This window comes from Coloeus monedula (genome assembly GCF_965178545.1).
Source record: "Coloeus monedula genome assembly, chromosome: 3".
Taxonomy (NCBI): domain Eukaryota; kingdom Metazoa; phylum Chordata; class Aves; order Passeriformes; family Corvidae; genus Coloeus; species Coloeus monedula.
In genome coordinates, this window is record NC_138783.1 from 37,237,848 (window position 1) to 37,309,936 (window position 72,089).

A 72,089-nucleotide genomic window follows, 5' to 3' on the forward strand; every position below is an offset into this window, starting at 1 on the left:
CCAACAAGTCAGTCAGAGATGGCAGCACTCTCTATTGACATAGCTCAGCTTTTAGATTCATCCTCCACATGCAATATTGAAAATGCTTGTAGCATCTTCAGCAGGTGTCATATCACTGTGCAGTCCCAGGTTATAATTAGAAGCTCCTTATTTATCTGGGAAATGTGAAAACAATAAGTAAAATAAAACCCAATACAAAGGTCATCTTCTGAACTTCTAGTAAATTGAAAAACTTTTTGGCAAACCATATTAACAAAAAAATGCCTTTCCCATCAGTAAAGTTGCTTCTGGTAGTTCTAGGGATAACCTAAGTACTAACACGGTTAAAAAGGAGATAATTAACTTAATGGAAGAGCTTTGCTTTTCAGAGTTAGCTGATGAAAACTGTTATAGTCTTTCATGAAAACACTATATATGTATTGGTCTGGGACTGAAATCCTAGGGTACATTGAAGAAGATAAATTGAAAAAACAGATGTGAGTTTCATAGAAAAAAAGTACCTAATGAAAAATATTTTAAAACTTTCATAAAAGAAAAACCCCCATTCACTTGGATTTACAATTGTTTATTTCTGCTTAAGGTAACCATTGGCATATTTATTTCACAGCTTTTTCTCCATTCTCTCTTATTTGATTTTTTTTTTCTTCGAAAGGCACTTATTTTAACACTGGACTCCCACTTATTTTAGCAACTGGACTTTGGTTTTATTTTGGTTCTCAGTATGAAATTAAGGAAAATTAAAAATTCTTTGTTATGGTTCAAAGTGAAAATGAAAATGTAATTAATTTTTATAAAGATTTTTTCATTTAGTTTGTGATTTTGGCATGGAAGAAGTATTTTGATGAGGATTTTTATGTCAGTTCTCCACAACAATTTCTGGGAAACAGAGGCCTGGGTATCTGAAAATTAAGGATAATTTCCATCCTTAGTTGCTTTGAGCAAGACACAATAAGCATACTCCCTAAATCACAATGTAGGAGCAGTCATCTTGGAATCAAAAGGAGATGTGCATTAAAAGAGGATGAGAACAATTTACCAATGTATTGATCTCACTGGTTATTCTGAAGTGAAACATCAATAATGGATGAGGTTTCATTCATCCTTAGAGTGAACCTATTACCAGTATTGACAGGCATAGCTCGGGGTCTTGTAGTCCAGGCCCACCATCTTGCAGCTGGGGCAAACAACTGCTATGGCTGCTTTGATAACGATTTTTGAGAGAACAAGGTAATCAGCCAGAAGTAAAATCAGTTCACCCAGGGGAAACTACAGTCTCTTGTCCACTTCTACCAACCTAGGGAAGGAAACTGATTTCACACATGAATGACTTTTCTCTGTTTTCTCATAGATTGAAAGAACACTGCTTCTAATCCTCAGTGGAAGGGGAGATCTCCTTAAATGCATTAACTGTGGATAGTAGCCTTTGGCTGATTCCCAGTACACTCATTTTGCTTTCCTGCAGAATGGTCACAACTGCACCTCATCTAAACCTTTATATTCTCTGGCAGAAATTCCCAGGCAGGCATGGGAAAGGCTGCCAGGAGAATCTCAAATTCATTGCCAGTTTACACATTGACTTTATGAGTTCCCTGATGCTTTCTCATCGCTCACAAACAAGTCAAAACTGAAATAAATTGAAGAACTGAAAGCAAGGTGTAACGTCCAGATCTATAACAGGATATATCATTGCCAACTTTCAAAATGCTTATAAAGAGAGTCAGAATTATCAGCACCATTTTAGATGTTGAGAAATTGAAATATGAGGATGTGATTTGCACAAATTCAGCTCATACAGAAAGCAGTCTCACATTTCCTGAGTCCTAGTCTACTTATGCTGAAATTAATTTAGAAAATCCCAGAAATATTCAGATTTAGAGTCCCAAATTGTGAACTAATAACAAGAGAGGAGGAAAAAATAGGATAAAAACTAGTAGCACTGAAGGAAACTTACTAATACATAAGGAAGCCAGTTTGTTAGAAAGGAAAGGTCAAGATGCTTCCTCACCCACTAAATTAAGATATTAGTTTCACCTCAGTATACTGGAGCCATTGGCTACCAGCTGCATTTGACTGTAAATCAGGCAAGCTCCACTGATTTATAGCATAAACAAGGCTATACACTCAGTAGTGATCTCCATTCTTCTCCAGGACCCCCCAAAAATGGGCATGCTGACAAGGAAAGCCAGCTGTGAAGAGACCGTGGAGGGAGAGTGAAGGAGAGTGTCTGAAAGTTCAGCTTTGATCCACCCTGACAGAGGATGACCTATAGTGACAAGCGAGAGTCCAAATTGCCCAGAAAACACCAGAAAGAATTAGTGGGAATGAGCTCTAGCTTAGTCCAGTCATTGTCTTCTTTAGTCTGGACAATGAAGCAAACTTTTCTCCACCATGAAGCAAATTTTGGGTGTTTTTTCTGCCTCCCATTACTGTATGTATATCCAGCTGGTGATTATTGACTGCTCTTTGAAAACGGAAATGGAGAGACACCCTAGCAATGCATAAACAGGCTGAGGCTCAGAACAGCTGATTCTTTCTAGCAGTAAGTCAAAGTTAATAAACAATTCTGGATGATAGGACTTTCTCACCCTACACCTTAAAAAGACCTACTATTTCCTTTTCACTGCAAATTCAGTTTTACCACTCCTAAACACATAGGTAAATGTGTTCTGTGCTGAAAATGGCACTGGCATCCTGATGGATACCATGCTAAGCATGAATCAGGGGCATTTCTTGATAGATGTGAAAGGTGCCAACATACTGGACTTTATTACTATGAGAGTGGCCACTGGACTGAAGGCAATGATGATTTTTCTTCTATTCAGCACTTTCTATGCTACATCCAGGAAACTCCATCCAGTTTTCAGCTCTTCAGTCCAAAAAAGATGCTTGCAAACTGGAGGTAGTTCAGGGGAGGGCACTGAGATGGTGAGGGCTGAAGTGCACATCCTGTGCAGAGAGGCTCGGGGAGCTGGGCTTGGTTAGCCTGGAGCTGAGAAGGCTTTGGGGGAACCTACTGTTTGGAAGAGTTTGGCCTGAAAAATTCTGTCCTTGGGGATTTTCAGGGCCTGACTGGACAAGGCTCTGAGCAACCTGCTCTGCACTGACCAGGTGTTTGACTAAGACGTATCCTAAAGTCTCTCCTAACTTGGATAAATTGTATTATTCTATAAAACAAAATGATGCTCTAATAGGTGAGACTCTGTGTGTATGACAGCTGGAATCAGTGGTCCATTCTGCCACAGCTTTCTTGTGCAGACAAGTTATTTAACCAAAGATCCTAAATGACATTTGAACATCTAACTCTTCTTGCTCTCCTCCCTTCAGGAGGATTCAGGTGTTAGAAACTTATGCATATTTTTAGAATGATTTGTTCCATTCCATAGAGTTCTAAAGTTGAAATGACAAACTACTCCAGAAGATCACTGTGATGGTAAATTGATTGATGTTTTTATTACAGGGATGAAAAAAATCAAAGGATCTTGATAATAACAGTAAAGTTCAATAAGTGTTGCTACGATGCAGGGTTGCTGATAAATGAATAAATCATGTAGCCTATAATTAAAATATAAAGGAGAGCTCCTGACCTTCAGTGTGTCTACATCACAGGTCATAGACCATAAAGCAAATAAAACACCCACTAGATTTTCCATATTTTGAGTCAATACCCACCCAAATGTGTTTCAAGGTGAAGAAGAATTAGCAGCTATTGCTCATTATCAAGAAGGCCTGAAAGAACAGATTTCAGGGGAAAAGAAAGCAATCCCTGAATTACAGTTAAGCCAGACCAGCCTTGAAAGTTGAGAAGCTGAGACATCAAACCTGTTTGTCAGACAGAGAGAAAGACAGGTGATAAAGCACAGAAGTTAAGACCAGAAATGTGAAATATGCTCAGCATTTTGAACTTCAGTTTGAAGCCAAATTCCCAGTAAACACTGCAGTAATTTCTGTATTTAGTTCTGAGTGTTGCTTTGCTCTTTTTAGTTATCTATCCCAGCTTTGCAGTGTGCACGTCTCATTTTACCACCCAGAGCTAAGCCCTGGCATCTCAGGGCGGGGCAGAGCAGACAGAAGAGAGTACATAAAATATCATCTTCTCTGCAGCCCCTGAAAATGTCCCAGTGCTCTTCCCTGTCACCCCTTCTGGCTTAAAAATGACTGGGAAAACTTGGTGCGCTTTCTCATTTCCAAGGGAACTTGATGCCTAAGTTGTTTGTACCTGACACACTGGACTTCCCTGAATATTTATAGATCTTAAAGATCCAAATTTTATGCAAGAAATATGCTTCAGAAAAAAGAATTCTGAGCATGGGTCATATAGCTCATGCCTTACATTTATGTTTATTTAGGTTTTGGGGTTTTTTTTAAACAAATCGTAAAACTGCAGTTCCTATAGGGAAGTGACTGATTAACAGGCTCAGCAAATTGACAAGCCTTTGTAACAACTATAGACAGGACAGGAGTTGCTAAAAGACCGTTTTCCAGTATAGCCTCTTCTTTTTAAGTTAGGGCAAGGTTGCCCTCATTTATTCCTGAAAGTTCCTTGACATGGAATAAGTTGTCCACCATGTTTATATAATTTTCCTAACTGGGTATTTCTGACCATTGTGCCAAAAGGCAGGTATCTTTGGTTTTATTTCTAGCCTTATTTCTCAGTAATGCCTTTCCTACAGTGTTAAGTCCTTCCCTGGCTATTCACCAATGCTGGAGTGATCACTTCCATACATGGAAAAGTTTTAACTACAGAAGAGTCAGTAGCACATTCTCATTTTCTACCTTTTCTGCTTGCCTTCAGATAAACCAGAACTTGTTTTTCCTATGCCTGGAGTTAAAAGTTTAAACATCGTCATCTCTTCTCAACAGCAAACTTGAAGTGGTAGGTACTTCTGAAAGAGATACCAGATGTGTTTGAACACATCTGTGAAGAATCAGCATTTGTCTGTGAATTCTGCATGCACAACAATTTATTCCACAAAGCCATCTCAGCTGAATTTCCTAGAAGAGTAGCCTGTAAAATAGATGAACTCATATATCTTCTTAGGTGTGATGTCTTTTTTTTGGCAGGAGAAGCAGACTCTTCTTTAACAGCAAGGTAAGATACTGCTTGAACTCAAGTCTGTCTATTTTTCATTATGATCCTAGTTACAGTAGTAAAAGCCTTCATGGTATTTTTAAGAGCCATGACAAAAATAAAGGAGACCATATTTTTACTTAGTTCAGCCTGTGCAGTCTTAATTATGTTTAATTTTAACTTATAATTTATTGTGTTTTCTCACATATAAACAAGAATATATAAATCTACAGGAGTTAAGAAAGAAAAAAAGAATCAAAACATGGGAGCATGTGGCTGTCATTTGGTCCGGAAGATATCTGAGGTTTTTTTTCACTGTGAGTTACTTCAAATGTTAAAAATGGGTTATTTTCCATGCCATGTGGAAAAGTGAAAAACATAATTGAAGGACCTTCTACAGTTTTAGATTTCAAGACTCACTCTGCAGACCGTATCACTCCAAATGAAAAGCTGCCATCTCTCTGTGCTTTGTGATTTGAGAGCCAAACTGAATATCAAGAGGCACAGGCAACCATGTCTAGAATTAAACTTCTTTCACGCTTTGTATCATGAGGCTTTGTATTCTAACTGCCAAGTTTTAACACTACAGGCTTAAATCTTCATGCTGAGATTCTGCCACAGGATAAATAATTTTGAATTTTTAACTAAAATAGGCAAGCTGTATCCAAGTTCGAAGTATGTCTTCCCCTTAATTAAAAGAATAAAAAAGTGCATTTATCCTGTGACCACTTCATGCACTTCCAGAACTTGGACTTAATGCATCAAGAACCTGAAATTTTGAAAGGAAGGGAAGGAAAGCCCCAATATAAGAGACATACATATGGTTTATCCTCCTGTCTTGGGGTGACTCTATGATGTTGTATCCCATATCGCTGTTCTATGCCCAGAAATTAATTTTGTGCCTTTCTGTGCCTTTAAACTGAGCCTGAAAGGGGGAGAGAAAACCGAAGGAACTTTTAAAGCAGTTTGCAGTGTTTCAAGGACACATAGAGACGGCTCTGTGTGCTGCTGCAGGGAGAGACAGGAGCGGAGGAAGCAGCTTGTTTGCTTTCTCGGCCAGCTTTTGGCCCTTTTTCTCTGGAGAGAGACAGAGTTGAACTTTGCTTTCCTGGAACTTTGGTTTCTTTTTCCCTTCTTCTTTTTTGGACTGTTTCAACATCAGAACACATTGGGAGGACTTTCCACCGAGGCTTTGGCCCTGCAGGTGGGCCCACCACCCCGTCACAACTCCAAGGAAGGGGAAAGAGATCTGCGGAAGGACTCTGAAATTTTCCCAGTTTTCTCTCAGCAGAGCAAAAGGTTTTATTATTTGGCATTATTATCCTTTTTCTGTGTGTCTGTTAAATAAATAGTTTTTATCTCTTTCACTCCTTTGAGAAAAATTCATTTTTTCCCAAACCTGGTGGGGGGAGGGGTGGTTGAAACCTGCCTTCTCTCAGAGGATATATTTCCAAATTTGTCCAAAACAGCACATCTACTTAAAATGAAAAGCAAGAAACTAGCTAGCAAACTGCCTCCAAAAGAATTCCAGACTGGGTTTTGGTTCCAGACTGGGTTTGGCAGATGCCTTCTCCACAGACTGTAACTCCCCTGACCAGGTTCCCACTGCTTCCAGCTTCTTCCTGCCATTAGATTTTCCACACACTGGGTATGACTGTCCTATGGGAGCTGAGTAAGAACTATTCAAGCAGTCCTCCTCAGGCAGCATGCCATTTTAATGGGGTGTTTTCTAAGGGAAATTAAGAAACTGTATATATATGCGATATATGCACTAAAAATGTTAGGACACTTAAAAGTAGAGAGGTTCTAGATTTAGTGCTGGTTTTGCAAATCTTCATTCAACCCCAATGTGTAAACATATCATTGTAAAAGAGATTATTCAGTCATGGTTTCCTGGGATATTATTCATCTCACTTCATGTTAACTACCTCAAATATAAATTACAAGTGGAAATACACTTCTTTAATGATCAGAAAGAGACTGACACCACCAGAGGCAACTCAGCCCATACCATAATAAATATCAAAAGTATTTATTTGAGTGAATAGGGAAATTAGACACTTCTGAAGAGCATTGCATCTAAGAAGCAAGAGGTCCAGTACTTTCAGCACCATTCAACCTGATGGGACTGAGCTTATGCTGCTGAATAGGTCATAATGTGTTCTAATGCCAAGGGATATCCCAGACTAAAATGTTGCTATTCATTCTGTAGAATTTGGCATACCTACATGACCCTGGTGAACTCAGAAAAAACAGAAAGGAAGATGACTTTTGGAGGCTTATAGAAGGGATTATAAACTTCCACCTTTCTCCCCAGAGCAGGAATTTTTCCCAGGATCACAGAATGGGTAAGGTTGGAAGGGACCATTGGAGGTAATCTAGTCCTACCTCCCTGCTCAAACATTGTCCTCTAGAGCAGGTTACTCAGATTGTGTCCAGATGGCTTTTGAGTGTCTCCAGGAAAAGAGATTCCACAGCCTGTCTGGGCAGCCTGTTCCAGTGCTCAGTTACCCACACAGTAAAGTTCTTCCATATGTTCAGGTAGAACTTCCTGTGTTCCAGTTTCTGCCCATGGCTTCTTGTCCTGTTGTTTGGCACCACTGAGAAGGGCCTGGCCAATGTATGTACTTCTATGTCATGTATATAAGATCCCCTCTCAAATTCTACTCCAGGTTAAAAAGCCCCCCTCCTTCAGCCTTTCCACAAGTGAGATTCTCCAGTGTTCTAATCATCTTTGTAGCCCACTTTTCATCTCAGTGGGCAGCTGAAGTTAGAAATTTCAGAATAAGTAGGGAGAATCTTTATAAATATAGTTGTTTATAGGATTAACTAAAGTGAGGTAAATTACTCCTTGAGACCTCGGGTCAGCTCAGGGGCTAGCCCTATATATGGAGAGGATTTGGGTGTACTGTAAGCTACCTCCAACCACTACTAGCTCAGCATACTGACTCCCTGACAGAGGGATGTTAAGCACACTGACTTCCTCATATGTCAAGGAATTTCTTCTTTTCCTACATCTCTGTTCTTAAACTCTTCTTGCAATATTTTTCATAGAGATGTGATAAGTGGGAATTCTTTCTGAAAGATTTTTTAGAATTTCATTGCAATCCTTTGTACTGTTGAAGGAGTAATGCCTCAAGCCTTGCTGGAATATGCAGGAAATGCTAATCCAGATACAAATTTTTTGTGTATCTCAATAGAAAGTCATCTCAAAGCACCAGTACCAAACACCTGCAAACAAATGTGATTTATTTTGAAACCTTAATCCTAGAATACAGAACGGAAATATCTAGTGAAGGAGTGCAGAGTCTGGAGAGTCTGAGATATCTGTACCAGCCAGCTGGTGGAGGATGGAAAATAAAGTATATTGAGCCTGAACTTGACAGGTAAATTAAAATATTCTTCTTTTTCTTATGACCTATGAAAATCCCAAATCCCTTTTCTGGAATCTTTATCTTGTAGAGCTTTTCACAAATACAGTAATTTTTTTTTTTCTGTGGGATAAATAAAATTGAGCAGACAAAAGGACCATTTCAAGGTCTGTTTTTTGTGTGGGTGCTGGGTGAAGTAAAGAGATGAGATCAAATATTTCATATGTCTAAGAAGTTTAAGATATCTATATGCCACCTTACTTAGTGCAACCCTCTCTACTTCTCACACTAAGTAAATTGCAGGAAGACTTTCCATCTTCTGTGTCTATTGCATGAAAGAAAAGCATATGTTCATTTGTTTAAATATATGGATTTCACGAGTTATAGTTATGCATTTCTGGCAGTTCTGAAAAGAGGCTCCCCATTTCTCTACATTTTGCTTCTCTGTCCTTCTTTTTTACTCTGAAGAAAAAGAAATAAAACTTTTCTATAAGAAGAAAAATTTTTAAAATTATCTGTTACTGCATAAACAAATGCCAATGTTCTGTAGTCATTCAATGGAATCTAAAGTGTCATTTATTTCATCACTGTGTTAAGTGCAAATAAACCCATATTTAAACAGTGTTGCTTTTCTTTCACACAAAGAAAGACACAAAATTTCATAAAAAAACCCTCAGTGGGATAAAATGTTGTCATAGTCTACATCCATACTAATAAATTAAATAGGACCTGTCCATAAACTCAAGCTCTTGCACATGAGTATTCCCAAGTAATCCAGGTCCAAACATTAATTCTTAGCACAGTGTATTGTGCAGTTTTGTCCAGGATGACTTTCCCAAATAATTATAGAATCATAGAATGGCTTGGGTTGGAAGGGATCTTAAAGATAATTTAATTGCATTCTCCTTGCCATGGGCAGGGATGCTGCCCACTAGCTCAGGTTGCTCAAACCCTGCCTTGAATATTTCCAGGGATGGGGCATCCACAACTTCTCTGGACAACTTATGCCAGTGTCTCACCACCCACACAGTAAGGATTTTCTTCCTAAAAACTAATTAAATCTTTCCTCTTTTAGTTGAAAACCATTCCCCCTTGTCCTATGTCCTGTCTATGTAAAACCTCAGTCTCTCTTCCTTTTGTACCCTCACTTTAAGTACCGAAAGGATGCAATCAGATGTTCCCAAAGCCTTCTCTTCTCCAGGCTAAACAACCCCAACTCTACCTTTCCTCCTAGGAAAGGTACCTCTGATCATCTTTGTGTCCCTTCTCTGGACTCACTCCAACAGTGTGAGTGTCATGTAATTTTTGTGCTGAGGATCCCAGAGATGGATGCAGTACTGCAGGTGGGATCTCATGAAGGCAGAGTAGAGGGGAAGAATCACCTCCCTCAACCTGAAGGATGCATCTCTTTAGAGCTAACTCTTTTCTGGCCTCTTTCCAGTACACCTCGCTATCAGCCAGTCTAGCAATACAAAAGGTATAATATCTATTTTGAATCTCAGCAAGCTCTTTTTTCTAACGAGCCTGGCAATTAGGAGGTAGCATAGAAATACCGGGTTTAGTTCCAAATATACTGCATACTCAGTATATTTGGGATGTCAAAAAGCCATTGGAGGGATGCTGTGAAAAGTGTCTAGTTACTTGTCGGTTTCAGGGTGAAAATGTCATTTTCGACAATAGGGCCTGGACAATAAGTCAGTGTCTTGTTCTGGGATTCCCTGTGCCTTTGAAAATTTATGTGCCATACCCTGGGTTTAATGTCATTCCATCAGCAAACCTGCCTGCATGAATTAAATGTGGTCGGAGTACACCCTCCAGGGCTTTGGGATCCTCTGTACCCAAACATACCCGTGCACTGGTATTCCAGCAGGCACACTGGAGCAGGCAGGCCTGTCCTTTGGAGGGCTGGAGCCAGCATTGTGACTAGGAGCCAGGGCTTGCCAAGCTTGGATGTAGGCTGGAAACTGCTTTTTCAGTGCAGTAGGGCTTTTGGACCAGGTTTTTGTCAGCAACAATGAGCCCCTCATCTTAGCTCTTCCAGTTTTTTTTATTTTGAAAGAGCAACATGCACCTTGCTGCTGTGAGTTTAATCTAATTGCAACTCTGTTTGCTTTGAGGGGAAAATTCAACAAAGGACAACTATATTCCATATATATGGAACACTGAGAGACTAATGTATTAGCAGGGAGCTTTAGTAATCTATAGCTTTGGCAACATGAGCTGAGGCTCAAAAGGAGCTGAGAAATAGTCTTAAGGGAAAATGTTTTTTCACAGACCCCTGTCTCTCTTGGCACAAAACCTGTATGTTCTAATTACGGAAAGTATGTAAGTAGTCACATTTCAATGTCAGAACTGAAAGGGGCTAAAGAAACTCCAGCTGAAAGTGCACAGGATTTCTTCCAGGTGCTGCAGAGCACAAGTGTTCCATTTTGTTTCCAGATTTAATTCATGACATTGCTTTTGGTTTCACTCTGTATTTGTGAAAAAACAAATGTCTGCTCATCTCTGACAGTCAAAAATATCCCATAGAGCAAACACCCCAAGACAATATATTTGTTTCTCTGATGGATGTATTAATCAGTTTTTCATGCATCTTGGTGTATTTTTCTCCCTTCTATTTTTCCTTTTTTTTTTTTTTAATTCTCCCTCAAATGAGCCCTAGAAATTCAATCATAAAAATCATATAACATTTTAATGATGCCTAAAAAAGTGCTGAGAATTGCCACAAGGCACAGGCAAAGGGGCAGTGTCCTTTCAGAATGAACACAGGGAGCAGAAGTGTTTCAGCAGTAACATTTTCAGAACTAGCTGTGACTTTTTTAAAGTATTCTACATGTTAAATGCTCTTTATAGAAATGAAATAAGTACCTCTAAAAAATAGACCCATAAAAGGAGTTCATGATAAGGAGAGGAGATACCGAGGTTGTGTGTATTCACCACATGTAGCCATTTTATTCTCATGCCAGACTTTTCACTTGAACTCCCCATTGGAAAGGTGACATTAAGAACCACTGAATGAACTCAGAATTTCTCCTGTGCAGCCCAATGACAGAACACCTGTGCTAGATCACTCTGTGCTGATTCACTGTGATCATTCATAAAGTGCAAGAGCCCTCACTATGTCTCTTTCCTCATCTGTAGTGAGGTGGTGATGGTGAGCAAGTGGCTTCACTATGAAACATGAAAGATTGCTTGTTCAGATCCTCCTAAAAGGGCTTTTATTTTATTTCATTTTCATGGCAGCGTTTGCCAAGAACACCTGGGATACTCCACTTTTCTCTCATATATAATTTATTTTTGCGTCAATTTTTAACACCCTTCAAAGAGGACAAGAGCTGCTACTGGCATAATCATATGTCATAGTTCCAAGTCAGTCTGAATGTCGATGGTGTTCCCACACCAGAATAAATCCATCTTTTTCCCAGTGCTGCTTCCTAAAGTAACTTCCTCGGGATTTGCACTCCTACTCTGGAGCTCTGAGCTGCCATGCACAAGGACTAGTGTCTTAGTTCAGCCAGCTGATTTGTAAAGGTCTGTTTTCAAACCGAGAATGTGAACGCTAAACTGAAGTGTGGAGTTCACTTATGCCTCACAACACATGTACCATGTCCTAAAGCAAATATATATATATATAAAATATATATATAACTCATGATGGAAACAACATGGCCTCTACTATAGAATAGTGGTTTTCAAACTTTTTTTCCTCAACTTTGAGAAACCTTAATAATTTTGCAAATAACGAATTTCTGTTGTCTGCCAATTGTCTTTAGATATTTTTTTAATATCTGCATTGCAATTACTCCACACCTGCCGCAAATAAGAAATCGAAAACCACCATTTCATTGTACTCAAAATTTTTTTTCGTCAGTCCAGAAAGAAGCTTAGTTTTGTGATATGAAATATCCCCTGTAAAACAGGATTCAGCTTTGAAGTGTGTATGTCCCAGGGTTGTGGACAATGAGATTTTGAATACCACCACAGGCAGAGATTCTACAACTTTTCTGTGAAGCTTCTTCCAGAGTTTAACTAACTTCATAGTAAAAACATCTTTTCCTGTTGTTCAGGTAGAGTGTCCTGTGTTTAAATTTTTGCCCATGGACTCTTGGCTCATTAGCAGTCAGTGTGGAGAGGAGTCTGGATTCCTATCCATTTTCCTTCCATCAGGTATTTTTACACATTTGTAAGATTCCCCTGAGCTTTCTATTCTCCAGATCTAGAAGGCTGTTGTCTTCTTCACCAGGAGGGTACCTTAGAGATTCGTGGTCAGCTTGCTGTCTACCAGCAACCCAAGGTTCTACTTTGTAGAGTAACCTCCCAGCCAGTCAGCCCATTACTCCAGTCCAACCAGGCCCTTCTGAATGGCAACATTCTCATCTGGTGTATTAGTCAGAAACTAATGTTGGAGATACATTTTTTGACAAATAACACATGTCCCCTATTTTCCAGGAACAAAGGCATCTACAAGTCTGGTCAGTCTACAAGTGCAAATGGAATGAATTCTATAATCAGACTGCAAGCCAAAGTAGTACTTCCTATTAGGTCTTTTCATTGTCCTCCTCTTTGTTTATTTGTTGATCTATCTATCTATCTATCTATCTATCTTTTGTTTATCTCCTGCCTTTATGTATTTATTTTTTCTGAGATCTGACACTTTGTCTGTCATAAGGACATCTATAAATGGAACTCCTAGTCCCACTGACAGCTGTGACAAAATTTAAAATAAATTCTGCAGTTCAGTGTTAGGCCTTCCCACCACATTAAAGGAATTATTTTTTCCTGCTCTATTCACATTGCTATACTGCACCCGACATGGTGGAATCTCAAATCCCTGACCTGTTTATAGATAAATTAATTCTAAAGCTGTTTCTGTAAAGGACCAATGAATTGACAACAGAAGCCCAAGAGTTTTTGGAGGCAAACAGTGGAAACAATGAGTCTTATGCCCTCAGGTAAACAAGAATCAGATTTTCACGGCATGCTTTGAGAAGACAACATTTAGAGCAAGATATTAATTTTTTTTACTTTTGCCATGAACAATTCTTTGCTGATAAACCAAGTTAGGAGGTGATATCAGACTACTCTTAATGGAAAGTGACAACCCAGGAATCATACCACGTGCCTGAGAGCATTGTACAAGCACTTCTGGAACTCTGGCAGGCTTAGCGTCATGACCACTTACCTGAGCAGCCTATTCCAGTGACCCACCACCCTCTGGGTGGAGAATCTTTTCTTAATATCCAGCCTGAACCTTCCCTGACACAGTTTCATTCCATTTGTGGGATGAATGAACTATGTGGAAATATCTCTCTCTCCTTTGGGTACGGCAATAAGATGTACAGGTAGCTCAGACCAGACACCTATATTTTAGAAACCTAAAGTGAGATGAACATGATCTAGAAAGATGGCAGCATAGTCTTATCGGTTTGGGGGGTTTTTTCAGTAGATCTTCAAAAAAAGAAATCCTGGTCAGTGTGTGAATGGGTGGCTTTTGGGGATCACAGGATCTGCTTCAAATATAATTAGTGTTAAAAACACTCCTCATGAATCATCACTGAAATGCCATACCAAATTGTTAAATGCCAAGTACTCTGTTTAAGATGAGTGATTAAATACATCCAATGAGACTCTGTTTGCTTAACATCGCTGCTCTATTGTTACAGGCAGCCACACTTCAAGGTTAGGCTTCTTCACTGTATACGTCCTGCAGTAATATCTGCGATCCAAAAGATAGAGAACTGTAGACTCAACAGAGGCGTTTCTTTTTGATATTACTAGAGGAAGAAATACTGATTTTCTTGGGAAACCATCTCCCAGATCCACTGATCTCTGCAGTTTGTATCACTGAAGACTTAGCTGATGACATTTGTAAGATATTTACAAATATCTTACAGATATTACCCAGCTCCTTCAGAAGCAGAGCTGCTGTTGGACACATGCACATCACAGACCACAGTGACATCTGCATCAATTAGTTGTGCTTTTACAAGCATTAACTCTGGCATGAACTTTGACAGTTTGGAAATCTATTGTGCCTACAGCGTAATAAAAGGCCAACCTTCTCCAGCATATTGTCTGTTCATCTCCTTCATTAAAATCCCATTGCCTCTTGTCTCAGACAGGAAAGAGAGTGTCTGGGAATTGAGAGGAATGTCATGAAGACAAAAGAAAACCTTCGGACTTTAATTTCTCTTTTCTCCCTCCTCGAATTGGTTAACAGTGAGGAGTGGGGTTTGCAAGGTTTTTTCCAGTTTCTATGGCTCAAAGAAACCCTCCCAGAAATGTCTCCATGCCATTTATTCTTGAAATTTCCCCTTGTACAAAATTGTATAAAATTAATATAGGCTGTAGCTGTTTCCAAAATGTGTTCATCCGATATTTAAGCTTTCAAAGTGATTATAAGGTCAGATGGAGTTGTTCTTCATCTTCTGGCTCTGAAAACCAGAAATGCTGCTGTATAATTTGAGAAAGAAAATCAGATGTTCTGATATATAAACCCCAGGCACATGTCTGTCTTTGAATAATATATCAAGGATCTCAGAATAAAATCTCTTAATAATTTAGCCATCAACCCAGAGTCTTTCATTGTGGATATCTACCAAAAAGAGATAAGGTCAAGATGAATGTTCAGATACACCTTTGTACCCAAAGATGTTAGAGCCACGTCTCTGAATATAAACAATGTTTAGTGAGATCTCAGATCTTGACTGATGGCAGTTTAACACAGTGGAATATGATTACTGGGAATTAAAAACAGCATAGGTAAGTGGGCAAACCACTGATCTGGAAATTGGAAAATCTGGGCTGAATTCCCAGGCCTGTCACCAGCCTATTGCTCAGCCATCACCAATTAATATTTTCATTCTTGCCCCTTACACAATTTCTCTGTTTAGCTGGTAGAACAGAATCAAAGAGAGGACTTCTGTGTTTATGGGTAAAGGTTGCTCCCTCAGCCAATGCTACCCTGTCGAATGTAAAATGAACGTGAGGTCCTGGAGAAAGGGGTCAGGAAATGGCACTGATAGTTCAGTTCAGGATCCTTCTTCAGCTCTGTCTCCTGCGCTGGACCTGTTGCTGGAAATATGGTTGTTCAGCTTCAGGAGAGGAGTAAGAAAAAGGTTATCTCCTATCCTAACCTGCTACGAGGCCCACTTCATGCATAGGTACCTCACTGCAAGGTTATTACATGGCTCTATGTAGTAGCAACCTACCAGCCACTCAGCAGTGACAGAAAACACGACTTCAGCTACCTATTACCAAATCCATTATTTATTTTCCTAAGCCAAGGAATATTCTCAGGGTCTGAAACTCAATTATACTAACATCATGAAAATAATTTTATGTTTTACTTAGGGAAAATGTCTTAACCTAGAAATCTAATTTCATTCACTTTCTTTTGGGTATTTCCTATTGGATCATAGAGTTAAATAATCCAATATGCTCACTTTGGTGTTTCCCTTCCACTGTCCTTCATCACTGTAAGCCTTATGAAGAGACAGGCAGTAAAGAAATCAGATGTGTGGAACAATCTCACCGACATTTTTAACAGCACTATTAAGACAACAGTGAACTGGATTATGATGTAAGGACAAGCAGCAACATGAAGTCACACATGTGGGCACAGTGTTTGGAAACATCAGCACCAAGGAGCCAGAAAAGGCAAGGGAATCAGATAACCCACATACTTTCACAGAAGGGAAGAATTTCTTTCTATACAGACTTTTGTTGTTCTGCTATATTGACTGTTGCCAAAATTATGTTTATATTTATATATTTTATATTTATATTTATATTTACATTTACATGTATATGTATATTCTTATCTGTCTAAATTTTCCTTTTTTAAAACTCAGGAGCTTATTCAATCCTAAAGCAAAAGGTTTAATTTCAGATTTAAGCTTTATTTGGAATGAAAGTGGGTCTGAAGCAGAACACTTCATGTTGAATCAAAGTGATTTAGCATTCTCTGAATGGCTTTTGCTGCTTTTTACATCTGAAGCTGCTAAAACAGACAACTGAGAAAAATATTTTAACATTGACAAAGCTTCATTTTTTTTTTTCATGAAAAATGCATTCCATTAATAGATACTGTCTAGTTTTATTAGGATTTCACACCATTATCAAGGTCTATCCACAGATACCTGAGAAAAATTGATTCCCATTGCTCAACTGTATGTCTGAAATTTGTGTTTATTGTGGACACAGCAAAAAATCACTCAAGAATTTCCCCTCAACAGGCACAGAGGGCCTTCTTTATCCTCAGACATGTTTAACTTGCTTCTCATAGGATGCATAACTACAATTCATCCATGTCCAAAAGTCTTCTTAGTTTAAGGACTGCTCTATCTTGTCACATTTGACAGGATCTCAGTTTTGTGCTTCAAGAACAAAGCAAAAGAAGCAACTGCTCCCTGTTCCAACACAGAGACCACTGACTGCTGAGGTCCCAGTGCTGTTTCCTACTATTCTCCAGGTGACTCCAACCCAGCTCAGCAAGCCCTGAGAGGAGCATTGCAAGTCTGGCAGTAAACAGCAAATAACAAATAATTGCTAGGAGTGAGTGATTCCAAAATATTCAAAGCGTTACAGGAATCTTTTCAAGAGTATTCAGTAGCATCATCTATTTTTCTCATATCAAAGAACAGTTTATTTGCTTTGTAATGGCCTGGTTTTCTTGTTTTCCTGTGTTCATTAAAGTCAGTGGTTACAGGTAGGTTTTGGGAATGGAATAGCTGATCGGTGTGTGAAATAGAGACTGAAATCCTTAAGTCCATCAAGCAATGATTCCATTGTAAAAAATTTTCTAGTGCTGGAACTGATATGTCTGTATCATTTGTATTTGAATAAGCCTATCCAGCAGTGACATGAAAAGAGCAATAATGCTTGACGGGGAGCAAATGTGTTAGACAAACTCTCCTACAACTACCTATATTAGTACTTTTGGAGACCAGAGGGATTAATCCACAGATGGTAAATTGTCTGACATATATGCAAGCTGACAAGGTTTTTCAATCTTTTATTATTGTACTAAATAACTTTCTATCTCATGTGAGATTTCTGCCCCTGAACTTTCCTTTAGATCATTATTTGCTAGAGGACTGTTGTCAGCTCCACGGCTAAGGTGCTTTTGAGACTGAAAAATGCCATTTACAGCTACTGGTTGAAGGAGAGAAGATAAAATTAGAACCTGAGATGACTTCACTTGTTCAGGTGAAATCCCAAATCGGCCCAGGAGGCTGTTGCTCTGGAACAAAATCGACCAACAGAAAATGTTACTGAGCTGCTCTTCGATCACATTTTCACCGCAGTCAGTACTGTAAACACCAAGCACACAGATGGCAGAGCTCAGCGTCAGCTGCGAACACTGCCTGCGAGCTATTGGAAACACTCATTTTCTCATTCCTCCTTCCACCCTGGGGTAACTCCGCTGCCTCAAAGCTGGCACAGGCTTGTAGGAGGGGAAATAAGTTCACAGCACAAAGCCTAGTGAGCTTTAGTTTCAAAACATGGGGTGAGAGAAGGCTTGCTGCATTCTAAAGTCCAGGTCAAAACAGGACATTATTTCATTCTTCTACTTGTGAAGAAGATAGCTCTTTGGGGAAAGGCAGATTGGACAAACACTTTGTAAGACACATTTGCAGTGACCTATAGGACAATGAGTTCCATGGGGCACTGGAGACAGTTCCACTTGGGAACCTCGGGAACCTCAGAGGACTAAAGGCAGCCTTGGGAGACAGGCACTGCTAAGAGCTGCTGTTAACATGAAATACACAACCTTATATCTGTCATGAGGCTCTTCTGTTGTTCACATAGTAGGTGTCTTGCTGCTGTGTGCATTCTTCCCCTTGGGAATGAGTAGAATTGTTACCTATCTATTTTAATTTGAAGTCACTTTGACATCAAAATTGACAAAGTACCCTTCAAAAGCCAGTCTTATCACTTGCTGTCTGCAATGTTCTTTTCTCTCATCCTATATGGAAAAAACAGCATGGAATGCTTGTTCTGAAGCTTTACAAAAATAAACACTGCAGGTACCACAACAGCATTTTCTTGGTTAGCTAAAAGGACTCCACAGCACAGAATACAAGCAGTAACAGGACTTAATCTTGCTCAGTATAGAATGTACAAATAATGTCAGCCAAACATTTATGAATCCAATCAAAATTACCCTAGAGACAGCAGTCTGTTAATCATCTTACCAGTAAATTTACTTTTTGAACAGGAAATAAATTGCTGTGGTAAGGGTATCATATTTTTTGCCATTTTTTGGTAAATATTTCATTTCCACAAAGGAATAGTTTGATTGTTGAAGATAAAACAAGCTTGCAGCAGGTACAGCAAAATATATAGAGTGAGCTGACAGCCAAATCTGCCTCTTTGGACAGATAAATGTACCTGAGCACAAGCAGCAATGCTGAAGTTCATTTAAGGACCCAGTAAAATAGCTGACCAGAGACAGGGAGCAAAATCCACAAGGAAAATTAGGCGCCCATGAAATGCCCTTTCACAGCACCACATGAGCTGTTCTGAGATAAATGACCAGGGTACCTACCTGGTACTGAACATCAGGGTACTTCCCACACAGTTTTCTTTGCTTGGCAATGCGTAGAAATGGCACTGGGGGTGACACCTATCACCAAGTTTGTGCTTCATTGTTTGGCTGCCATTGGCCTGAACTAATCAGCCACTGAACTCTAAGTAGAAACATTAACTTGACCTCTGCACAAAAATAAGTAATGAGATTGTCATATGTTCAGATGAGAGCTCTCCTATAGCATGATCAAGTAGAAAAGGATAAGATTAATTTTGTTGCAACCCTATACAGTCTTCTCTGCTGTTGCCTCCTGTCATCCTTTTCTAGAAACATCTTGTCCAGCATCTTTCAGATGTTTAGGGTATATTGCTTCCTTTCAAAGTCAGCATTTTGCTTTACTGAGGTCTTTTCCAGCATGAAAGGAAGGAGATGGAGCAAAGTAAGTTTCTCACCACTACTAAGCAGAATCTATTATCTTTGCTCATTAGGGTTTTTGGGGAGTTTTGTTTGTTTGTTTATTTCTGTGAAACCATTCTTCTCGACCATACAGCCGTAAATGAAACAGCCATACAACACACTGCACTTCTGAGACCAAAATTAGCAGCCAAAGGGGATTTATCTCATCCTGCAGAGGCTTTGTTGCTGGAGGAAAAAGCACACATTTCAGCGTCTAGCTGTTATATTGAGGTTTTTTTGCAAAGTGGTCTTCCACATGCTAAGGCTTGACTCATCTCTACTGCAGTGTACCAGCAAAATGCTTACTGCTTTCAGCAAGAGTGAAGCTTATGCTGATGTAAACTTTTCAGATCCACTCATTAATCTAGCATCTGGAAGCCTGTTAATCAGAGCCACAAGGTTACTTTAATACTCCCAGTGGCTTACAGTCCTCAGCAAGACTTTCCATTTTGTGAAACGATTAGTTACTGTGTTACACAGAGGGCGGAAAAAAAGCTGAAATTTGTTACCGATTGTGCTCTCAGCAGTCACCCAGTTATAAAGCAATGCACCTGGAAATCCCTTCTCTGAAGTGCAACACAATGAAGGCTCTAAGTTGCCTATTACAGCTCCCTTCGGTCCCAACTTCTGCTTAATTTTTAAGGATATTGAACAGGTCATTTGAGACACTGTTAGCAGTAATTTTTAAAATCTTTAGAGTTTTCATCTTGAATGCCAGCAGGCTTATTTGAGCCTGAGAAAGTAGTGAGATCACTTACAGTCTCCTGAGAATGGAAAAGCCCCATGCATTTATGTTCATTCTTCCAAAGCTGCCTTTTGTATCAACCTTTTGTTAGGCTAATCAAACCCAAAAAAAAAGAAGACCAAAGGCTCTTTCTGGATATCAATCTAGTATGATATATAAGGCAGTTGGAAGAAACAATGAAGAAATGTAGGCTGATTCTTCCGGAGCCAAGCTGAAATTAGGATTTGCAGGCTAATATAAACAAGACAGAGAAATTTTGTGCTATGCAAAGGAAATTTCCCCTGAAGACAGTTCCCAGATGCACTTGAGCTTTGTTATTATTTTTTTCCATTTGACTTAGCAGGGATTCGTTCCTGTCCTGGTCCAATGATTTCAGCGATACCTCCAGACTCCTTGTTGCCCTAGGGCATAAGCCATCTCAAAAACCACCAGCATTTCTTCACCTTTCCTTCTGGTTATAGGCATATATTTTAGGTGATGGAGAAAGCATATTCCTAACTCTAGAAAATTAGTACCACAAGAATGTGTTATCCTGAGAAAAACCCAGCACTGACAAGGAAAAAAAAGTAATCATGGAACACATTCTTGTAAATGTTTCCCAACCAAAAATAATTGTCTTAAGCCCAATCCATGGCCACTCCAAAGCAATGTAAGTATCTCCTGAGACCTGTGCTTGGTTTTCTCAAAGATATTGTCACCAGTTTTGCATTGAGTCTTTTTATCTTCTGGCAATTTCCTTTAAGCAAGGACCCTTATTCAGAAAACAACTGAATAAATTCTGGTTACATTCCTTTGCATCATCTCTCTGTACTTTCTCTCCCCTGGCTGCTTGTGCCTGGCCCTCAGAAAAAATCCTTTGCCATGCAGCAGTGACACTTGGCAAACGTTTTGGAGAGGAAGACCCTAGGAAAATTGTAGTATTCTTAAGAAGTAGAAATAAGCACAGGTTAGAAAGCATTTTTATGAAAAATCAAGACATTTTATATGCAAAAATGCATTTTTTATTAGATGGCTCGATGTTGCCTTTACTCTAGCACTCTTCTCTTTGAGGAGAAAATCCCCAAAACCTCTTCATCAGAATTCATGAAAATTACTTGTCATCTTGTGAATTTTGTTTGTAAATATCAGGATTTTATCTGTGGCTTAACAGTTTTGGGGGAATGCACCAGAATAATTTTTTAAACTGTACTATGTTTAAATGTGTAGTGCTCTATACCACGTCAAATTCACTTCTAAATATGAAATTAATCTGGAAAAGAAGTACAGAGTGGAACTCAGCCGAAATGGAAAAGGGGAAGTATATCAAGGAGACTTTTGCATGGGGGAAAAAAATAAGAAAAAAGAAAAATAGAGGGAAAATACACAATAAATCATTTCTAAGCCTTATATCACATAATCATAGAATTGCTAGGGTTTAAAGGGACCTCTCTAGATCTTCCAGTCCAATCATTATGTCAAGGCAGGGTCATGTGCAGTAGGTGACACAGGAATGAGTCCAGGTGAGTTTGGAACCTCTCTGGAGAGCCTCCCTGGGCAGCCTGTTCCAGTGCTCTGCCATCCTCAGTGTAAAGAATTTCTTCCTCATGCTGAGGTAGAATTTCTTGTGTTTTAGTTTATGGCCATTGCTCCTTGTCCCATTGCTGGGCACCACCAAAAAGAGTCTGGCACCATCCTCTTGGCACCTGACTTTGAGATATTTGTATGCATTGATGAGATCCCCTCTCAGTCTGCTCTTCTCTAGATTAAACATGGCCAGCAAGTATTATTGAGTTATTTATCTTTCTCTTTTAGAAAATGAAATATGGCCATTTTTCCTATTAAGGATTGCCTATAAATCACAGGTACTTAGTCTTCCAGGGGACATTTCAACTCCTTTCTACTAACTGTACTGAATATGAGTTGGAGGATTTTTTAAGAAACAAAATGTTACTAAAGGCCTCATAGTGATTGACAGAAAAAGTGTAGTCTTTTCACCTATCCTGAGACTTTTATAACACTGTCATGAACATGTGAACCAGTCATCTCAAACTATCTCCTGTTAAAGTAACTGAGAAGAAGTCAGATACATGTGACTGGTTTTAGGGCAAAATTAATCACACCCTATAATTTGCAGTTACTCTCCACTGAGTATGAAGGAAGCCAAGAAAACTAGCTTCAACAATGTATATGTCTACATGTCAAATGAACCCCTATAAGTTTGTCCAGTGAGATCAGCAAATTACTTCAAAATCTGTACTGAGATTAATGGAGATGGGTAATATTGCTAGTGTTGTACAGGGAGTGTATGAGGGGAGTATTACATTATATGGTCAAAAAAATTCCAGGAAGGTTACTGGGTTTTATTAAAATCTAGAGGACAATAATCCATTCGGCACCAGCCTCTTCCTTCGTTTGCTTCATATACATTGTGACCCAATGCCATTTAATGCAACCCCAGGCACAGTGTTTCCTGCATCATTTATCTCCCTGTGGTGTTGTTCTTTCCCTGTTATAACATATTATGGGCAAATGGTGGTTAGAGAGGCCTTCACAGCTAACCAGGAACACATACAGAGACTGGAGTGTGTCGTGCACATAACTAGCAACAGAGCAGGACTGTCATCCTCCATGTCTGACAGTTCAGACTGAGGAACTCAGGTCTTGATCTGAACGCGTGCCAAAGGCAAGAGATTTGATGAGACCCACATAGGAGATAGGGGAAAATACACAGAAGGGACATTTCTCTACCATTTCAGATGTCTTCTTTCTAGGCAGTTCAACCAAGAAACCATACCTCATTTAGAGGAAGCACTCATGTGCCTTTGGGTGGCAAAATCTAAACTGCTGAGTCACAGAGAAATAACTTTCCACAAACTTCCTCTAGTTTCTTACCCAGTGCAGCCTGTGGAATAAGGTACTGGCTGTAATCCCTCCCTCTCCATGTGAGTGTCTGGATGTTGAAAGCCAGGTAGTGCCCGGTCATGTAGTTTTATATCCTGTAGTTTATAGCTTCCAACTCCATTCTGCAGTACCTTTACAGAAGTGTAATCAAAAGGAATTCTCTGCAGTTTTTGCTCACACAACCAAAACATGAGGTCAGTTCTATGCCCCACTTCAGCTTTTCCCACAGATTTTTAGTGGAAAAACACCTGGCCTAGTTCTATTGTAGTAAATGAGTCTTATTTTCTGTAATTGTGTTTGGTGCAATTTTTAATAGATTGAAAGCCATATTCTTGTGTGTACTGAGCCATTAATGTATTCAACTTTTGGTTTTAGTACTCTACAGTCATAGCAGATGTTTAGAAAATTGTGTTCATAGGGTTGGATCTGTTGCATCTGCTTCTTCTGAGACATGCTGCCTTTCTAGCTCATTTCACTCTCTCTAAATCAAAAATAAGCCAAAAAAATCTGAACTTGTCCTTGATATTAAAAAAGAAAGTAAATTACAATTATGTGTACTTATAGGAACTTATTTGTAAACCAGAACAAACACCAGAGTGAAAAAGTTTATTGGGTTCTCTGAATGACCATTGTTCATCTCTGTCAGTTGACTAAAACCACCACCTAAACAAAGAAAAAAACATATTATTAAATACTGGTTGGAATTAACATCCTCAAACAACAATTATGATAGGAGGCAGGGTAGCCAAGCCAGCATCAACAGCCAGCAGCCGTAGGCTGCCTTCTCTTCAGCCTCTTCTATGGCTTTGAACTCTGTAGCAGGGGCAGTGGGACAACCGTTCTCACTCCTGCTGCTAAACAACTTACTTTGATATCACTTGATTTATAAAGGAGCTAGCTGTTATTACTGCTTCCTATCCTGCAATCAAATTCCACATATAGATGTTTCTAGCTCCCCAGTTTTTCATTTTCAGACAAGTTTGCCCTGAAGACAAAGGAGAACAAGGATGTTGCTGTCTTAACTTGGGTTTGCGCTGTTCAAATGTGCTGTGCTATAGGCTGTTCTTGTGCAGCTAAAAGCATACCAGTAGTCAGCCACTGACAATTTTCTGACCATTTGGAAACCGCATATTGGAGAAAGTTTCACTTTTCCTTGTCCCAGATTTTCCCAGAATTTTGCTGGGCCAGGAGACTTAACGTGGTAAGGCATTTCCAATCTGCTCACCCTGAACCTTCAAGTTATGCCCTCTTGGCTTTAATTTATTCCATGTAATGTGGGGCACCTAAGATGCTGACATTCCAGCTTGCTCTTTGAAGGTACACAGCTCTCACTGTTGGCTATGGTCCAAGGCACTTTTTAACTAGCTTTGTGTTTATATATTGGGGAAAAAATAGGGTATGATCATTGGTCTGTTGGTAAAAGCAAACAAGATGGGATTTAGACTGGAAATATCACAGCCAGAATATGTAGAACAGTTGTGTCTCAAGAAATATTTAATGGTGGATTTTTGGTTTCAGAAATATGAGATTGTTGCAGATTCATTCCATCTAGATTCTAAGTGTTAGGTACCTGTTATAAAATATTTATGTATAATTGGTCTACCTTATTTGAGAATCAGAGGCAGCTTTATGGAACAATTCTTTCTACCATCAAAGAAACCTTCCTTAAAATGAGCTGCTCTCTGGATCTCACTTTACCTTTTTTTTCTCACACTTGTCTGCAAAGGAAGCTGGTGGAAGATGCCCATATATGTATTTCCTCTCATTTCAGAAGCCCTAGGGTGCATAAGATGTCCATAAGGAACTGGAAGTTACGGCATGGGACCTGCAAGTTCTTCTGACACAGTAGAGGGTGACCAGGTGGAATATCTTGAACCACCTCTAATCATAAAAACCCTTTTTATGTGGGTAGCTGAGCCCAACCTAGATGAATGATTAGCTTGGACTAGACTTTAGATGGCTAAATTTGGGTGAAGTTAATCCTGACACCAGTGCTCAGTTTAGGTGTCTTGGACTGGACTTGGTTGCTCACACGAAGTAGTGTCTTTTGAGATGTTTTGGAGTATGCTGTCTGGATACCAGCTGCCACTCCAGCACAGAGGTCTAACATAGGTCCTGCATCATATCTGCCAACCAACATACCCAATTACACCCGAGACCTCTGTGTTGGCAACTAACCCAAGTCAATGTCTGCCTTGTCTCAGTTCTGTGGAGTCAATCTTCTATTATTCAGGCCTACAAAATTTGGCTCTGTTTCAAGGAGAAGTAGCCAGGCATGAAATATAGACAAAATCTAAGGACAGACCTTTTCAATTTGCTTAGGAGCTTCTATATCCAAGCATATCACTGTGTTAACATCTATGGGATGCCACTGGACTTGGACAGGAAAATAATCTCAGATCCCTTGCAAAAGCCAAGCCCGATTTCAAAAATAGAGGCAAGAGCACAGGTGTGAGAGCTGACTACCTATTTCCCAGATGGAAATTTAGTCGAGAAGAAGGACATTTGAAAAATTACTACATTCATATTTTGTCTTAGGAAATAAGGGGAAAGAGTATGTGACAGTCATGAGATAAAGATGAGTGGCTTTTTTTTTTTTAAAGTAAGAATAATTTATAGGGGAAAGAGGAATGAACCATGACACAAAGAGACAGTTTCCACAAGCATCAACTTCCAACTTTGTTTTCCTAGTTTACCAGGGTTCAAATGCCTTTTTTTCTGAATTTTTTACAGCATTAGGGACATCTAGTGGCTGAAAAGCATAAAAGGAGGACATACTCTGACAGCTCCTACTCCACCCTGAAATACAAGGGTAAAAAAATGGGCCAACATCCAGTCTAACAAAGCTGACGTAAGGGAAACTACTTTTCCTTTTGCTTATGCATCTCCCAAAATATGGAGATGGGAAAAGAGGAGAGAGGTGAGTGAATGATGGTACAAGTTACATGGGGGCATCAGAAGGAGAAGCACTGAGAGACACTGGTATCTTAGCTTAGAGGATGAAGCAACTCAACTGAGCCATGTGAAATGCAAGCATAAATCTCACTCAGTTCCTGTCCTGAATCTCATGCAAAACAAAAAGTTGTTGTTTGTTTTTTTTACAGCTCTTGAAATTGCCAACATAGAACATGACGGGAAGCTTATCCCAGGTCATCAGCTGTTGCGTGGAAATCAAAGTGGTTTCTTGAAAAGCAAAGTATAAAATGTCCTGCCTACTGTTGAGAGAAACACCCTTAGTTAAAAAGTGAAAAGTCATAACAGGCTGGAATTCAACACTTGGCTGGAAAAAATGGGACAGTTTGCTACCTGCTGTAACTTTATTGAAACCAAGGAGTTATACAGCAGATAAATTTGGTCCAGTGTATTCCAATAATAACACCAAGTTTCTTGCTTTAAAAAAAAACCACCAAAAAACCAAAACAAAATAACACAACATCATATTGTTTAAATGTTGATTTCTATTATGAGTAGTTAAAAGTTTCTCCCCAAAATTGTCTTCCATTCCAGTGCACTTGCAAAACCTGATTACCAATGGAAACCAGGGTTCACAGAGATGTGGTGCACACCTACATCTTATCCCTAAAAAGACAAGGGGCTGTGAGATATACACAGTATAGAAATCTACAGACTCCTCAGGCAGTTTTGCTATTTAGAGCATTGGTATGTATGGAGATTGTATAGAAAATGAGATAGCTCATACATATTAGCACATATTTCTGTACATTTTCCTTTAGGCAATTACACCCAATCCATTTGGAATGAGATAGAATATCTTTTCTCTTGTATTGTATATGAGTAGCACAAACATGTATCTATGGATCATCACAGAAGGTGGATGCATTTTTCTGACTTGCAACACTTTGTTGCTTGGTGTAGACTAGGCGCACATTTTCCTTGATACTTCACCCTGGGGCATTTGCCACACTTTGGGAAGAAAAGACAAAGGCACTTTTCCAAAGAGTACCTGAGGATCCTGAGCCAGAAGAAACCTCTGGGTTTCTGGGAAAGACACAGAAGTGGAGACACCCAGACATAAGGAAGCCTGCAGTACCCACTGAAAATGGGAAACCACTGAAAAGTTTGGGAGAAAATAGCCCTGTCAAGATGTGGAGGAGACATAAAGCAAGAGATTTTTCATGGGTCATCCTCATAGCTTATTCCAAAGTAAAACCTAGCTTTGAGGATTCCAGGTCCTCCATGGGATGTCCTTGGTGTGCTCTGCTTCAGGGTACAGTGAGGGTGGATGCACTTTCTGAGTATTCGTAGAATCATAGAATCACAGAATCATCTGGGTTGGAAGGGACCTTAAAGATCAGCTAGTCCCAACCTCTCTGCCTGCAGCAGGGATGCCACTGACTAGATCAGGCTATGTGTCAGGAACTGTACACAAGAAAACCTGGTTCTGCCCAGTGCATTACAAAGCAGAGTGAGCCCATGGTGCAATGGATTGACACAGCCCACTTTCACCAGCATAAGTAGGCAATTCTGCAAGCAAGGAAGTCTGAAACCTGATTTCTTTCAGACTCTCTGATTAAGCTTTAGGCATGCACATTATCTGTACTTTCCAGAAAACAGAAAATTGCCCTTGGCAGTTTTTTTCTTCTTCCTCATGCCTGCCATGTCAAGTCAAGCCTGTAAACCCATATACAAACTTCAGAGTTATTTAATACAATGAATCTACAAATGAATAATAAGTTCTATGTTTTTGAATTAATGAAAAATATAACAGGCTTTTTTCCTAGCCCAATTGCTTGGTGTATTATTTTTATCACTGAACATTTTGTTTCATCTACACAAATTATCCTCTAATTGTCACAGTCTGGTTACATATAAGCATTTGGTACAGGTTATCAAAAGCAACATATTAGGTATCTATTCACTCCACAGACCAGACTTCCAGTGAAAAAAATGTAGTGACCCTCGTTGAGAAAGTGTTAAAAAGTCAGCGGTTCTGGCATGGCCATGGATGTCTCAATCTGCTTCTTCCTTTTTCAGTCCGAAATGCATCCATGTTCCTGTCAATACTATCACTGCCTCTCCACAATAACCATTATGTTCTCTCATGTCAGTTATCCAGAGCACCTGCTAAGCTGACCCATCATACAGTAACTATGAGTCACTTACATCCTTTTTTTTTGGCTGGTAACCAAGATGCTCCAATTGATTTTTTTTTTTCTTACGAATTCCCGGCAAGATCAATGCACAACTGAAATTCAGTGCCACATGAGTCTCTTCATCACGAATCAGATAGCTGGCTGTAGCACCAGGAGACACAAGGGCAGACAACAAAGAATAGGTGGAATTGGAGATAAGATATTATGAGACACTGTGCTGCAAAATGCAGCCATCAGCCAAATGGGTTTGAGTTTAGTGCACACCTCTGTCTCCTCCAAACAAATGCTCTCACTTTCTGTAGGGATGGTATCACTGTTCAGGTACCAAACAGTTTATTTTCTGTGCTGGTCTGTACTTGTGTAAGGGCTTATCTCAGTTATCTATATCTGGGGACACAATTTGACTATATATAAGTAGAAACTTGCAGATACATGGTGCAACATAGCAAGGAACCTTACCCCTTGTCTTGATCTCTTGGTAATAGCTCCCTGGTTTTTGTTTCTTCAGTGGCTACACTTTGTCTGCTGTTCTTTGAATCTACCCACGGTTCTACAGGGAACAGAATCAACCCTTTACTGTCTGATTTAATTGACTGACAAAACTGCAAAGAGAAGATGATAACCTTGATTATTCCTATGTTAAAAAAAAATAAACAGGATGAGCATACAGTTTCAAGCACTGGTGCATGATTATCCTTCCCAGCTAACTGCTGGCAAGATCTTTGGCACAGTCATGACCAAAGTCCACAATCCTAGACCATCCATTGTATCAGTGAGGGATGGCACAGAGTGACCAAATGACAGTTTTCACTCACTTGAATATATGGAAAAAGTCATGTCTCTAGGAGAAAAAATTAAATTGCATGGGTGTGAGTCGCACCATGCTGCTGAGCCGGCCTGACTTATTTCATCTGTTAAACCCAGTGAGTGCTACTATCAGTCCTACTCAATCAAGCATTCCCTCACTAGCCTGCCAGAACTCTCAAACAGAGCTAATCATAACCTCTAAGGGTGTTTTTGTTTCAACTTTAGGGCCCAAGGATCCCTTATCATTCATAACTTTGTTTACTTCTTCCATTTATTCATACAACATCCCAAAGAACAGGAGTAGCCATATAAATAGATTGATCACTTTTGACAATATTGGCATGTCTCCAGTGTCTTATTTTCAGAATCCACCCCTGTAGGTTTATGGCTTGAAGAGAGACTGTACAATATCTCATGCTGGATTTTTGCAACAAAGAAGCAACTTGAGTATGCTAACTGTATTATATAGCTTTTCATTTGCTCTGGTTTTCTTTTAAAATAAGAGGGCATAAATCATAAAATCACCCACATCCCTTCACTGAATGGTTAGCTCCAGGAAACATATTCATCTGTAGTTCATTGACTACCACACAGCTATTAGTTTTGCCCTCAGCAAAATTAGCTATAAGATCAAGGCTTATTTCAAACAATCAGTAAGTCAAGCAGGCTTGTATAAAAAAAATTCCCATTTCCACCGGTATGGAAACAGAACTTCTGGCAAGATTTCGGTATCCCATGTGCCTGCCTAAAAAAACTATGCCAAAATCTTTGCCATAACTTTGCCCACCCTTAGTAACTGTGTTGCTCCAAGCCATAGAATCATTTAGGTTAGAAAACACATCTAAGAACATTGAGCCCAACCACTAACCCAGCAACTGCCAAGTTACCAGTAAAATATTTCACTAAATGCCACATCTACACCTATTTTAAACATTTTCAGGGATGGTAACTCAACCCACTGTTCTAGTGCTTAACAGCCTTTTTGTGTGAAGAAATTTTTCCTAGTATCCAATCTAACGTCCCTCCCTGGCATAACCTGAGACCATTTCCTCTTGTTGTATCACTTGTTACCTGGGAGAAGAGACCAACCCCCACCTGGCTGCACTCTCCTTTCAGGCAGTTGTAGAGAGTGATAAGGTCACCCTGAGCCTCCTTTTCTTCAGCCTAAACACCCCCAGCTCCCTCAGCCACTCCTCTTCAGTTTTATGCTCCAGACCCTTCCCCAGCTCCATTGCCCTTCTCTGGACACGCTCCAGCCCCTCAATGTCTTTCCTGTAGTGAGGGGCCCAGAACTGGACACAGGATTGGAGGTGTGGCCTCATCAGTGCTGAGTACAGGGGGACGGTCACTGCCCTGGTCCTGCTGGCCACACTATTGCTGATGCAGGCCAGGATGCCACTGGCCTCCTTGGCCACCTGGGCACACGCTGGATCATGTTCAGCCACTGCTGACCAGCACTCTCAGCCTTCCTGGACCTCTTTGCCTCTCAGGGCTGCCTCCCAAAGAACACTCTCAACCGGTCTCCTAAATAGGCCAAAATTTGCCCTCTGGAAGTCCAAGGCTGCAGTTCTGCTCATCCCCCTCCTTATTAGAGGATCGATAACTCCATCATTTCATGATCACTGCACCCAAGACAATTCAAGTCATCACATCACCCACCAGTCCTTCTCTGTCCACAAACATCAGGTTCAGAGGGTCACCTCCAGCTGTGTCAGGAAAATATTTTGTATCAATAAAACACTGTTGGGAATTTCCAGATTTGCTTTGCTGAAATTTTCAATGTAGATTATACCACAGCCATTCTTTTAAGCCTATCTGATGTGTTACTAGGAAAATAAATCAGATCAGATCTCTCAGAAATAAATCAAGTACACCAGCTAACACTTACAAACCTCACTGCTTTTGTTAAATGGCAGCAGGCTGTTCATTGCTTTTGGGTTTTTTATTTCATTTTAAATTTTCTTATAAGTGCTCTATTCTTAATGTCTTCCAAGTCCATTACTCTCACAGTCTTTGATACACAGTATATCTCCTCTGCAAAACCACACATGGAGCCCCCAGGTAAGATATTTTTCAGCGTGTATCATAATATTCTAATTACTGTCTAATGGCTCTTCCTAGGAAAGAAAAAGAAAACATTAAAAAGTGTAATTAAGCAAAGCAACCTAAGGCCATACCAGTCCTGGGTGTTAAGACTCAGATATTCCCATATATAGTGAATTTAAATTTCTCTCTTTAAATTATCACCCAATGAAAATTAAAATGTAGCTTTTCAGAGAACCAAAGGTCGTTAATCCTTGGTTACACATTGGTTCCCATCATAAAAAAAGAATAATAATAATCATCCATTGTTTACATTAAATTTCATGTTGTGTCAATATAACCAAGATTCCTCTTTTCAAATGCAATGATGAATATGTTCACAAAGCCTTCCCTTTAGCACACCTCAGAGTGCAATAAATGCACACTCCTCAGAGAAACTATTTCCTGACAGATTATTTGGGGTGAAAAGTATTATCTCCAAGATGTGTTAAACTGTGTCATTAAAAGCTGCAGAGGTTTTTTCAGTAATCTAATGATTCCAAAATTTTTAAATTCAATTTTCCAAAACCCTATGTTTACACATTTGTATTGCCTATGTACGTAACTTATTATTTTAAAATTATGTTTACATACATCAAATTGTCCATTCATCAAGAGAAAAATGACATGTACAGCACCAGGTGCTGGAGTTGAGGTGTTTTTTTTTTTAAATAAGTGTGTTTCTCTTGTATATGGAAAGCAGTATTAAGACACTAAATCATCTTGTCTCTAGGAACACATATGAACTGTAAATGAATGAGGTAGGCAATTTTGCTTAATTAGAATCAATAGTATCATCCTTTAATTAAAGAATATTGATTGTGTTATGCAGAGGGAAGGCTTGCAGAGGATATGCTTTAATGTGATTTCTGTTTGAGTTGCAAAATTATGTCAAGGGTCAAATTGAACTTGTACATGGAATACCCCTTTCAAGAAGAGTAATCACTCTGAATTCATATAGGACCTTTTACAAGTGAAAATCCAATGTTAAATCTTTACAAAGAATGCAGTTTTTAACTGAGAAAGAGGTGAGCTTTTTAATATTCCTCCTCCAGAGGAACATCAGAGAGGTACAACATCCTATTTTCTTCCTGCTTCCTGTGTCAGGAAGATCAATAGGGAAGTGCATGGATCAGGAACCTCATTGCTTTTGCAACATCTCCCATGCACATACAACACACAATTTCATGACAGTTCAAGGAATGGTATGATGAGAAAATAAAGTTGCCTCGTGTGTCATCATTTTGTTTTAAGACCTGGGTGCTGTAGCTTCCAGCTATTATTGATATAAGAATGACATGCAGTCCCCAATGTTCCCATTTTCCTCTACACAGCCAAAGTGAATCTCAGAATTGCAGGGTACTGAACACTGAAATTGTATTAAGCCACCAATTAAGTGCTGAAATACACACCATTTCATGTCAACAACAGTGACAAGAGGCATACTCTTGAAAAAAAAAGCCTGTGCAACTCCAAGACACTTCCTTCAAAGTAACCAGCTAAGCCATACCTCATAAGCAAAGTAGAATAAAAAAAAGAAGTGAAAAGCTAACTGTGCGCTTATCTGTGAAGCCCCTGCAGACTGAAATTTAGCTGAGCTGTCCAAGGAGAGGAAAAAAGAGTATGTATGTATTAGTAAGTTGCAGGAAATATTCAAACACCAAGGGAAATTCCATGTTTGAACATATGTGGTCACTAATCAGTGACTGCAGGTCTTTTCAGCAGCGACTGTTTTGCACAGTGCAATTCTTATCATTATTAGTCATTACTAGAATTACAACTTCTACTCAAATTCAGACCAATATTATTAAAAACTCAAAAAAACCCTAAACAAACATATACAATGAGATATCCCTGTTCCAGAGGTCCTCTGGAAAAGAACAGGAGGAGGAAAGGGCAAACTGATACAGAGAGTTGAAAAGACTCCCAGTCTCACGGTGGATTGCAGATGGTGTTTTACACCCTTCCAGTTTAGTGCTCTCAGACCTTCTCCCCTCCATTCTTTGTGTCAGCAGGGACTAACATTTCTGATTTTGCTCCAAAGTAAGTTATGCCATCAATTAAATGTGAGCGTGTACTGGCTTCTGTCATTACAGAGCCTATGTCCTAAAATGGACACACACACACACGTGCAGACTTCCCCTCCCGGACCACATCAAGAGTGGGAATCATGGACATGCAAAGAGTGATGACACATAGATCCCTTCCCCTATGGATCATGTATGGAGGATTTCCATGTGTCAGTGTACATGGCATTACACAGGACAGTGTGTCTGTGCAATGCCCTGCTGCTTTTGTGAGTCCATCAGTAGAAATGATAACGCACGTGCTTGTGCACGCATGGAACGGGGTTGTGCATTATGGATGGTAAGAATGAGCACCTGCTGACAGAAAACACAAAGGTCAGTAGCGACTCCTGCCAATAAATGGGATAACAGTGCAACATCTCCTCCATCAGCAGAACCAAAAGGTGATATGAGCATGAGCATCACACTATCAGCAAAACTGCAAGGATGGTAGTAATCAGACATACCTCCGTTCATTTCCAGATATTATGTTGATTGGGAGTAACATTCAGGTCAATTTTTCCTGCGGTCCTTTAAATAAAACTATCTATTTCTTTGATTGATCACATCCTAAGCATTCTTCATTTCAAAACTTCACTTTATGGGTTATTTCCCCTCAGCTATACAATGCCAAGGCTAATGAAGCACTCAGTAGAAGGTAAATACTAATGAAGTGTGCTGGACTTCTAGTTAGCAGGCCTGTAGGGGGAAGAAAATTAAATAGGGGAATGAAACCATATAAATATGTAACTATTATGCATAGGACAGTTTGGAAGACATTTAGATTTCTTTTTTTAGTCCTCTAGTCCTTCTTGTTACTTGTTCTTCAGCTTCAGTTTGTGCATATAAGCCTTTGGGTTGATACAAACCCAGAAGATTTCTAGGTGGAAAAGGTGCTGCTGAGTTGGTTGCACAGGAAAGTAGATGCTGCTCTTGGGTTTGGTGACACAATTATGCCTATTAAAGACAGTATTTTCATGCCTCTTCCTGTCAGATGGGCAAAGCATTACAGAGTACAGCTGATATTTGTGGGAAGGCATCCCCCATGTACTCATGAGGAATCTCAGCTTGTGTTTCTCCTGCAAGGAATAGCCTAGAGGCTCTGCAAAACCCAAACACAAAGAAGTGCTGTGGCAGCAGTTCAAAGTGGCTTTTAGCTCCCTGTGTTGCAGTGGTCAGAGAAAAATATGAGTCCCTATGTGTACATCTGACTAGTTACAAAAGAGAGAAACCAACAGCCAAAAGCAGACTGAAAAAGTCCAATTAGGCAAATGAGGTTGCATTATGTCTCTGTAAGGAATGTAGTTTTAGTTACATTTCTGCCCTTTGTCTCTACCTTGCTGGTGTCCTACAAAGGACCGCTAATCTCCTCTCAGCAGGAGAGGCGTTAACAGCTGAGTAGCAGCGCCTTGTGAAGACAAGATCACACATAAGGTAACCGTGATTGACTGATGATACCTCAGATACACTGATTTGCCAATGCATCTCTATTACCTAATGATGAGAAACATATATTAGTGATTAGACTCAACTATGACATATCATTATTTTCTTTTCTTTGACACAAATTTAGGCCAGGGTCCAAGAGAATTGTTTTTCCATACCTCTTAACTGTTTCTGTAATAAACCTGCCTTTTTCTCACTAATTGTTGTGTTGGGTTATAACATACTAGGTGTACCTGTACAAAATCTGGCACAAGGTGTAGGAAGTTTCAACCTAGAACTGGAGGTAATACTGTAAAATCTGAGTTCTAAATGGCCATCGAGAACATGCAAGTAAACCTATGGGTTGGATGATAATCCCCTTTCCTGTGCTGGTCCAGTTCCACTCACAGGCAGGAGATTAGAAAGGTGCACAGGGCTCTCATGAATGGTTTCCCAGCATAGGAAACTCTCAAGCAAAGCATGAATAAGGTATTTTCTGCACTTTCTGCCAGCACTGATGTAACGACCCTATCATGTAAGAAAAATCAGTGAATTAATTCCCTGCTTTGCCTGTTAAAAAGATTTGTTCTCTTTTAGGTTCTCTGGCAAGAACCATGAAGTAGTCCCCCTAAAAAATCCTAACTCTCCCCCCACCTCAGAAAAAACCCCACAATGAGACACCTAAGCACAGAATTTGTCAGTCTTAGTCACCATACCATCTCCTTTTATTAATAGAGCCGTGACATGGAAGAGTTTTCTGGCCAGACATTTTTCACACCCCAATAGGCTCAAATAAAAAATTATTGCCAGCACAATGATTTAAATGTAAGATGTAACACTACAGCACTTGCTTAGCTTGATTTTTTAATGTCAGCTCCAATGTGTCTGACACATGCAAGACATAAATGAATATCCATATTTCCTTGGAATTAAAGGTTCCCTGACAGCACACGGTATGGAGCATACGGCACTCCCGATGGGTCGTTATTGTGGACTGGCATTTTTTTCGCCTCCTTCATTCTTCCTGAGCCAACTCTACTAGTGGGAGCCAAGACTCTCCCCACTAACCTCAAGGGCAATTTTCTCAAAATATTTGATATAAAGCAGTCTATGCTATATTTGCTAATTGCATTTGTCAACCTCCCTTGCCAAAATTTTCTTAAGTAACAAAACCATTGGCAATAAACATGGAGATCTATGTATTTGGGTAGAGGAAATGCTTTTTACAGTGCATGAGCTAAAGGTTATAAATGACAAATTATTGCTTTTTTCACAGAGTTGGTCCATAGAACTTCCTCAGCCCACACTGTGTCAAAATTGGAACCTTTCTCCTTTTAAAAATAACTTTTTCTGATGTATTTCTACTCAGCTTCTTTCACCGCCTCCTAATCTCTTTGTTCAGTATTTCCTCCCAACACAGAGTCATCACACCATTCATCTGCATCAATCTGTCTGCTGCTCACAGACTTTGCTGGGTCTGCCTCACCAAGTGCAGTCACTAAATTCATATCTTTTTTCAAGTCAGTAATTGCCTTCAGCTTCACGCTGTCATTTTTACTTGTGTTGATGTCTATTAGATTTTTGTCTACTGTTTCAGAAGTCTGTGTCATGTTCCTTGAGTCACATAAACTCCAGCTCTGCCAGTGATTTCCCAGCCCATCCTGTCTGAAACTGTAGAAATTATGTTTCTGCATACACAATTCCCTGTTCATCGTTAAAGAGGTAAAATATCTAATACCTGTAAACATGTGCCCATATATCAAGCACAGGATTTATCTCCTTCAGCCTCAAGGTGTGATTCAGTTTGAGATAAAACTACTGCTAACATAATAAGCCTACATGTTGTGTCTCCATGTACAGTACAGCAGTGTCCAAGCTCCTGCTGGCAGCACAGACTAAGTCAATTCATTTGTCCTCACACAAGCCTCTAGTGCTATCTGAGATGCCCTTAAGCTTTCTGTCTGGCTTTCAGCCATGGGCTTCAAGTCCCTTGTCAATATAGGAAGTACAATCTAGAGCAATTCAATTTATCCTAGGTCTGGCTAAAGCCAGAGGGTCAACAGAGTTGCTTTTCAGGCTCCAGCGTAGTGATTAAATTTTCATTGACTAAAGCAGGAGGTTAGGCACTTAACTCACAGGTAAACACCTACATACAGGCATCTGAGTTTAAATGTCTTAATCTGGAGCTGACTTCCACCCTACAGGCTCTGTTCAGTTGCCCAAACATATGGTGAAATTTGCAACACTATGGAGTGTCCAAATCATGCATGAAATGCTGACAGAATGACACAAGCTACAGGAGCACTACTCAGAGCCACATGGAATACCCTGGGGCATCTCAGATGGCACTAGAAATTGGTGTCTAGGCTACTGAAAGACTACATGTCTGCAATATAGATGCCTAAACAGACCTAGGTTCATCTCTAAGGAGGGTGAGATGAGGTTTGAATTATGCCTAGGAAAATTCAGTGTGAGGAAGACATATTAAAAAAATTTAGAAGAAGCTTTAGCCAGAAACTCTTGGATATATTTGCCATTTTAAAATAACTATGAAGCCTAAGCTAATTACCTAGACCTGCTCCACAGTATACAAATATAGGTTCCTTCAGATGAAAATTTATATCACATAAGAGAGATGTCTAAATTAGGCAGGACAAATTGCCCTCTAGAGCAGTTTATCACTCTCTACAGATTGTGGAAGGAACCCAAAAAAGTATCTTAAATACCTAGTGTTTACCAGGCTAATGCTAAACAATATTACATTCTGCCTTTCCCCGTATGATTCAATAGTAAGTACCCAACTCCCTAAGTGTTAAATATGTGAAAATTATTTTCAGTAGGTGCAGATTTTAAATATTTGTGTAAACAACGAGTTTTTGTCAACTATAACATCCATCATGGTAAGGTAGGCAGCCAACATGATGATTTCCCCTTATAAATCCCCTCTGAGTATTTATGTCCCTAATCAATATTGATGCTTTTGCAGATATTAGGCCTACAAAGTCATAGAATTCTTTATCATACACTAAAGATTTCCTCCTATGGGGATGAGCCATGAGGATTCATGTCTACTTAACTGCCTACAAAGCCACAGAAGTACACACAGGATACAGCAGACAGGATAGCATCCTGATGAAGAAAAATCTTTGCACCATAAGGAAGGGTCTTTCTCTTTTCTTGTAAATCACAGTCAAATCTGCCCACCTTTCATTAAACAGAAAAGGGAAGAATAAAGGGCTTGAATCACTAGTAAAGCCAGCGTGAGTCACCTGCCATCTGATCAGATATCCTGAATGTTGCCAGTCCTGAAATTAAATTTGTGGTCTACATAAAGATAACAAAGAACAACATCCATTGGAGTGCAAGCTCTGAAGAAATTAAGTAGAATTCAGTCTCTTTGTGTGTGATGACAAATGCCTTCATTTTTTCTTCCTTATTATTTTTTTTCAATTATATGCATGTGTCAGCACATGCATAAACAATGCCTTAAATAATTTTCTTAAGGTAAACAGCACAGAATTAAAAGATATTTCAGGTTAAAATGGTGTTATTCAAAAGCAGTTAATGTGTATGATTTATCCATCACCTCTGTGTGAATTCTTTGAAAAGGTTCTTTTGTTCTAAAGTTAGGGGGTGGAATAAGAACCACAGTAATGTGTAGCATTGAGATTTAAGGAGGAGACATTCAAATGGCATTCATCTAGTCCCTCTCTGCTAAGATGAACAAAGGGACTTCACCACTTGTATTTTCTGAATTGTGTTGTCAAAGGGCTAAGCCCAGAACAGACTCTCAGGCCCAGATTAATTTTAATAAACCTTAAAATTAAATATAAGTTGGATGTCGAAAGCAGGATTTTTCATACTTGAAATAGTTGTCCAGACCAAGCTGATCATGCACATACTCTTTGCACAAACTGAGAGATTTCCAATGCCAGTTCACCTTGCTCTAAACTGAATGTTTAAGATTAGAAAAGCAGAATAGATCTCTGGTTTGTGCCTCTCTTTGTCACTCCCAAAAGGACTACATTACTACTTTAAACTTGCCTTTCATCTAATGTTCAGATGAACAAAGTTAAGAGAGAGAAGCTGCACTTAGATTAAGTACTTTTCCATCTTGTGGGAACTTTTTTCTTACCCCATAAATATTTTTATCTATAGATCATAGATGAAAGAAATCTAGCTCCTCCTCAATTCTTCCCAAGAAAAACTAACTTAAAGTAATTAAAATAGTGTCAAACTCATAATTTGATTTGATTACCTGCATATTAATTTGAAAGTTAAATCATTGAACTCATTGATTCATTCTTGGTTGTGACCTCAATTTGATTATTGCTTTGTGCCACTTTTGATAAGCTTAATGGAACTGCAATACGTTTGGCATAGCAACATGTGCACATGTATTTTTCTTGTTCTTACAGTTTTACAAAATCTTTTAAAATATTCACAATAGGTTTATCCATCTAAAATACCACATGGCACACAAATGCTGAGGAAATTTCAAGTTACTTTGCCATGATTGTAAATTACTTAATTATTTTGCTCAAAAACTTAAAACTTTATGGATTACAGCTGATATGTATCAAAGTACAGCAGTGGTTTATGGTCACTTTCATATGCAAGTCTACTGGGAAATAATCAGCTGAGAGAAGAATCAAGAGAAGAACTAGTCAAAAAGTAAACAAAAAACCTCACCACCCTGAAAAAACAAAGTGCTACAAAGCAAAAAATTCCTAAATAAATTACAAAAAAATAAAACCCCACACCACAGCTTCAAAATGGGCCTGAGGAGTAAAGCTATTTATAAAAAAATTTCAACAAGAAGTTTCAATAAATTTTATCTAGGTTCTTGTTCAATTTTTGTCATTCTTATTTGTTTCATGTGTATTGTGTATTACAGAACCAGTTGCAATTCTAGTACACATTGGAGATGGGGTTAGCAGCCTTGATGACAGAGATATGAGAGAGTATGCCATACTGGTCAGAGATATCTGTAAAAAAAGAAATACATTTAATTCTTGTCTCCTATCAGTGCCAGTAAAGAAAAGCTCCATTTATGACACATTGCCAAAGTTTTTTGGAAACAAGGGTGCTCTTCAGCATGCTAAGGCAGAGAAAGGAAGTCAGGTACAGCAAAGAGCAACTTTGTTAAGGCTCACTGAGCTGTTAAAGCAGCAGGAAAGAAATAAGCTGTCACTCTCTGATGTGCAAGGTTTCATTTCTCTGGGAAGCTGAAGGGACATTGTTGTAGTCATAAATGTCTAAAGAGGTGATGGAGAAAAGGAGTTAGTGCTTTTGATTTGACCAGCACTTTGGATGAAACAAATCATTCTGGGGGAAAACAGCTACAAAAATACTCAGTATTCTTGCTCTAAACAAATAGAAGCCAAGACAAAGTAGTATGAATTTAGGTCAGAGGATTCTTAAGACCGGCTCTTTGGGGCAGATCAGCTATTTAGTTCTCCATCTTTCCAGATTTTTCTTCTGTCTTCCTTAAATATTTTTTCCTTTTTATTTGTTTCTTTTTTCTTTCCTTTTTTTTTTTTTTTTTTTATGCCTTTGGCAGCCTACTGCTGTTCTACCCAGCGAAGATGAAATTTTCTTTTACATATTGCTTCAGTCCTTTTCTAGCTAAAAAGTATGATGAGCACTACCAGTATTCCACTCAGGTTTCTTCCTCTTCTCTCTTGCCTGTCTGCAATCAGGTGCTCTGCCTATTCCCTCAACTAAGACTTTCCCTTCCCCTGCTATCAAGCATGTCTATTCCCTGGCAGTCCTTGTTCTCTCACTTTTCACTAACTCAGGAAAACACAGTGACACCCTACAACTGGAAAATCTGTGATTGTTGCACACACACGATTTTGCTCAGCTCTGTCAGGTTACTCCATTATGTCACCTGAAATCAGTGATGTCTAGGCCTGATAGTCTCTACTTTTCAATCATTTCGTCTTAAAAGGAAAATTTCTGTTACTAATGCACATTTATTTGGGGAACGAGGAAAAGTAAGAATCACTGGGACTCTGCTAATGGCATGTCACATTTCGTTATTGTGCTGCACTGGCTTCTTCTGCCTCGCGTTAAGAACATTCAATTCCAGCTCCCAAGGATATTGGTTCCATACCAATGAAGCTAAAAATATTTCAGAATGCCCATGGGGTGAATATTTCTGTGTCCTTTCACTTAGATGAGGCTGTTTTAGGATGATGCTGTCTCACACACAATATCTCTTGCATACTAATCAACGCAACAATAATTCAGGTCATTTGACTTCAAAGCATGTTCCCTAATGCGTTAACCTTTCACTGTTAACCTCCACTGTCCTCCTTCATGTGGTACAAAAGGATTGAACCAAGCAACTGGATGATGGGTAAAGACAACCATAAATGGAAACTAAAGAATGAGGCTTAGATTTTTTGTATTGCAATACATTTAGACGAAGGAATTGAACTCTGATATCGTGAGTCAGAGTCCACTAGTTTGATCGTAAGGTTGTCCTTCTCCTTTTCTGCAGACAATGAAAGCTTGATGACAGTCTCTACAGCATTTCAAATATTGACACCACAGCCAACCCAATTAAGCCTTTGTCCTGCTTATATGCTTGCATAGAACCATATAAGGAAGAGAAACACCAACACAACCCTTTGAAAACCAACAACATTTGTTGAAAAAACACATTGAAAATCAGCAGCACAAAAAAAAAGAAAAAGCTGTTTAAGACTGAATCAACTGAAAGCCGTCTGTGTGAAACATTTGGAGAATCACTTTGGATATGTATATATTGCCAACCGTAATCACAGATCAGTTGCACTCAGAAAATGGGGAAAATAGTTTAATGAGTTCTGCATTAAAGTTAAATCTCTCTGCTCTATTTGTATGTGTTTACGGTCACTGCCTTTTCTAGCTAAAAAGTATGATGAGCACTACCAGCATCCCAGTGAATGCAAATGGTCTTACTCTTCATAATTAGGATCTGGACAATAGTTCTACCCTATTTTTGCAGGGGTTGAAAGCATTCACTGCAAAATCAGAAGAGAGTGAAAATTATTTATTTCCCAAAGCAGGAACCTTACCATTCAGTGTAGACAAGGTGACATCATGTAAATTTTTTGACATATTTTTTTCTCATCTGTGTTAAGCAGAGGAGCTGAAATTATGGGACAGGGTTTCCATCAAGAATGTTTTTACTTTGATGAGTAGTCCCATTATTTTAAAGTGAAATTCAATGTTCTCTTATAATAGCACTATACAGCATATAGGGCTCATAAAATCATAGAAGGTTTGGGTTTGAAGGGACCTTAAAGATCTTCTAGTTCCAACCCTTGCTATGGGCCCAGACACATTCCACTAGACCAGGATGCTTGAAGTCCTGTCCATCGTGGCCTTAAACAGTTCCAGGGGTGGAGCATCCACAATTTCCCTGGGTAAACTGTTCCAGTGCTTCATCACCCTCATACGAAAGAATTTCTTCCTAATATCTAATCTGTATCTACCCTTTTTCTTTTTAACACCATTTTCCTGTGTCTTATCACTACATGCCCCTGTTAAAAGTCCCTCTTCAGTTCCCTTGTAGCCTCTTCAGTAGCAGAAGGCTGCAATAAAATCTCACAGAGCCTTCTATTCTCCAGACTGAACAGCCCCAACTTTCTTAGCCTGTCCTCATGAGAGAGGTGCTCCAGCCCTGTGACCATCTTTGTGGCCTCCTCTGGACTGCTCCAGCAGATCAACATCTTTCTTTTGCTGAGGACCCCAGAGCTGGACACAGCCCTCCACATGGGGTCTCACAAGAGAGGAGTGGAGGGGTAGAATCACCTCCCTTGACCTGCTGCTCACTCTGCTTTTGATGCAGGCCAGGATAGGGTTGGCTTTCTGGGTTGCAAGAACACATTGCTGGCTTATATTCAGCTTTTTATCCACAAGAACCCAGAAGTCCAGTTGAACCCAGCCCTTTTTCCTCAGGGCTGCTGTCAATCCTTTCACTGCCCAGTCTGTGTTTGTGCTTGTGATTGCCTGGACCCAATGAAGGAAACACCCAAGCTTTTTGAGTGTTCAATCTAATGTTAAAACTGTATGTGTTAAAAAAAAAATAGCTGCTCACTACCATTTCCTATGTTAGGTAAAAAAAAAATCACTCATTCTACAGCCATGGAGCTGGTGAGAAGCTGGAGCTTACCTTCTTCTCAAGTAATAGCCCTCCAACAAAATTTTTTGTGTTACAAAAGGGAAGCTTTTTGTAAAATTTCCCATAAAATTAAATGCAAGCAAATCTACTCCAGGGCGAGGTAAATCTTCCTTGAGAACAGAAATCAAAGTTTCCATTCCAACTTTACCTCTTGTATTATGGGCATACATTACACTTAGATATAATAGACAGATGGACGTGTCATCGTGTGTACGTACATCTAAAGTGGCATTTTAAAATGGACACAAAACCATTTGGAGTCAGACCATCAAAATGTCCTTTATTGAGCTAATTTTTATCCTGTTTTCAAAATTAAATGAAATTAAAATGTATTTGTTCCTATGAAGTATTTGCCCTTGCCAAATCCTGACAAGAAAAATAAATGTTTCCACTCTGAAAATATTTTATAGCACTGATTTGACCTATCTGTGGTCTTTCGTGAGTTTACATTTACGATTGTTTCACAAAGAGTGTTGTATTGCTTATAGCATCCAGGGTCACTTGTCAGGATATGAGATTCATTGTGCTAGAGACTGTGGAACATGTAAAACAGTGTAAAGCTGTCTGGGCAGGATTCAGCTGCCTTTTTACAGGTTCCTAAGGGTAATGAGGGACGCCCAAGAGTGCCCTAAAAACACATGAAGTGGGACATGTCTGGAAGATCTGCAGCCTTCAGGAATAGCAGCTGGAAGCCTTAAAAGGATACCCTTCTGTGCTTAAAATGATGTTAACTTCCTATATTTAGGCAACAAAATCTTACCCTCCCTGTTGTGAAACACAGATTCTGAAAAACCAAGGACTACAGGATTACAAACTATGTATTTACAAGAAGACAATGTTAATAAAACAAGTACAGGAATGCTGGGAACATAAAAGAAGCAGAAGTGCATCAAAGCTAAGATTCAATCAGCCCATTAACCTCCCTCTGGCAGTGGTCAACAGTAAATGTTATAGAGAAACACAACAAAACCAGGCTAAATCTGCAGAGACCCTTCCCTGCAGTATAAGGCTGCAAATTAAGAACTTCTTAATAGAAGCAGATTAAATTGCAATCAAAACCTAACAATTTTTACATGGCCTTTTATGAATAGAAACCTTGGATAGATTAACTGCTAGTGGTTTATCTTGAAAAGAAACAGAAGTCTGGCTTTGCTAACTAGGCCCAGGCATAAAATCCACTGTTAACCTGACACCTCTGTGCACTGGAGCCAGCACCATGGCAGAGTATTGCAACATTGTGCTCACAGTGACAGCTATTAAAACCTCAGTTGAGAAGGATGCAGCTAAGAACCTAAGTGAATTTAAATGGTGCTGTGCCACCCAGACCAACTTTCACATAAGTGTTAGAAAATTCTTTCAAAGGCATGTGACATTTTTATTAATAGAAAATTTTATTATTCACATGCGTTTTCTTTTTAATTTAGGTTAAATGTTTCACTTTTACCTGAGTTGGTCCTTTGGAAGATCTGGAACATTTTCAAAATCTCTCTGTTGAAAATATTTCAGAGTCTGGTGATCAAAATTCATGAAGAATTCTGGTTTTTGCTTTCCTTCTGCACTTACTGAAAACTAAATTTTTTGAGGTATCAGTGTTTATAATCTCAAAAAACCTGCCATCACCAAATGACCCTTAGGATTCTATTTATAATTCCATTGCTTATAGCAAATGATTTCTGTGATTTCTTAACTGGCAAGCTCAGGACTGCAAATTTCAAAATAATTCTGTTTTTCAGGACTTATGTCATCTGACAATGATGACATATCATATTCTAAAGTCATGGAGCTGTTATTCTGCTCACATATTTACGAGCAAAATATTGATCCTACCACAAAACAGTGATTTTTAGAGGAAAGATGATAAAGTGTTCCAGCTTTCAAATGTTGCAAAAAAAAATTATCCTGCTAACCTGGTGTCATTGCTGCTAAATGCCATCCCATCAATCCTTTCCTTGCTGACCTGACTCATTGGCACAACATTTCCAGCATTGATGATGTTCTGCCCAAGGTCACGAGGGGGTTCATTCTTGCTCTATATCAAATTTAATTCACATCTGGTGACTCCCACATACACCTGGGTGCCTTGGGAAAGGAGTAGCTCAGCACTGACAGGGGAGTTTATAGACTTCCAAAATCTAATCCACTGCTGTCCTCACCAAGCAAACAACTCCTCATTGGCAAGCAGTGCACAGCTAAGGATCACCCAAGCTGACCCTGCATGAGAAAGGTGACAAGCTGGTAAACACAACCTCAAGGGCTGGTGGGTGTAGGTAATTTCACTTTGTGGGAACATCAGCTCAGGTTCTCCCTTGGAAACAGGCTAGTTATTTATAGACAGGGTTCCTCTGAATTGTGCCATCATTAATATTCAGTCAAAACCGTTTTGCATTCTTGCATGCTTACAGAATGACTCACAACTCCAAAGATTTTGACTTCTGGTCATTTGCAGTTTGTTGTATTAATGAATATGTGAGGCTCCTCAGTTTAACTGCAGCAATGTTTTGAAAGTGAGTTCCTGGTTCTACCTGTCATATTTTTATTGGTGGACCTATCACAGTGGTGCCTGGAGACAAAAGACACATGGAGGTCTGATGTTGCTGGGCATTGCACAGTCTCTGCCCTGTCAAGAGAATGAGGTGACCTGAGAATACAGAAGAGAAAAAGAAATGACCAATTAAGGAAAAAAAGGGTTATACAAGGAGGGAGGAGTGAGAAAGGAGAGCTGGCAGAAGAAGCAGCAGACATACCGGACAGTTCTCTAAGGTAGGTGGTGTGGTTACACAGAGTCACAGAATGTTCTGAGTTGAAAGGGATCCACATGCATCATCAATTCCAACTCAAGTGAATGGCCCATGCAGGGATTGAACCCACAGCTTTGACATTATTAGCAAGTGGAGATTCAGCTTGAGATACAGGGCCTGAGGTAGGTACAAAAAAGGCCCATTGGCACCACTGTACTGACAGCTCCACACTGACACCATTATGTCTGCTGGTTCAGCTGCTTCTGGAGATGCTCTCCAGGCTTGAGCCTCCAGCTGATGCTTTAATGAAATTTCTCCAAAGTCACAAATTACATGGGGCTATGAGGGCAACATGAGTAGGTTTGCTGCTGTGAGGGCAATGTAACAGGGCAAAATATATATATAATGGGGGGGAGAGGGAGAGGGTTAGCTGTCCTGTCTCTGAATGAAAAAAGTATTAACTGGAAGTAGGCAGTATTAGTTGAAAGAGCTGGACTTCACATCAGCAGACCTTATAACAACCACGTGTTCACACGTACTGTGTTTACTTGCAATAATTGTTACCCCTTACAAGAACCTGAACATAAGATCTCAGCTGAACTTTTCCCTTGACAGACCAGCAAAGCAACAACAAAAAAAAAAAGGCAAACAAGACGAGAGGGGAGGAACACGGATTAGTCTATGGGAAAACAGAAGTAGGGAGACTGTTATTCCCTAATAGCTTCCCAAATACTCCTTTTGTGTTATTCTCTAATAGTTTCCCAAATACTCCTTTTGCTTCTCACCCTTGAATGCAGTCCACATCGCTGCTGAAACACCAGCTTTCTTTACAGATAGCCTACAGGTTATATGCATGTAAATTGGTGATATAGAAGAAAGCATGCATTAGAAATTATCATGGGCAGAAGCTCTGAGTCTTTGGACAGTGGAATAGAAGTAAAATGAACAGTGCAGCACTTTTTTATATATTTACTTCTTTTGTAAACTTATAAGACTCCCTGAGAAAAAAGACAGCTCTGTAGAGAAATTCTCTTTTGGAAGTGGACAGGATACACATCATGGGGCAATTCTCACCCTCTGTGCAGCAACCGTCATACAGGTTTACAAACAAGGTGATGTTTCCAATAGAGTCAGCACCTCACCTTTCATTTCTCAGTACAGATAGGAGTCCATAGAAGTTATTAAATGTACAGTAGACCCAGAAGTACTTTGGGGAGACACTTTTTTATTTTACTGACACTGTGGAAAAAAAAAAAACAGCTATGGAAAACTGAAAAAAACTTTTAAAAGTATTTGGGTTTTTTCTCCCTACAAATCAGTTGTCAAAAAAAATACAACTCTGCTAGTGAGATCAACTGCATTCAGTTTAAAATAATAAGCTTTATTACATGGATTTTCCTCAATATAATCAATAAATTATCTTTATTCTGCTCCTTTTAGGACCAAGAACACATTTCTGTTTTCTCCCCCTGACTTCTTTTCAGGAGTCAGAGCCCTGGTTGTTCTTCAAGGCAGGGTACCTGCTCCAAATCCTGTCCCACCTCACCTGAAAGTAGTCTGGAGAACAGAGTGCGGATTTGACTGAAATTTGAAAAGGAGCTTACCTTCCCATTAAGTAGAATAAATTAGGTCTCTTGGTTTTAGAAGGCTATTCATTGAGAGCTTTGTGGAAAATTTGAATAGGAAGCAAGATTTCAGCAAGCCTGGTGCGCTGTGCCAAAGAGTTGGCATGCTGGGAACAGTCTCCACTGGAGAAGTGCTCTGAAAGAACTATGGGAGACTGACAAGGGGAATTAACTCCAGGTTTGAGACTGCTGTTTGAGTGAGGGATCCAAGAAGCTCATAAAATATGGAACAGGATCAGCACATAAGCTGCTTTGTATATGTGCAACAGTGGAAATTTAGTCATTTAACCCTCTTGAGTTAATCAGCAGCTGAGCAGTGGTTTTTGAAGGCTTTAGGTAGCTTAAGATACATATATGCATCTCAGTTCATCAATCTTAAAAAAAAACTTCACAGCCTCTAGTAAGGGAAATAAAATCCCATGTGCTTCTTATGTCCAGGCTGCCTCTATGGCTTGGAGTTTTATTCAATCTCTTCTGGCAGGACTTATCAAAACAACAGATCGCTTTGGCTAATTAGCCAATATTAGCTAGAGAACTGTGATTTCTGCATTCTTGAAATAAGGAGGTTAGTTGTGACTGCCTGTTAAAGAAAATGGTATTACTCTGAAAAGCTGAAATTCTCTAATGTGTCAAAAATCAGCAAGCATATATGTTTCTTTGATTTTCAGAAAGACAAGACACTGTACTGCAACCAGGGACTCCATATGGGTGTGCCAACCTTTCTAAAAGTGGGACAGAAAACTTTGTGACCCATGACACGCATCACAGGTTCCTCACATATGGGGTGGGTGTGGCAGGATGGTGCAGGATTCAGTGTGGAGACTGTTTCAGGGGCAGGCTCACATATACCTGCTGTCTCACCTCCTTCAAAAGGCAGCACCAGCCTGAAGTCCCCATGCCAGTATGGTCCCAGCGCCAGACCTGTGACAGAAACCTGCCATAATGCCTGCACTTGATTCACTTGTGTCTCAGGGGCTAGAAAATGCTCCCCACAAAACTTGCTGTTCACCTATCTGAAAAGCCCACAGCAGTCAGTTAAGGATTTTAATTGTATTTCCCTTTCAGTTGCGGTTAAATGGAAGTATAATTACATCTACTTTGTCCCAGACAAAATAAAAAAAAAGGAGGAAAAAAATGCATTAAAAGAAATGGAAGTTTACACAGTAACACAAGATCCAGAACCGCAGTAATTACCCCAACATAAGTCTCCAAAGAGGAAAAATGAGACATCACAGAGGAGCAGATTATGCCATGTCTGTGGATGCTGGGGTTCATATGTCTTCCTCTGAGGCAGCCTGTCCTGCTTGCTGTTTGAGACAGGATGCTGGGCTGAACAGACCTGGAGCATGATCCAGTCTGACAATTTCTGTTTTTCTAAGACTACCAGATAGAGAAAACATACCTTATTTAAACGACTTTAATTTTTCCCTTTCTTCCATGCAGATTTAATTTCCTTCTGGAAAGCAGTTACCCAGCTGTGGCTATGAAACTGGTAATGAGCACACAGCTTCAGTTTAGAGGTGATCAGGCACTGCTCCTATGTTTCAAGTAATAGAAGATGGGAAAGACAGGAATGGGGGTAGGTAATGAAGGCACTTTAGTGGAGTTTGGATCAAGCATCCATGGAGTACGTCATAGCTGTCAGAGTGAAATAGCAAGTTCTGGTCTTCTTCAGATCAAACTTTTTCAAAACAGGCACAGAAAGCATGTTCTTTCTGCTAAAAGAAAGACAGGAAAAAGGAATCTAAGTAGCTATATGCAAAATCATTTCAAAGCTAATTTTTTTTCACTCCCGGGTAACACTTTCACCATCCTTAATAACAGGAGGATGGATACACATAAAACTTTATGTTTTTAAAATTATCACTCTTGCCTTTGAAACAGAGAGCCAGGTCTTCTGTTAAAGAAGAATGAAACAGATACATTGAATAAACGCTTTTAATCCAGTTTGCACTGCCTGAAGTTCTGGCACTGGTTCACTTTTTTACAAAAGAAAATGCATGTGAAAACTTGGAAAAGCTCCACAGCTGAAAACTTTCTCCTTGCAAGCCTTGCCATTGAATTTAGAGGACCAGGAATCTCATGTGCATTCCCTGTCCTTTCTTTCCTTCTCCAAAACAACTTTCAGAAAATCAAAGAAAACATTTAACATCTAGCAGAAGAAAAAAAAAAAAAAAAGGCAAACATTAAAGTATTTCAGGCTTTGAAATACATTTCCAGATTCCATTCTATCTTCAGCAAACTGGTTTTTTAGTTACAACAATAAATGAGAACTTTATGTCTGGGAATGATGGGTGCAAGGTGGTAAGATCGTAACCAATCCAAGGTGGGTATTGGAGGAGCAAGAGGGTCCAGAACAACTGCTAGAAAGACTGTAGGGTCTGGGTGTGGACTGAGAGACCTGTTTGTGTGTGTGTGTGGCAGGGGGGGTGTTAATGGGCAGACAAATTAACACGGCATAGCACAGAATACCATACACAGAATATTTCAGTCAAAAGACACCTATCATGATCATATAGTCCAGCTGCCTGACCACCGCAGGGCTGACCAAAAGTTAAAGCATGCTCCTGAGGGCCTTGTCCAAATGCCTCTTAAACACTGGCAGGCTTGGAGCATCAACCACCTCTCTAGGAAGCCTGTTCCAGTGTTTGGCTACCCTCTGAGTGAAAATATCCTCCACAATGTGTAGTCTGAACCTGCTCTGGTGCAGCTTTGAAGCATTCCCATGCATTCTATCACTGGATATCAGGGGGAAGAGACCAGCACCTCTCTCTCTACTTCCCCTCCTCAGGAAGCTGTAGAGAGCAGTGAGGTCACCTTCAGCCTCTTTCTCTTCAAGCTAGACAACTCAGTGTCCTCAGCGCTCCACACGGGACATTCTTTCCAGCCCTTTCCCCAAATGTATTGCCCTCCTCCAGAGGCATTTACAAACCTTCACATTATTCTCAAATTGTGGGGCCCAGAACTGCACACAGTACTCAAAGTGAGTCACACCAGTGCTGAATACAGCAGGACAATCACCTCTTCTGGCCAGCTGGTAATGTTGTGTCTGACAGACCCCAGGACAGGGTTTGCTCTCTTGGCTGCCAGGGCTCACTGCAGGCTCACACTGAGCTGCCGCCAACCAGCCCCCCAGATCCCTGTCTGCAGGACTGCTCTTCCCATTTATATTTGTGCCCAGCATTACTCCATCCTAGGTGCAGAATCCAGCTTTATGACTTGTTGAATTTCATCCCATTAATCACAGCCCAGTGCACCAATCAAACCAGATCCCTCTACAAGGCCTCCTCTCCCTTGAGAGAGTCCACGTCACCTCCCAGTTTGGCATAATGAGCAAACTTGTTAATGATGCATTCAACTCCATCATCCAGATAATTGATAAGTATGTTGAACAGGAGTGAACTGTAGAATTGTATCGCAGCTCAGTTCCCCACCAGCCACATTTAGCCCCATTCACTACAACCCTTCATGCTCAGCCCTTCAGCCAGTTCATCTCCAGAGCACCACAAACCAGGAGTCTGTGAGGAACAGTGTCAAAAGCCTTCCTGAAATCCAGGAAAATGTATGTGTCTGAGTGCAGCTGCTGGAGGGATCCATATTGTACAAATTACATATATATATATATGTATAAATACAAATGTACGTGCATATATATATATATATATATATTTGATGCGTTTATAAATATATGCATTTATACACACATATATATCTCCTGTCTATCAGCCACAGAAGCAAACAGAATAAGATATCTGTGTTTGTATTTGTGAGACCACTGTGGTTTTTGTCCATGGTGTTCTCTGTGTGTGCTTGTGCATGTTGTGCACACGTGCTCTTCATGTCCCTGTCTGCTGGGGACCAAGGCTCAGCCTCACCACTGCTTGGCTCTGGGGGCACAAGGCTGCAGCATCCTGGGCTCTGCTGGGTTATTGGACTCAGCAACCATGTCTCTTGGCAGAAAGGTGCTGATCTGTGGCAACAGATAGACCCAGGAAGGCTCCCATAGAGATGTGGAGCTGATGGCAAGCTCTTTCATACACCTGCAAAGTCTCTGGGCTATGAAGGCTACAAAGCTTACAGTCCTTTCCCTTTGACAAACAATTTTCCCTATGACATTTCATGATTTACTGTTTTTGCTGAAATTTCCTGATCTTGGACCCAGCTCATATGGCTGTTTTCCTTCAGAACACAAGAACAAGTTAAGTGCTTGTACAAGTCATTATGAAGTTTGTCAAATCAAGAACCAATTCTCTCGGTCGTGTCTGCTTCCAAAGCCTTATATACAGGATCATTACTGTTGCATCAAAAACTCTCAGAAAACTTCTCATATATTGTTTTTTGTCTTTAAAGAGATTACTTTTGGAAATAAATTATCTTCTTGAACTAGAGAAAAGAAATATGTGAATTTCTCCCTCTTAATTAATTTCCCCAAATACCGACAAACTGTAAGCTTTTCTATAGCACATGTTAAAATCCTTATTGCCATTTTTCGTGAAAACAACAACTAAACAGAATGGAGAAGGTAGATCAGCTTATATGGAATTATTGATTAGTCTGGTCTGAACAGAGTCAGGGACTCAGCTAGAATAAAGGCACAAACTGCCTCTGTTAGCTACCATGGTATGTATGGTTTGGTTCCATGTTACTACCAGATAGTGTATGGGCACAATTCAAGAACAGCACAAATAAAGAACTATTCCCAAAAAATCATTATTATCAAGGACAGCCTGCTCTACAAGCAAGTTTAACCATACAGGCACATGCTACTTACCCTGCTGGCAAAGACCAGACTTAGACTCCTTTTATTTCAAGTGTACAGGTAGCCACCGATTCTTTGCAACAGATGAGGAAAAAGAGCCAATGTATTCTTGCTTAGAAAAGCAAGCAACACCCTGAGAAATCACAGATTAAAACAATCAAACTAAGGAAATAAGTGCCAATCTCCAATTAATCAGGCAGGGATACCACTAATAAAATGCATATATACTGTACCTTTGTGTGTGTGTGTGTGTGTGTATAAGTAGCCTCTTGCCCACCCCAGTCCTTCAAAATAATGTTTTTCCTGAATTTCACTTTTTCTGTTGTGGGTAGTTGACAAAATCTTCTCAGGCCAAAATTCTCTGCCCAGTCTCTCAAACAACAGCTAACTCAGTCACAATATTTGACCACCAGTAATAGCTCTTCCATCTCTACCTTGGTAATAAGCTTTGAAGGCAAAACTAGGGTCTTGAACAATAAGAAAGATAATAAGATGTCAGTTATCAGTATTCTGTAATATTAATACATTTCTTGTGCATTTAGGATTAGTGCATGGTACAGAAAACTACTGGTTACATCACTACGAATAAAAACATGCATGGATTAACAAAGTTCCGCTTTGCTCAGAATTTACATGTTATGAACATTACCTTTCTCATCTGTGAGGTGTTTAGCAGTCTGAATTACCAGTGTATTATGAGATCCATCAGTTATAAGCATTTATGTAATGTCAAAGATCCACTCAAGTCTAAGTAACTCTGCCTCACGAACATACTTAAGAGCATCTCTACAACTGATAGTTATAGACACAAATCAAAATGGAGTCAGTGTCTTGAAGGGTTTAGACTCAAATTGTCTCCTAATCAAGTAAAATTACAGTTGAAAGTGCCTAATACTTCAAAATACCTCATCTCTGCTGCTCTGCAGCTTCCACCATCAGTATTCCACAAGGCAGCAGCTGAGAATAATATATCTGATTTTGTCCGATTAAGTGTGACTTCAGAATCATTGAGAGGGAATCCATTTTCTGCTCAGCACTACAAAAGATTTATCAGTGAATGCATCATGTCCCAAAGTGCAATGCTACTGGCCTATAAAATATTTCAATGTCTTATTAATAAGTTAATTGAATCCATTGTAATTTTCCTAGTATTCATGCAGCTCACTTTGTCATTGATTGATAGAGATGGATTTGAAGATATTTAAGAGCTTCAAAAGCAGATGAACAGCTATATCTGAATTATCACAAATGAGGAAAAGTTAGGAAAGGACTCTAATAATCTCTCATTAGAAAATTTGCTGTAGTAACCAATGCAAACCTAATCCTGTTCCCACTGACAGCTAAAGGAATTTTGCCTACAGATTCAATGCCATTTTGAGTTCAAAATGACTGCATTTTCCCCCAGAAGTCAAGAAATTTGCAATAAAATGAGACAAATACCAGAGAAAAGTCTGTCAATCCAGCTATAACTGAATCATGAGATTATTGAGTGACTCATACATTTAATTTCAACATAGATGATTTATAATCCAGAATTTTATTTTTTCAGGTCTTGAGTAGTATTGCAGAAACATCAAAGTTTCTAAACTTGTTTAAGAATCAGTCCTACTCATCATCTCCCCAGTTAACATCCAGCATCAGCATGCAACCACCTGATGTTGAGTTTATACATTTGCTTCTGTCCCGGAGAAGAGAGGACCCATTACAATCTGCAAAACATGGAAAAAGGTCCTATCTGAATGCACTAAAAATTTGCTTTTTAACTCAAAATAATATGACCACTCTGTATCAGAATGAGGACTATTTTGTTCTTACAAGAAATTCCCCGTCTGGCCACCTGAACCTGGTTTCCAAAACTTTGTTAATTTTTTAAGACAGTTTTGTTTGCATGAGGAATGTGGCACCAAGAAGCTGCCAGATGCATCCAGGAGAGCTCATTAACAGAAGACACTGCACATATGGTGCATAAATGCCCCTGAATAGAAGATCCAAATGTCCTACAGGCCTTATCAAGACGTACCCTGAATTCAGAGGTCCCTAGCCTAGAAAACATGTTGGGTTTGGCTCAAACACAGTCATTATGTCAGTGTCATAATCTCCATACAGGAGTTAAGGATGTTTTATATCTGTACATAAAACAGGTCTGGATAGCTGACCTTCTCCAGCTGATCTTTGGAGCAGTGTTAGAGAGCAGTGAAGGCACCAGATTAATATAAACCCACACTTTGCCTGCTTCCTGCAACATCTGTAGGGATCCATTGCAAGAACAGCCCTTGTCTATACATCTGAGCTGTCACCATTAAAAGGATGGTGCATCTCCAAGGAAACTTCCTTCCCTTGCACAATGGACAGCTCAGAGTCCAGGCAAGATCGAAGGGAGGGAAAATGTCTCAAAAACCGAAATGATCTGAAAGTGTGTAGAGATTGTTGGGCCAGCAGGTAACAGATAGGCCAAAGTCCAGGTCATGGCCTGAGGTTAAGCAAATTCAACACTGGATAAAACTAGAAGTTTTCAGATGTGACAAAATCACGGGCAGTGGTGACTGGTGTCACTGGTGTGTAAGGGAGGCTAACGTGAGGAGGGACAGCAAACCACACCAACACTGGAAAGGAGCCCTAGAGACCTTCAGAGAGTGGAGCTGGCACAGCATGGGGAGCCACCACAGCAACACCAGGCTACACTGGGATGACCACAATAACAGTGCTAGAAATACCCCATTAAAGCGTAGATGTATCAAAACTGAGACCAGTGGAGAAAACAGTTTAGGTTTTTGAGCTACTTATTTGGAAAGGGGCCTGGAGGGCAACAAAAGTAAATTTCAAGAAACAGTAAGGGGGATAATAAGAGGGACAAGTCATAGAGGTACCTATCTGGAAGGTCTGCATCCAGCTCCCAGAGCCTGAATCAAGGAAATAACAGCTACTGTTCTAACCATACTGTGTTTGCAAAACCCACCTGCACCATCAGGAGGAGGGTATTTCCCCTGCTTTGCTGATACACATTGAGGTTTAGTCTTTGTCTTATACTCACAGAGCAGAGAATCACTTAAACCATTCCTCTGTCTCAGCATTCCTAAAGCTCAACTTTGCCTTTTGCCATCAAGGCATGACAGAGGTGAGGAAAACTTCATTAGGTGACAGTTCCAGCTTAACACTGCACCATTCCTCATAAGTGGCAGAAATATTTTTAGGGACTAAGTGACATGTGAAGAGTACTGTAGAGAAGCTGGGAGGAAAGAGATGAGCAGCAGAGCAGCAAGGCATTAGGCTGCTCAGGGTATCCTTAGTGAGATCCTTTTCCTGGAGTGTGGGGTATGGATTCAGAGCTCAGGCCTGGTGGAACAGGAGTTCAAAATGTACTGTGTGATATTTCAAGCAAAAGGAAAAGAATATTCCCCAAATACACATACAGGTCTCTGAGGTGGATTGGTTATTTTTGCAATACTGATTCAACCAGCTAAAACAAAGCATCTGGCTTCTGTATATTATCCAGTCTGCTTTGCAAACAGCATAAAAGAGCAGCTTATTAAACAATCCTCCTGGTTACCTGCTTTCCCTCAACCTCCAGGTTAGTTACAGATTCTCTCTTAATAACAGTTGTGAGAGATTCAGCTTTCTTTCCAAGCAAATACCATCCTATTCAATACTGAATGTTCTTTAAAATTAAATCTGCCTTTATTTCAGTTTGGGTAAGCATAAGGGAGGGTTGGTGCATTTCTAGCGTAATGATCTTTTATCTGTAGGTTTGGGAGTCTAGCAGAAGTCCTCAAACTACACCTGCAGTGAAGAAAATGTTTATAAATTAAAACTGATGCCTAAAGTACTGTAAAGACTGATTCAGCTCTGGAGAGTTACTTATTTAGCCTGAAGAAAAGGAGGCTCATGGGAGACCTTGCTCTCTACAACTCCCTGAAAGGAGGTTGTAGTGAGGAGAGGCTGACAGTCTGTTTTCCCAAGTAGCAAGCAACAGGACAAGAGGAAATGGCCTCAGGTTGTGCCAGTGGAAGTTTAGATTGGGTATTAAGAAATGTTTCTTTACCGAAAGAATTGTCAAGCATTGGAATGGGCTGTCCAGGGAAGTGGTAGAGTCACCATCTCTCAAGGTGTGACTAAAAAGACTTTTATGACTTTTACGTGTCGTAAAAGACGCGTAGATGTGGTGCTCATGGACGTAGTTTAGTGGTGGAATTAGCAGTGCTCATTTAAGGTTAGACCCTCTTAGAGACCTTTTCCAACCTAAATGATTCTATGACTTTTTAAAGTGTCTGTAGAGGCTGGAAATCATTGCAATAGAGAATGAAAAAAAAAAAAAAACATCCAACCACTCTCCCTATTTGCATCATCAGGATGTCCATTTTCTGCTTACAATATATTACATTGTAGTTCATTAATTTCAAATTATAGAAAGCAAGCTACCAGTCCCCTGCTGTGTAGTTAATGAACTTAGTGAAAAACCCTACAGTTCTCATCAGAAAATATAAATAACCTAAACAGCTAACTTATGATTGAGCAGGATTTGTTTGTCTTTTGGGAGCAGTTCATCAGAAGTTATGTTATAAGCTTAAGCCATAGAACTACTCCAAGGTTCCAAACTACTAGTTCTATAAAATTAAGGAGCCGCTTCTCCATTTTCACAGGTAATTCTAAGTAGTTTAGACAGATATTAAGGTCTGTAATTCTAGAGCAACTGCTTGGAAACTCTGGATACACAAACACAAATTCCCTGGTTTGGTAAGAAGCACCATTTGGGTGTTTCTCTTCTCAAATGCTTAAAAATGTCATTCAGTATTAATTTAAATCCTCTTCAAAAAAAATCAATTTCATTAAAAAGGGAACTATTTGAGAATGGCTAAATAGTACCTGATCTGCCCAGGCAGATCTATTATTTTCAAAACAGTTTGCTTCTCACATTCCCCCTGGGACTTTTCTTCTCTAACCTCAAAGGCCAGTGGTCAAATATGAATTATGTTTGTGGAAACTATTAAGTGATTTATGTCCTTGCACAACAATACCCTAGGCGGGTACCCTGTACAATGCAAAGCAATGCTGACTTAATTCCGGAGAACTACTCCTCTCATGAGTAAATCTTGTGAGGAAATTTGCACTCCACAATGCCCTCAAAAGAGTTAGATTATCTTTATTTTTAAGAGAAGCAGCTTCTTTCTGACATCAAACTTATTGTTCCATAAGGAATTCAAATTTAATTAGAATTATGATAGGATTCTACCTGTGGGAATACATCTCAGTGCATATTTTAGGGTGCATAACAGGCCGCACCTGTATAAAAAGCTTTCTTACATTTAATTTAATTCAGATGTGCATACCTTTCCCTCGCTTAGATGGAGGGTATAGGGCTTTTTGTATTCTTTAAAAAGGAGAAGTTTCCCTTCTTTAGAATTTGGATTCTTGGTCCTAGCTCAGTCTCCAAACCATAGCCTTCTCCACACTTGAAGCAGTTCACAATATTTCTATTAAGGTAAAGATAACTGGTAGATGCTGTGTTGGGAAATGGCTCTAAGGACTGACTTTTCAGGAGCTATATCTAGATCAATAAATGAAACAAGCCGGGAGGAAACAAAGCCCTGTCCAATGGCAACCCATTTTCCTATATTACCATGCTCCTGAAACGGTTTTTTCCACCTTGCAGTCCTCCAGGCAATGCCCAGCCATGGCTCAGGATATCACCAAGTCATGAAATTCTTTCCAGGAGGCTCCATGGCTGAGGCCAATGTTCTTTTGGGGTGAGGAGGGAGTTCAGCTGTCTGGGTGCAAGCTGCGTCTTGCCCCATGCTCTCCACACTAGACAAGGGGACCAATCCAGTTTACCTGACTTAGGTCCAGGTAGGAGCAGGGACTCCACAGATTGTACTTGAGACAGAGATCACACAATTTAAGTCTATTAGAGTCTATGAGAGCACTATCTCAGTACTCTGATAAAACACTGGAGAGGAAGGTGTCTTCAAAGGACAATTCAGAGAACTTCCATTAAATGATTGAGGGTAGACAACGTGAGTATTGTGTGACATCATGTACATGAAGGCATGTGAGATTTGATTGCATTGGAAATCCTCACAAAGCAAGAACTGCGGCAACAGCCATTTGTAATTAATTGACAGGCATTTCTCTGTCCATGGTCGCAATGTTACTGACAGGGAGATGCATTCTGCTCACTGCCTACACACTGTAGAAGATTCATCAGAGTATGGATCATATCCCAAAGCACAGCACTAACAGGCTCTAAAACATCCTGATGTCTTATTAATAAGCTAATTGAATTTCACTGTAGCTCTCTCAGTATTAACGCATTTATGCTTGTCAGTGACTGATAGACAGAGATGAATATGGAGATATTTTAATAGCTTCTTACACAAACAGATTAACATCTATATATACATTATCATAGAAGAAGAAAAATTATTTTGGGAGTGCAACTCAAATTAAGAGGAAGTTGATATGGTAACCACTGCAATCAAAGTTTGTTTTTCTTGATGTCAGGGGAAAAATGTAGGTTGACTTCAAGAGGACTGGAATCATAAGCTACAATTTATGGCAGCAATTAGCCTAAAAGTATTCTTACTAGGAGACTGTATCACTGTCTTTGGCAGCTGAACGTCTCCAAAAGAGAAAGGAGTTCTGACTGGTAGAGATATGTAATAACCTGATGACAGTAGGCTTTCTTCTTTCTGCTATTTTTGTGGTGAGTTTGTAGATGCTCATGGTAATTTTAAGCATCTAGTTGGATGTCCTCCACTGTACAAGCTGTCAGATATTTCTGTGGGATTTCTGCTTGGACGCCATAAAATTGTGGCTGAGCCAAACACAAACTTTGATTGCTCCAGGAATGCAGTGTGAAACACCAGAGCAAAACCAAGATGGCACAACAGACCACTAGAAAACCATCTCTTGTGTTGGTGAGCGATGGACTGCAGCCAAATTGTGAGCACTCATGTGTGTCCCCCAGCCAAATAATAACTACTTTTATCTCTTCCCTGCAAGAATTGCACCAAGATACCAAAATAGCTTTCACCAGGCTACTTCCCAGGTGACTGCAGAGAACACTAATACCAAGTTACCAATTACTTTATTGTCCAAGTGATTCAAGACACTTGAGAAACCTTTTACCTGCACAGAGCATGTCTACACAGTGTAATGCAGGAAATAGCTCAAGCTCCTGAGCCAGAAGCAATATAGGCATGAGAGAACAGGTCACAGAAAGCAGCAGGTGATCTCCTACAGAGGTTTTTAAAAACTGCACATTACCTCAAGATGACCCCTGTTTCCCTCCTGACTTCCTCAGGTAATGGATGCAGGAGTATAACATGAGAAGTAAAGCCTGAGTTTGTAAAACATTTTTAGAGAGACTTTGCCATCCATGCGCAGAAGTAACAGGTCTCTGGAACTGAGCACTTCACTCACTTTTCTCCCTCTTTCTTCCTGTTTCTCTACAAAGCTGATGAACAAACTGTGAGCCCTCCAGTGGCCAAAATAATGTATTTCCAACTCTATGTATGATTCCAGTCCACCCTTCAGATGCTCAGATGGGCTTTTCCCTGTGCACTATAGCTAAGGCCATGATCGGAGCTAGCAGCTTGACATCCAGAGAACACTAGAGAAATGTAGGAAGGACCCTATTACTCGGAAAACAGATGGAGAGATCAATACAACTGGAGTGTGTAGCAAGAGGTCTCCATTGTATTTTCAAAGTGTGTAAGGAGCAGCCTCTGGGACAGTGTTCCAAGAAGAGGAAAAGGGACACTCATCATATCACCTGCGGGACAACAGAAAAGATCTTGGACAAAAGTCTTTGTTTCTGTAAAGCCCTTCCATGTTTTCCCATCAAAGGCATTGATTATCCAGCATCTGAAATGTGCTCAGTAGCTCAGAGGATGAGTAATAGGCTTTGACATTATCCAGAAGCATTGCCATCGAAATAGGATATTCGCAGAAAAAGTCTAGAGAAGGGTGATGATAAATTAGCAGACAGCCAAACATATCCACTCTGAGGACTTTACAGTCCTGTTCCTCTGTGTGGTTCTCCCTTTACAAAACCCCTTCCCCAAACTCACTCCTGACGCTTGTTCTGTAAGGGTGGGGAGGAGTGAGAAAAAGGGTTTCTTGCACCCTTTTTCCTCCTGCCCCTCAAAGTTCTGGGTTTCTGTTCCCTGTGAAAAGGCACCATTATTCCAGTGCCAGGCTACAGCAGAGCCTGAGCAATAAAGGTGAGGTTTCACAAGTCAGATGTGACACCTCACTGCTGCAGGGGAAGCATTTCGGTCAGTTTGTGGCTGTGTCATCTGCACAGAAGGTGGCTTTGCAATGAATGACCTACTAACCACAGCACACAGAGGCAGTCACAGCCTCTGGTGAGGAAGCTGCAGGGTTCATTCACAGCAGCACCTCTGCCACGCACTCAAAAAAATTGACGTAAGTACGTTAGAATGAAAACATAGGGTAGTTATTAACACCGCTTCTCTGGGTTAATGGCTTTAAGGTAAAGACAAGACTGTGGAGGCCACAGGTTTAAAGACTCTCTTTTGATTCAGAGGTATTAACTTCCAATCCTTTTAAACCTGTACTTTAATTACAGTTTCCATAGTCCTGACTAGTTTTTTTTTTTTCCCATCAGTGCAATTATTGAGTAATTCAGACTATTCTTCTAAAGCAAAAACCAATTATTCCTGATTTGAAAAATCTGTGGGTTTTTTTAAAGTGAAAAATTAAAAATACAATGAATAGGTACTATATCCAAAGGCATAATACCTATTTTTTTAAGCCTCATGACAAATTGAGCTAGCAATTTAATATAGCAGCTCACACTTAGAAATAATTAAAGCTGACAGCATTTCTAGCACTACATTAGAGTATCTGTGGACTTATAAACCATCTCTGGGTTACACCAGGTGAGAACAGTGTCAAAGTTATCTCTACCATTTTTCTGTTAAAGAGCTTAAAATGTCTCCAGAGTCAAGGAAAGAAACTAGAACTCAGTATTTGGGGTTCTTTGTCTCCATTAATGATTTTCCAAGTCAGGTAAGACCAGGCCAGAGCCAGGCACTTCATTATCCTGCCTTTCCTTGAAACGGGCCAAGGATGGAACAACTGTGTTCCAAGGAGCTCTGAAGATGAGGTCCACCAAGCTCAGCAGAGTAATTGCATTCCTCTGATTGAGGAAAAGAAAGATGCAAACATTCAGAAAGGTCATTCCATTGCCTCTTCTTTCTATAACCACACAGGAGGTGGGACCATGTGTCTTCTGTGGTAATAAACATTTGCTTCCTCCTAAGCCAGAGACCCCTTCCAGCACTTGCACAACCCAATTCACGGGAGTTGTACACACCAACTACATCTACACTGCAGACTAAGCCCAGGGCTATCAAGCTCCCACATCTGAGAGACCTGTGCCACTATGCCAGATTTGTCAGCCCAAGGTACTTCTTGCCAGGCCTGTGCTGGTGTGAGTGTGCCCTGAGTCACAAACCAGGGCAAGTCATGCCTGTCTCTGTGTGCAAAAGCAGATTGTAGCACAGACCCTGTCTCGGTTGCTTGCAGACAAAACAGAAGGCAGGGGAACAAATGCACCCAGATGTTCTCAGCTGCTGTGAAGTGTGCAAAGAAATGAACCTTGGCAAAAGGTTTAGTAAGAGAGTGTCATGCAATCTTCTATTTTTCAGATACGTCCTTAACTTAAAAATCTTGATGGTGTTTAACAATTCCTTAGTATATCCTGTTAGCAGGTATAACAGAGATCTAAGATACCACTATAATCCTAACAGTATTTTAAATGTAATTACTTCCCATTCAGCTACTCAAGCTACTCTGACCATTTTTGATTGAGCTCTCAAGTTGTGTCTGAAAAAGGAGAATATCAGAGCATGGAAACTTCACTTTTGTGGACAACTTATCAGAATTGTCCCTGCAGATTGTGTTATCTCTGGCATTATATTTTACATCACTGGAAATTCTTTGCGCAGATCAAAGCATTTCAAGATTTTTTCTCCTTTTAGACTACCTCATATTGTTTAGACTACCTCAAGTGTTTACAAATGCATAATTCAGCTTATTATTCATCTAATATAGTAACATAAAAGGATACATAGTTAAACATGGAAGGAAATATTAAAATTAAATGTGGTTTCTAAACAGAAATACAGCAGAATTTCTCAAATACTGAAAGGGAATACTTCAACACTGTGGGAACTTTGTAAAATTTTTTTTCTGAGCTCTTCTCACTGAATAAGGTAAATAAAACCTTTTCTTTATGTTACACTATTACAAAACATGGTCCCAATGACTGCTAATGAATCTTCAGCATCTGGGGGCAGACAGAAAGGCAGGGCTGTGTAGTTCTTACTAAAGCACAAAAATATTTATGTTTAAAAACTGTATAACACTAAGGTGTAATATCAAATTTACTAATTTATATATGGGATTCCTGATTTAACAGTGGTAAATATGTGTTGCATAACACAATAAATATATGCTACACTTTTCAAAATGTGTAGTAATTACATTATGCAGTGCAACCACATACTAATGTGATTCCATTACTGGTCCCTGTAATACGCTCACCATCAGACACTTCCTATTTTCCAGAGAGGAATACATGAGTTGAAGCCAGCTCAAGGCCATTGCTCTCTTCAAAGTTGTTTTGCTTAACTCAGCTTTTATATTTACTCTCCCTGTGCTGGTCTGGCTCACTCAGAGAGATGTAACTGATCTAATGACCGCAGAGAGAAATATTTACACCCTCAGTTGATCTGCTCAGCTGTTGATAGTTGTTTGTCTGTAACAAAGGCCACCTTCCCCTCCCCTTTTTGTGGCGAGATAAAACACACATTCTTAGTGACAGCTCTGGTCAATCACACCCTGTGTTATTCCCCGGGCTTCATGGGCACATTGCCTTTACCCATCTCTTCTTAGCCATCTTCCATTTTAGAGGTTTACTGGTTAGTCACAAGTATCAGCATAGATATTTTTAAAAGTACAACCCATTTTTGGGAAGCCTGTATGCAGTTATGTTCTTTGCACTCTGAAGACAAGGGTAAAGTTTTATGCTCATGAGCTTCACCAGTGAACAGCACCAAAAAGGGAAAAGAAGAATATCAAAGGAGGGAAGAGGTTATGGAAGAACCCTTAATGTATTTAATATGGAATTATATTAAATCCAAACAGAATTATTTTATTATTACCGGGTTTCATTGTAGTATTCTCTTGGTAACAGACTAATTTTAATGCAACTGCATATTAGATTTCAGACTAGAAAGAAAATGTAGATTAACTTGAATATATATATTCACCAATAATTGCTACCTAGAGAAGAAAAGAAAAAAAAATGATATAATTAAAATAGAATGTAATGAGTTTTATAACTTCAGTGACTTTTGACTGAATATTAAACATTTAATGTCCCTATAGGGACTGAATGAGAAATGACTTTGTGTTACACTATTTCCTAGCCCTTGAAGATTTAAGTCAAATGAAAACTGTCAATCACTTTCCATACAGTGCTCCAAAAAGTCAGCTGTGAGTACTGCATCTTCCTCTTGACCTGTCTTGATTCTCAAAGTTGGGAGCAGTGCTATGTTTATAGCACCTACAGCTTGAACTGCTACTTAAAGTAGCATTTTAACTGATTGAAGAAAGAGTGGTTGGGACAATTGTCTTGGGTGGAATCCATAAGTGTGTGATCCTCTGTCTTGCATCTGCCCCCCCTTCTGTCTTTCCAGCTGCCCCTTGTAAGCACCCTAAAGTCCTGATATACTTTTGTTTCACTCTACTAACTCCAAGTTTCATTTTTTAGAGGGTGTTTAAATGATTTTTTGTTTTGCTTTTCCCAGATGAAAGGAGTGTGATGTGATAACAGCTATCCAGAAGGACAAAAGGGAATGAATTTCCAACAAGGTTTGTCCTGCTGTTGCTACGTAGTGCCCTTTTCCCAGCTACTCAGCAAGGACACAGGGTTCTCACCTTGGCATATTTCACTGCAGGCATGGTGGATGTCACCATCCAGGCATACCTTGTATTTCACAGCAGATTATCACCAATTTAGAAGGTTACAGGGTATCCTCCAGAGGATATCAGAAGCATCATGCAACCAGAAGACAAGCACCCACGTGGCATTGCTCCTGTACGGTGACAGACAGTCCCATGCCCTGCAAGCGTGCAGGGCTTTGATTGATCCAGGAGCACCTTTGCTATGTCCCGGCTGGTACATGTAATGGCAGTAGCTGCTCTCAGACTCAATGCTTCAGTAAGAAACCCATAGTATCATTTTATTCTCTGTGAGGTCAGTTTGACTGATCCTTGTGATTTTAGATAAAACTGGTCAGATGCAAAGGAAACACTGACATTTGAAAAAAGCCATAAACAAAACAGCACGAATCAGGAACATTCCTGAGTATACTTACATGGTTTTAAGGGAAAGAAAACAAATTTAAAATTCAAATTCTCATCACCTTCCCTCTCCTCTCATTAATAAATAGAACTTAAGAAAGGAAAAAAAAAGTTTAAGGATATGTTTAGATGCTTAGTCCCAGAACCTTTTCTGTATTTTACACAGGGGAAGCAAAGAGCAGATTGAAATTATTAAAAGGAATAGAGAAAAGTAAAATACACAGGGCTCTTTCCACACAACCTCATCAAACACAGGGAAAAGGGAGACAGGTGTCTATCTACTCTATTAGTGCACATTGCAGCATGACTAAGTAGAGGAGCACGGCTTGCAAAATGGAATCTAGGCAAATTGCCCAACAGATGGTACAACCTATTAGTGAAGAAACTTTCTAAAGGATGATAAGCTACCACAGGAAATACAGACATTCTTACATTGCAAAGCAGGTACTCTGTAGGGAGGTAGGACTCCCTGAAATAAGAGTCCAATTTTAATTCTCAAATGCACCTCAAATTATAAGAAATGCCAAGCTCTGCTCCAGAAGTGCAAAGGGCTCTCCAAGGTTTGGTGCCTAGGGTTTTAGGCATATTTTGAGGTGAAATAGATGTAAGACAACATACCTCTGATCTAAGTGACTAGGGAAAAGACTGGTAAGGATTTTTTGTTCTTGTGGTTTTTTTGTTTTCCTCAGAAGGGATAAAAAGAGACAAATATGCTTTTCTTTCTTATGAAAAGAAGACAATATACATTTAAGTTCTGGATAAGTTTCTCTGTTGTAAACCCTGTTAGCCAGAGAAATTCCATGGTGATTAATAAATCTGTGTTGGTTTCTGCCAGCTGAAACCCTTTTCCACTCAGAAATGAATTAAAAAAAAAAGAAAGAAAGAAAGAAAAATTTTGCTTATTCAGTATTGTTTTTCTTCCCATAAAAGTGTCTGGCTTATACTTACAACAGACATCAGAATGTCGGCCTCTAATTAGCTTCATTCATTTCATACAGTAACTATAGGTACAAAAAAAATCTTAGCAGGAGTCTCCTCCCTTCTTTCTCTCCTCTAATCATTGTGTGTAAGGCATAGCTGAGACTTTGAATTCATTAGGCCCAAAAAAAGCATCACTTCTTTGTGAAAATGAATATTTTCACTTTAAAATGAGTGAAAGATCTGCCAGCCCTGAGTACACTAGTACTGTAGCCAGCCAAACCTAACAATGCACAAACAAAAGTACCAAATACAAGAAATACAGCTCCAGTCACAATGTAATACTATAATATAAGCAATAGCAGTCTGGCACAAAGTCTTTTATTGCTGTTGGCAAAGAGTTTTTTAAGTATGTGTGCTTGTTCATCCAAACAAAAAACAAAAATGCAGTGCATGAGAAATCATAGTTGCTTCATCTTTTTTCTCTGGTTATAGACTCAGAGATCAAAAGATTGCTCATTTATTGATTCAAACAATCTATTCTCAAACCTTTTCCTTAGGAATGCAGTCATTAGTCACCTGACTATTCCCACTGAAGCAAATTCTGTTCCGAGAAACATCCAAGTAGGTTAAAGCAGAAATAAGTTTTAAAAGTCTCTGTATCCCAGTTTTCTTCCACTGACTTCAGTGTTGCCTCTTACGAGCTTGACCTATGATTTGTACGTGTTTAATTTAAAGCGTGATCTATGTATATAAAAACCATGCATATATATAAAAATTCTGATTTTATATGTGTTTATGTAATATGTGTGTAATGAATGTCTGCCAGCAGCTTGTATTAACCATCATGAATGGCTCTGGTTCTCCTGTCACTCACTGGAGTTTACAGCAGTTGTTCCATCAGGCCTGATGCTCATCTAAAGTGCCTCATCTGAGAGCTATTAAGCATCTCCAGATGAAACTCTACCCTTTGCTTTCAGTGAGCATGAGCATCAGCAGAGGTGAGGACAGAGAGGAAAAAATCCCCAAATTGTTATACATGGACTGAACGAAATGTTCCTCCAGTTCCTTTGACATCTTAGGCAATAGTGGTATTTAGTTTCTTGCCTGAGATGCACCTGGATTTCTCTCAAGAGCAAATGTATTTTGTCCTGTGGGTAAATTCCAGCAGCAATTTATATATGCATATATATCCTGCTTTAACCATCAGAGCATCAGAAAGAGGCTGAGAAACATAACAATTTACACTGGATTTTTGCTACCATTTAACTGACAATAATTCATTCTAAGATATCATAGTGGTATGTCATTTAGCCCAGTAAATATCATATTCTTAATCCAAAAGCCATAGAAATCTACAAAGAAACTTCCACTAAACTCATAAGTTGTGCATATGTCATTCTATCCAACTAAAAAGAAACAACTTTGCAATCATGCTCAGATATGATTTGCTGTAAAAAATTGAGTCCCTGGCCTTTCAGTACATAGATTTAAGGATACAGCTATCATCTCATTAGACTGAGTTGATAGCTTGAAGTTATCATTAGAAAAACTAAACCAAGCCTTTTTTAACCCTACAATCAAGTTGGTAATTCTGGCAGCATTTAACCTGTTGGAATGTATGTTGTGCCATGCTGTCTCCATCCCAGGGACTGCACCACCTTTCCCTACCTGCTCTCATATTTAGATTACCAGTTTCCAAGGCCCAGCTACATATGGAACAGAATGGGATGCATGCTGGGTCTCATCTCAACAAGAGGTGGAGATTCATTGGCCAAATGTTGCTGAACCACATTTAGGTATAACTTGTTTTAAGAGCAAGATTAGCAAATCAAGTAAGATTTGCTGTCTTTGGTCACATTCAGTGATTCTTTTGGTGCAGTTAAACCTTTCAAGGAACCCTGCTCCATGCAGGACACATGGCCCAATGCGAGTCTTCATTACAGCTCATCTGCAGGATGTCAGGGTTAAGAATTGTCCCTGCCCTTATCTGAGGACAGTCAAAGTGATGTACGAGACCATCACTGAAGAGTTCGCTACAAATTCAGACAGTAAAGAAGGCTGGCCTTAATGCTTGCTTGAGCAAAGCACAAATTCTGCTTCTGTTCCTTCCTTCTTTTCACAGCCTCTCAGCATTGGTCTCTGAGATTTACCAGACAAATGCCACAGCTCCTCTCTTCCCATTCTGCAAGGCTCAAAAAGGACTTTACACATGCCATGCAGACTAGCTGCTAGAGAGAATGGCAAATAAATAGCATAAATAAAGAACAAATTCAATAAAAAACACACCCAAAAATCCCCTGTGAAAAACCAAAGAAAAAAAATTAAGAACTAAGTCTGTGGAATTAAGAAGAGACTGGATCGCTCTCGTGAAAGCAGTTTGAGAGACATCCAAAGGGAAGTTAATTCAGGATTGTGGCTGATGTTTCATGTCAGTTCTGACAGTAACAATTGTTCCTGTACATCTTGACAGCTGAAGATGAGTGGCTAAAAAGGAGACATTTTCTAGTCTCAGTTCAGAAAGCGCTGTTACTTCAGTCAGGTGAAACAAGTGACTAGGAATTAATTAAATAATTTCAAAATGTCAGCTATATCAAGTATTCAACACATTTATTCCTTTTTTTTTTTTAATTCCTAGACCTTCTATTCAAAGATGATCTTTGCAAACCATTTCACCAGGTCATAATCCACTTTTGCTTGATTTGACAAATTGATGAGTGAACATTACAGAGCAGGAGTTATACAAACTAATGAACATGTTTGAAGGAGTATTTTTTAATTGACTTGGACAAAGAACAGAAATATATAAGTCAATCTGCAGCAATTTGCCTTCACAGACTTCTACATGAGCAAGCTGGTAAACACCTTTATTATGATTCCAGATTTGTTTTACACTAGTCTTCAAACACAGGAAAGACTAATCCAGACACTCAAAGGAAGATGCAATATCGGTTTCCAAATCTCAGTCAGATCCATTCATCTGTGTTCTTCAAGCTTTTGGTGGGGTTTTTTTGACAAATATCCTCCCACTTCTGTGGCCAAAGTACTGTTTGTAAAACACATTAATCATGTATAGAAAATGGACATCAGCCTTGAGACATAAAACCACGGTTTTGCCTTTTATGGTCCTTAAAGACTCATGGCAGCTTCTTTAAGATATGACAGAAGCCCAAGGCCTCTCTGCTTGCTGTCAGTAAAGAAGAACAGCTTGGTGATGAAGGAACAACTGTGGCTGATAACTCATTAATTTTGAGCTGAATAATTGCATTCTGTTTCCATAAAATATACTGTCCTTCTAGTTATATTCCCCTTTATACATTGTTCTCTTCCGTGACAATGCTGCCAAATATCATAGGAACAGGTTGCCCAATTGCACTGTCATTTGCTGTGTTAGATTTCCTGAGCTCAGTTTTGAAGACGCTATTTGGAGTAGAGGTGGGGAAAAAAGATATTTTTCAGCACAATGCATCACACAGATAAGCAAGCAGAACAAGAAGTTTAAACAGTGCTGACACTATGCATAGTCCTCTAAGTTCAGCCCAAAAATAAATGTATTGCCTCTGAGGACACACCACTTCTTAACAATTTTCTCTTACATCAAGAAAATGGTGATTCAGCCTGTGACCATGCTTTACTTCAGGAATTTTTGGTTGTGTATGGCCTACCTCAATACATTGCATAGCATGATTCAAATATCTGTGTGCCATGACCATGCCTAAATTTACATGGTTGTCATACTACAGCTCACCTCTGGCCACACTCCTACAATTTTTATGCAGAAACATGGGAGTGAGATGATGGTTATGATAAGTCTGACTTAACTTAGACTTGTCTTAACTGAGATGGTTAAGAAAGGTCTGAGTTTTTGCCTTACAGAAGAGAGAGAGTGGATGGTGCACGTACTCTTCCCCAGGGAGCAGCAAGTTCTCTGTACTCTGATGGCAAAGGTATTTCCTGGGCACTCTGAGGTGGTGGTTTCCTCCATCTCTCACTCCCAGAGACTGGGGTAGGGAATTTACACCCACTTAATCACCTCTGTTTGCCAAAATACCTCTGAGACTACTGGGAGTGGGGCAAAACATTTTGGGATGCTTCATCCTCTGTTTGCAGCAGGTGACCTGCATCTCATTCTCTACACTGTTTAACAGCTGAGCAACGTGAGGTTTTCTAGGGTTTGGGTGCAGTGTGGTTCTGGGCAACAAAAAATCATTGAAAGTTTAATACAGGTGAAACCACTGTGATGTGGGTTAAAAGAAGCAACCCAAAAGATCAGCGAGTACCCCTGCAGAGAGGAGCCAGATAACTCTAAGGAAGGAGATTTGTGGGTGATCTGCTCCAATTTTTCCCAGAGTTTTAAAAATATTTTCTGCTATTAAAGTGAAATAATCCAAATATGAAGCAAAAATAGCTCATATTTTGCTGGAGACTTTTCCAAGAAGTTTATTTGTAATTGCACTTGTTATGACAGGTATTTATTTTCTACTTAGAGGAGTAAGAGATGAATGAATTTTCATAACTTTAGAAATGAATAAACATGTCAAATACAAGAATTTTTGTTAAGTTCTGTCACAAATATTTGTTCTCATAGCTGCATTGTTGAAGAGCCATTGTCTCACACCCATGAGGTGAAGAGTTCAAGCGGCTCTAGAAGTCATTAATAATGTTTGTAGCACATGTATGGTGGGAGACATATATGCATGTACAAGCAGAAGACTGGTTTTGTATTGAAGGATTGTTGGAACAAAGGTGTCAAGATAAATAATGTATCCACACAGACATGTGCTGGCACAGATATATATACAAACTCAAATACTCTCAAGCTGGTTCCACTAGGCCAATTCAGCCCTTCCTGTGCTGAATTGCAGATGGGTTTGGGGTGTTTCAGCCTGGAGGAATTCCAGAGGAGAGGGGCTTGTGAAAAAAATTCAGTAAATATTTAAGGATTATTTAACAGTGCAAAGAGTTTGTAACAATTTCTTAGTACTAACTTTGGATCTGCTACCCAGCTCTGTTTTTAATGCAGAAGTGAGACATGAAATATAATTGCTACAAAACATACGAATTTTAAATAAATTGGAAAATTAACAGCTCATTTAATGTATAGAAATACTAAAAGAAATGGTCTTACATCTCTGGGAGTGTATCAATGGCCAATCTTATTGCCTTGTACAGACAACACAACTTCATATTAAGCATCTGTCCTCTCTGCTTGGTGTTTTATCGTTGGAGAACAGCCCTGCAGGGAATTAAAACAAATAATCACTTGGCCTGAGCACACAGAAAGATGTTGTCTTAAGAACTCTGAAAAGCGGGGGCAGATAAACTGCCTCTGTTACCATTGCACCCACTATTCAGTGTGAATTACTGGCTCTCCTATAACCTGGGTATCTAAAGGACTACAGGAGGGTTAACTATCTGCTATAGCACTGAGAGTGGGTTGAGCCTTGTAGGAAATAAAAGCAAATTTATAAAATTACATTTAATCATTATCAGCTATTCTTCAGTGCATGAATGAATAAATGCTCCTGGGTTAGATCTAGTCAGGAAATCACATCATCATGTTATTCACAGGACTTTGAAAACATGAATATTTCTCATCAGTGATCCTAATTATTCCTACAGGAGCTAAAGTTCAGTTACTAAGTAGAATGGGTTGATAAGAGAAGCATTATTTTCTGGCAGAACACAATTTAGCAACCAGCAGATATTGGACAACTGCTTACACTCCACTGGAATGCTCTGGTATGAATTAAATTTATTTATTAAGATTAATAATGGGAATCTTTAATTTCTATGATGGGTTTAATTCTGAAACTTGCCAAAGTGTTTTACATATTATTCTACTGGATTTAGAAATAAGCACTCTGGTTCAATGACCTCTTTTTTTTTTTTTTTTTTTTTGCTGTGGCCACCAGATAAGTCCTTATCTTAAGGACTTAATAAATAAACCCGTGGCATATCTGCAAACTCCTCAGAAAGTCTCTTACATCAACATTTTCCACTAGCAGAGGACAAGAAATTTTAAAAATTGTCTTACATTGAAGTTACAAGCAGTATATATTTAAAGCTGGAATATAATTGTGTCTTTATATGAAATTAACCAAAGGACTTTTCCAGCCACAAAGAGTTTTGGGTGCCAAACCACCATTGTCCTTATGAGGAAACACCACATCTACATCTTCTTAATACCGTGTCTTGGCCTCAGCTTTCTATTAACTTGGTTTCTAGAATCAGTTCTTATCTCCGTTAAGTAAGCAAATATCATTTATTCCTTGGCTATTTCTCATAAGAAGATTAGGTGGTTGAAGCACTGAAATCCATAGCTGTTCTACAATGCTAGTTTTTGAAATCAAGCCTGAGGTGATTTCATTATTAAGGGTTTTGTCCCGTGAAAATGGTTAAGATGACTGTTAAACAGTGAAAACAGAAATTATTATTGTAATACCTTACATGGATTTTTTTTTGAGTTTTATATATATATATAGATGCTCCTTCTAAAATCTTCTGCATATCCAAAGATCATGGGACTGATCCCAAAAAGCATGTAGAAACCTCAGGCAAAATTCAGACACATTCAGGAAGAAATGAAAGAAATCTCCAACTATACTGCTGAAGAACCTTAGAAGTGAAAATTTTCTGTAGGCTCATAAAATCAAATCTTTAGGTGCCCCTCAAAATTTGCTCCATTTCATGAACTGGCCACCAAGGCACTTCAGGCCATCTGGAACACAAAAACCCAGAAATCTTTGGTTCAAAGTCCATTTGTCAGGTAAATGTATTGGTCATGATCAGAGCATATCCAATCTCTTGAGCTGCTTTCAAGTTTAAATGATGGTGAAACTACTGATTTCAGAAATGAGACTAGTAGATTCTAAGACCTGTCAGCATGAAAAAGTTTGGAAATACCAACCTGATCATCAAGGAGAAAACCG